This window comes from Cupressus sempervirens, chromosome 1, assembly GCF_028749045.1.
Source record: "Cupressus sempervirens isolate cs-2001-9-10 chromosome 1, ASM2874904v1, whole genome shotgun sequence".
In the NCBI taxonomy this organism is placed as follows: domain Eukaryota; kingdom Viridiplantae; phylum Streptophyta; class Pinopsida; order Cupressales; family Cupressaceae; genus Cupressus; species Cupressus sempervirens.
The window spans coordinates 201,482,867-201,554,955 of NC_143118.1; the positions used below are offsets into that span (position 1 = coordinate 201,482,867).

The window sequence follows — 72,089 nt, forward strand, 5'->3', positions numbered from 1 at the left end:
CTAATGTCAAGCACCAGTAAAGTTTAGTTCACATTGAGTGATTTTATAATGGATGTCAAGCAAAGCAGTATGTGCCAAGCATCATAAGCTAGTTAATGGTGGTGTCAGCATTATTAGAAATATCATGAATTTGATGGATCTGAGTTGTCAAAGTTGATTTCTTGGATTATGTGAACCGTGTGGAAGATAAGATTGATGAGCTGGTGGCACATAATTTATGGTAAACCATTTTTAGGTGAATTCAAAGAGGATCGAAGCATAAGTTTCTAGAAGGGAATGAAATAAAATAAGGGGTAGATTCATTGAATCCTACCCAATCTATCCTAATCCTAAATTGGAAAATGGAGAATGAGAAAGAAAATATCTTAATTCTCTATTTATAGAGATGGTTGGTCAGAAGCAAAGGTTGTCATGTGTGAGAACCTAAGGAAGACAAGGAATCTAGGGTATTGCTTCATTCATTGAACTAAGTCGAGAGTCTGCATTAGCAAGTTAAGCAAGAAGGCTTAAGGGTATGGATGCTTGAAAGGTGAACAAGTTATCAGAGCTAAAGTGTGTGAAAGCCAAGTAGAATGGAGGACTAAAACAAAGATCTATAATCTGCAAATGGAGTTGTAAGTTGTTATCAAATCAAACCTTATTGTTACTCCCTAATAATTGTATTAGTCCAGGGTAAATCCTTTGGATTAAGGTTGACCTAATAGTCATTTGTAAATCATTTAATGGGGTGACATTCCAAGTAAATGGTCTAAAGTCCTCTAACAAGGCTCACTCCTATTAGGGTGATTGAAAGCCTTTAACAGGGTCACATTTAATAGTGTGTATTGTAACCTTTAACATGGCATCACTTAAAAAGAGTGAGAAAGAGTAGCATGTTATTGGTGATTTTTCCCAAATTGAGTTTCCACGTAAATCATTTTGTCAAGTGTGATATTAAATCTGTTATGTTTCATGTTTACATTTCTAAAAATTGATTTGACCGTAACCTACATGTTTTAAGTGGTTGCATAATCTTATAGATGCATGCATGATGATAACTATTTTATGGGTTCACTGAGCTATGGAAAGTTTTAATAGTACATTTGGACCTTGGATAATTAATTCACCCCAATTCTAAGCTATTCTAAAGAATTCCAACAATTGGTATCAGAGCCATCTACTTAAGATGACTAGTTTGAAGGTACTAGAAGCACAAAGATCAAGATGTCAAAAAGAGAAGTACCCAAGCTTAATAGAGATAAATTTCCTGCATGGAAAAGTCTAATGAAGCTACACCTTGGAGGACATGGAGATCATACATAATCTACCATTTCTATTGAGAATGTTAATCCTACTAGAGTCTTAACTGCTGAAGATCTAAAAAAGAAGAAAGAACACAACTAACCAATGTTGGAGATTGCCTCTGCTCTAAGCTATGCTGAGTTTGATGATATCAAAGGATCTAACAGTGCAAAGAAAATGTGGGATGCTCTACACACCATCTATGAAGGTGACAAGAATGTTCAAAGAGCCAAAGCTAAAAGTATTAGAGGTAAGTTCGATGATATGAGAATGCAAGAAGGTGAAAATATTGCTCAATATTGCTCTAGGATAAAAGATGTTGTCGATGCAATAAGAGGAGCTACTGGTAAAATATATGATGATACTATACTAAGAAAAGTTTTGAGAACACTACTACCCATCTACGCTATTAGAGTTTCTACAATACACAAACTAAAATGTGTACTAGGGAATGATCTAACTCTTGAAGGTCTGATAGGTAGGCTCACTTCTTTTGAGCTATCTAACTTTGACAATTACGAACTTGAAAATATTGAATCTGCTTTCAAAGCTAAGCTATCATTGAAGGAACCAAATAAGAAGAAGAAGAAAAAGATAGAATATGTGTCCAATGATAGTGAGACAGATGAGGAGGATGTAGATCAACTTTAAGCACTACTGGCAAGGAGATTTCATAGAGGTAAAGGAAAGTTTAAAGGGAAACTACCTATCATTTGTTTCAATTGCAATGAGGCTGGTCATATTGTTGCTAGATGTTGAGAGAAGAAGAACTACAGAGGTGGTGACAAGTACAAAAGTAGAAGAGATGAAGACAACAAAGATTACAAAGACAAAGGCAAGAAGTCTTGCCTACATTGCTAAAGAGGAAACAAGAGATGAATCTGATGATCATGATGATGAAGTGGTGTATGTTGATCTGATGAAAATGAGGCAACCTTGTGTCTTGTGTGAATAATAATGATAGATGGATCATTGACAATGGGTGTTCACGTTACATGATTGAAGATAAAAGTAAGTTCATTACCTTGAATTGTTATGATGGAAATAGTGTAAGATTTGATAATGATACACCATGTTTGATAAAAGGGAAAGGTTCTATCAAACTCACAGAAAAGATTTTATGTGAAAATGCTTACTATGTTGAAGGACTTAACTATAATCTAATGAGTGTGTCACAACTAAATACTTTAGGATGTAAGGTTGAGTTTGAAAACAAGATTGTTAAGATATATGATACTGGAAAGGGTGATCAAACTAGAAGTAATCTATTCTACCTTGATATAGAGGATGTTATATGTTTAGTTGTAGAATTTGATGATGTATGGCTATGGCACAAGAGGTTATGTCATGTTAATTTTGATAACTTAGTTAGTATTAGTAACATGAGATAGTTAGATGTTTTCCTAAGTTGAAGAAGCTTGATAATATAATGTGCAAACAATGTCAGTTAGGCAAGATGACAAAGTCAAGTTTTAAAAATAAAACTCGTACCTCCAAAGGAAGACTAGAGATTGTTCATACTGAGTTGTGTGAACCAATTGAAGTGCAAAGCTACAAAAGAGATAAGTATATTATGTTGATTGTTGATGATTATTCTAGAAAGATGACAATTATGTTTCTGAAACATAAATCTGATGCTTTCCAAATTTTTAAGTGGTACTTAGTAAGAGTTGAAAATGAATTAGGTAAAAATCTAAAATATTTGAGATCTGATAGAGGAGGAGAATTTACATCAAATGATTTTGAGATGTTCTGTAATGACAAAGGACTCAAAAGACAAACATCTACTCTTAGAACCCCTCCACAAAATGGAATTGTTGAACGGAGGAACAGGTCTGTAATGGACTATGCTAGGACACTCATGATGGAGAAAAATGTTGCTTTAAAATATTGGAGAGAAGTTGTAAGTACAATTGTCTATACCTTGAACCATGTGCAAGTCAAGAAAGGTACTCATTCAACACCTTTTGAACTTTGGTATGGATACTCACCCAATGTAAAATATTTTAAGGTATTTGGAAGCAAATGCTATATTCTCAAAGATTTCAGGAATGGTAAACTAGATGCAAAAAGTGAAGAAAGTATATTTCTAGGTTATTCCACAAGACGTAAAGCTTATAAGTGTTTAAATATTAACATTAACCAAGTTGTGGAAAGTGTAAATGTGAAATTTGATGAATATACAAAAGTATATGAGGCTGAACATATGAAGGAACCAGAAGAATACAAATCATTTGTATACTTTTATGAAAGTATGCCTGCTAAAGAAGATGCTACAAATCAAGTTGCAAACCAACAAGAAGTTATAGTGACTGTTGAGTCACATACTATGAATGTCAAGCTACATTTAGGAATCGAGCTACATTCAAGTGCTGAGTTACAAAATGAAGTTGAGGGATATTCTGATTCTGAGATTAGTGTACATGAAAGAGATATTGAACTACTTGATAGAAATGTACATAGTGATTCAGAAGTTGAGAGACGAAATGAAGAAACCAGAGCTAAACCAAGATTGTCTAAATATGTCAAGAGACATCATCCTGCTACACAAATCATTGTAGATAAAGATGCTAGACCAATGACAACGAACAAGTTGAGAAACAATACATGTTTGTTGAGCATGAAAGAACCCATAATAGTGAAAGATTCCTTAGAATATGTGAGTTAGAGTAAAGCCATGGAAGAAGAGATTGAACAAATTGAGAAAAACAAAACACAGACTCTAGTTCCTAGACTAGAAGACAAAAATGTGATTGGCACCAACTGCGTATACAAAAACAAGTTAGATGAAAATGGTAAAGTCACAAGGAACAAGGCAAGATTAGTTTGTAAAGGATATGCATAGGAAGAAGGGATTGACTATGAAGAAACATTTGCCCCTGTTGCTAGATTGGAAGGAGTGAGAACTTTGCTTGCTTACTCTACACACAAAGGTTTCAAAGTTTATTAGATGAATGTTAAGTTTGCATTTCTGAATGGTATATTAGAGGAAGAAATTTATATAGAACTGCCTGAAGGATTTGTTGATGTTGGCAACAAAAACATGGTATGTAGATTACACAAAGTTTTATATGGTTTGAAGCAAGCACCAAGAGCATGGTATGGGAGACTTCATAATTATCTTGTGAAGATTGAATTTGAGAGGACTGATGATAAGAACAATCTGTACTTGAAGACAAAGAAAGGAAACAGTATTTTGTTATATGAAATTATTGTTGATGATATCATTTTTGGAGGTCAAGATACTTTATGTAATGCTTTTGCAAATCAAATGAAGCAATAATTTGAGATGTCTATGTTTGGAGAGATCAAGTTCTTTGTGGGTTTGTAAGTACACCAGATGAAATATGGTATATACATCACTCAGTCAACGTATGTTAAGGAGATACTGAAAACTTTTGGATTGGAAGAGTCTAAACCAATAAGTACACCTATGGTGACAGGACATAAATTATCAAAGAATGATGATTCAACTAAGGTGGATCAAACATTATATAGGTCTATGACTAGAAAATTACAATATGTAGTATATATCAGACCTGATATAGAATTATCTCTAGGGATAGTTGCAAGATTCTCTGCTAATCTCAGAGAGAATCATTTGATGGTTGTAAAGAGAATAATGAGATATCTAAAAGGAATAGAGGAATATGGTCTATACTACAAGAAAAATTAGAAATTTGAATTGAGAGCACCAGAGGAGGAACACTTTTCTTAGGAAAGAGGTTGGTTACATGGACTAGCAAGAAATAAAACTACACTTCTCAATCTACTATTGAAGATAAATATGTTGTTGCTACAATAAATTGTACAAACATTATATAGATCAAACAACTACTCAAAGGTATGAAGGAAGAGATCACTACATTAGTGATACTTTATTGTGATAATACAAGTGCTATACATATATCAAATAATCATGTGATCCACACAAAGACTGAGTACATTGGAATCAAGTATCATTACTTGAGTGAATTAGTTCAAGATAAAGAGGTGAAGATGGAATATGTTAACACAAAAGAAAAAATTGCTGATATCTTCACAAAACCATTACTCGAGGATGCTCATGAATATCTAAGAGGTAAACTAGGGGTGATACCCCTATCAAAGGCTATCTAAGAAATGAGAGGAGTGTCCTGCATCAAACAAGTTGATTGACTTATGTTACACTGTGATGCAGTGGATCTTACTTTAGGAGTTGCCTAAGGTAATCAAAGAGCTAAAACTGAAGATGTTCATATCTACATGTTAAGATTACAAGTCTTTGGCATTGTTGTCAAAGAGGAAGATATACAAGGATACTGAACAGAAATTTGAGAGATATTGAAGAAGAGGAAACTAAACAGAAACCTAAGAGATATTGAAGAAAGAGGAGAATCCTATGAGGGAGATAGACATTGTTAACAACACTTAAAGGAATTGAACAAAGAGGAAGAAATCCTAACACATAGTATGAGGGATAAATTTTTACTACTAAGAGAGAAAGTATATCTATTGATTACATCTACCTAGTAAGAGGAAGATAACGTAGAGGGAGATATAAGAAGTAATTTAGAGGGAGTCATAAGGATGAGTTGATTGTTTATTGATCAGAATACAACACAATTTTGTAACCTATTCAGAAGATGAAAGTTGCTGATAGAGGGAGAGATTTCAATACAATGAATTATTTTCTTTTTGGTATTTTGTTGATCTTACTATTTAAACCTAGTCATTTTGGTTGATCAGTCTGGTTTGCCATAAATGCCAAAGAGGGAGATTATTAAAAATAAATTGATACAAGTATGATAAACGTGTTTTAATCATTGTTTTGTCACTAATGTCAAAACTGTTATTTTCCAGTAAGACAACTGCTTATATGATTTAAGTACTATCATTTATTTGATTGATGAAGAGAATTTGATCAACTGAGGTAATAATAACACCTAGAGGAAAGGTTGAGTTATGATATGGAAAAGGAGTAAAAGAATTAGCCAAGACAGTGATATTATAGTGCATTGATAATCTACTTAAGATTGCAGAGGTTGGTTACACTGAGAAAGTTTAGAACAAGTTAAACGAAGTTAGTCTACCAAGCTTGACCGAGTGGACAGTAGGTGCCAAGAAAAGTTAGTGTAAACCAAGTAGAAAATCAATTGGAGCTCATTAGAAGTCTATTTTAGAGTAAGTTGAGTGAAACAATTCATGCTGAGTAAAGTTTAGTTGATGCCAAGCACCAACAAACTTTAGTTTGTACTGAGTGATTTTACAATGGATGCCGAGCAACATAGTATGTGCCAAGCATCATAGGCTAGTTAATGTCGAGTGTCAGCATTATTAAAAAGATTGTGAATTTGATGGATCTGAGTTGTCAAAGTTGATTTCTTGGATTATGTAAACCGTGTGGAAGATAAGATTGATGAGCTGGTGGCACAAAATTCATAGTAAACCATTTTTAGGTGAATTCAATGAGGATTGAAGGAGAATTTTTAGAAGGGAATGAAATGAAATAAGGGGTAGATTCATTGAATCCTACCTAATCTATCCTAATCCCAAATTGGACGATGGAGAATGAATGACAAAATATCTTAATTCTCTATTTATAGAGATGGTTGGTTAGAAGCAAAGGTTGTCATGTGCGAGAACCTAAGGAAGACAAGGAGTCTAAGGTATTGCTTCATTCAGTGACCTAAGTAAAGAGTTTGCATTGGCAAGTTAAGAAAGAAGGCTTAAGGGTATGGATGTTTGAAGGGTGAACAAGCTATTAGAGCTAAAGTGTGCGAAAGCCAAGTAGAATGGAGGATTGAAACAGAGATCTGTAATCTGCAAATGGAGTTGTAAGTTGTTATTAGATCAAGCCTTGCTATTACTCTCTAATAATTGTATTAGTCTAGGGTAAATCCTTTGGATTAAGGTTGACCTAACAGTCACCACCTACCCTTACACAATTCAAACTAAATTTCAATGGTGCCGCTAGAGGAGGTATAGGAGCGGTGGGTGGAGTGCTGCAGGATGGGAATGGTGATCCACTGCTAGTCTACATTGGGAAGGTGGGGAATGGAAGTGGCTAAGGCAATGGCTTTGCTTTGGGGGCTTTAGCTAATTAGAGAAATGCAACTTAAGGAAACAACCATAAAGGGGGACTCTAAATTAATTATTGATTTGGTTAATGTAGTGTCCCAACCGGGGTGGACTATTTAGACTATCATTATGGACATTAGGCATATTTTAGAAGGGATGGAAAGTGTCCACCTGTAGCACATCTACAGGGAAGGAAATAGGGTGGCTGATGCAGTGGCTGCCATGGGGTTTAAATTAATGGCAGTCACATGCTAGAGAAATATGGAAAATCTAAACAAGGATATTAAGTCCTTGGTACGCAAAGAAAGAGGGGGGAGTATCATTTAATTATGGCTATTAAATTTAAGACTGTGGCCAAATTTGGCAATCTTTTCCTTGGAGAATTGAAGCGTGCTAAATTTAATAAAGGTTTGAGGGAAATGAGGAGAAGACGTGGTTGTACTAATGGAAAAATGAATGAATGCAATTTAAGAAGAGTGTCATTTCACTATTATGGTAACACATTATAGAATTCAAATTACTTCCCATTTGAAAGTATGAAGGATATCATTGTTCAAATTGTTAGAAATTTTTGGGATGTTAAAATTATGATGATAAACAAGCGCAATTCTCATAATGAATTTGCATGGGATTTTGAAGTTCATCGAGCATGGGCTTGTATAACCTTTTCGCTCATAGTTGAGAGACTCAGGCTTGATAGTATTCGTAGTGTTTTCGCTGATAAGGAGATTCAGATGTGCATTATTGAGGTGGGGGAATTGGAAATTGGCAAGGAAGATATGGGTGGAGATTTAAATAGGCTGGAGCCCACAAAAATTGAGAACTTCAAAGACATGATGACTACCTAGTTTCTGTTGAAAGAAGGGTTTTTTTTGCCTTACATGCAGTCGATGGTGGGGTATGACAAGAATTGTGCCCCCAGTTTGTCAATGGGTGGAACGACCACAAGGTAACCATTAATGAAATCACATTTCAACTTAATGAGGAAGTAATTGCCATGGCTACTAGTCTTTCAATGAAGGGGAAAAGATGGAGAAAGGTCACTAAAACCGCTAACGAGGCTAGTATGAGCAGTTTTTTGCAGAGAATGAGGAACCAATGCACTATAGAGGAGGATTTAAGAGGGATAGGTTGCCATCTCCATGGGACGATGTTTTCCTAGTTCTCGTGAAATACCTCACGCTAGAGGGTAGGTTCAGTGTTTACTACTACTACTACCATTTTCCCTTATTGAATCATTTTAGAAATAGGGATTTTATTTCTATCCCATTTTTTCTGCTACATTCTCTAGAGGATACTGTCAGTGATGTTAGGGAAAAGAGGAATAAGGGGCTTAACTTCACCATTATCCACCAAGGCCTAATCTTTCACCTATACCAACTCCATCTTGCCCTTTGCCCCCCTAGGGTGGTGGTGGTTGATAACCAGCACCATTGGTAGAATTCACCCCTGAGTACCAATATTGGTACCAGAATTCATACCCCATGACCCTCCCCTAGCCATGAAAATAAGAAAAAGAAGAAACTTGATGTGGCTATGGAAAAAAAGGGCAGTAAAAAGATTATAGTGGAAAAACCTGTGGAGGTAGAAGAGGAGGGCTCGAAGGAGCAGGTAGGCAAAAAGGGTAGGAGGAGATTATGAAGACTTGCCCAATCCCAAGCAAGGTGCAAGTAAAAATCTAACAGATTCAGGGTTGAGGAGGTGAAAGAGGAGAGCTCAGAAAATAATGAAGAGGAGAGGGAGGAGGAGGATAACTCTAATTCTAAGAGAGAAAATGGGAAGGAGGAGGTTGAAAAAAGTGTTAACTCTAGGGACAATTCGGTTGATAATGCCCAGATGTCTATGAAAAATACTTAGGTGTCAGTTGGAAATGTTGTTACCACGGAGACTACCCATGTTTCGGCCAGCTTCACCCTACAACCCATTACTTTCTGTGAAGATAGTAGTAAAGTGGACACCTCCCCCATTACCATTTCCTCCCTGGCCAAGGAAAAATCTAAGGTTTTTACTAACCCAAGGGTTTTGCAGGAAGATAACCAGACATAAAAAGCTAAAAAGGAAGTTAAAAAGGCGGGAATGAAAAATAAGGAGGAGATGGAGGAACAATTGGAGGTATATGCCAAATTAGGCAAGCGGGTTAAAATTTTAGAAGGGTTTGCCACCTTCTCTAAATTTTCTCTAAAGGTCACTCATGCTACTGCAACCACCCTTCAACTATTGGCACAGGAGAAAGAAGAAGCATGAATGGACATGGAGGATCATAAGCTTCTTTTTAAATTCCCTACTGATGATTGGGCCCATATTCTTCTGGTTGGGAAGGGAAAGGTAAAAACTGAGAATTAAGTTTGTTAGTTTTAAGGGATCCTTGGATCCAAGTTGTTTTATGTTAATTTGTTGTTACTTGTTTTGCTTGTATCCAGCTGTTGCTCACACTTGGGTTGGCCTAGTTGTGCCAACAATTTTTATGATGAGCTTAACTAGTATAGCAAACATCGTAGACTTCTACTATAGTTTAGTTGTTTATGTTCATAGTAGTATGTTGGTTAGTTACTTGCATAGTATTTTTGTGGCTAAATTGAACTTTAGTATGTTTTTACTTCAGTAGTGTTCATTGTTGGTCTCTGCCAGTGATGTGTTGGTTACCAACATTTTGGTTGTAAGGGTTGACCCCCTTGTTTTTGTCGCTTTTTATTTCAAAAATAGTCATTTGTAAATCCTTTAACTGGGTGACATTCCAAGTGAATGGTCTAAAGTCTAACAAGACTCACTCCTAATAGGGTGATTGAAATCCTTTAATAGGGTCACATTTAACAATGTGTATTGTAACCTTTAACAAGGTTGGCCTTTGATAGGGCATCACTTCAAAAGAGTGAGAAAGAGTAGCATGTTATTGGTGGTTTTTCTCAACTTGGGTTTCCACGTAAATCATTGTGTCATGTGTGTTATTGAATCTGTTATGTTTCATGTTTACATTTTTGCAAATTGATTGGATAGTAACCAACAAGTTTTAAATGATTGCATAATCTTATAGATGCATGCATGATGATAAATATTTTATGGGTTCACTAAGCTGTGAAAAGTTTTAATAGTACATTTTGGACCTTGGATAACTGATTCACCCCCCCAGTTATTCTAAAGAATTCCAACAGACATGTATATAGTTCTTTTTGACACTTTTGTCATTGATGTCAAAGGGGGAGAGGTAAGGAATATTGTATGTATATACATAGTAAGGGGGAGTAGTGTGGAAATTGTAATAAGAATTATAATTATAATCAAAGGGGGAGTTATAATGTAATTAGGATATATAAGGAAAAAATGTATGTGATGATCCACAATTTTGAAGTTTTGATATATTGTAACGACCACAAGTTTTGTAAATTTTGAAGTTTTGAGTAGTCTTGTTTTGGGAATTAGCCATTTTTCCCATATGTTGCCATCAATTCCAAAGGGGAAGATTGTTGACAATTTTTCTAGGTTAGAGATTTTGATGTTGTCATTTATGGAAACATATTAGTCGCAAGAAGTGAGCAAAGCATGAAGATGAAGTTATGGCAGATATACTTAGAAAATTGTTTAAGTGATATACAATTTATCTGGAAGAACAGATAGAGTTTTGATTGGTGAGCTTCATATGCATATTATGGACATGTGTAGAGTTAGGTACAAATACTTCAGATAGTGATGATGAAGTATGCAAATTCACAAGACAATATGATCAGTACAGACAAAGTTATGATGAATTTACTAGTTACAACAGTGTACATGCATAACAAAGCATAAGAAGGAAATGGGTATTTTACGTTAAGGTTCTCTTTTTTTTTACAAAATAATTACTAACTAATTAGGGACGATATCCTAGATGTTAACCCTGAGTGGGCGAAATTATACCCCCCTCTTATTATTTCCTATTTCTAATATTTGGTATCAGAGCTTGGTCATAAGTTTGAATCCTTAGACCCTCGAGTATTGCTAAGGGGGGAGATTGTTGAAAATTTGTTTAGCACTCCCCTTGGGATTCGTGAGAAGGGCTTAACCACCTCTTGTGTACTATAAGTTGAGTGGTTGTATTGGGCATTGATAGATCAATCTTTTGGTGCAATGACAACCACACTCTAACAAAACCAAGATCTCCAAACCAAGGATATACACCATAATATATGACCCCATTACCAAGTCTCACTCATCATCCATCTTGCCTTACCAAAGCAATCAAATCAATGCATAAGTGACTAGATACAAGGCCTACCAACAATTCTACATCAACATTGAATCAAACCTTATAGATATAAACAATCTACATTTGAGTTATCCATTTGTAACTATGTAGGTGATCAACCCACACAACTGCATAACTTGTAGGTCTAATCACCGCGACACAAAAACCCACTGTTACATAAGTGACACGTGAATGTCATCTCAAAGAGAACTATCATTTAGACAACATGGTTCAAGCATAGATCTTGTTTTACAATCAAGTCCACATCAAACACCATAGTAGAGGAATCAAAAAAACATCATTATATAACTATTGAATGACTAATTATGTACCAATATCTCCATTTAGAGAAAACATCACATATTCTCTCACCACAAACATGTGGATGCAAAACTACAATCATCTTATCAAGTAACACCCCAAAGGAACTAGGGACTAGGAAAAACTCTACTAGATCCACAAAACTGTAGGATTTTTCTTGATCATGAAAAAATTATAAAGCCACCATGTTCAAGAATATCCATGCACATCCTCACCCACTTCTAATTTGGAAGACTTACAATTCTAAAAAGAACTAAACAACTCAACCCAAAATAATGGATTGTCATAAATGAACATCTCCATAGATTTTTAAGAAAAATCCATAAAACCCTTATATCTAAGGAACATGAATGTAAGCCAAACATCAATAAGCAAAAATAAGTTCATGAACTCCAAACCTATTTGTAGGCCAACTCCACAACCACCATCAATGCATGCATCTAAGGGAGACACACTATTCTAGAAGCTACAAGATGATCAATTACATATCCTCCATGTATTGAAGGTAACAAAAGACATGCCGTCCAAATTTGGGAAAAAAGTGAGCATCCAACATAATTATCATCACTCCATTATTGTTAAAAAAACACAAGCTTCTAAATATTATGAGGGATCCTCTCACAAACACCCAACATGAATATGTTTTTGCATGCACCCACAAAGCTAGAAAACAATACCCCATGTTGTAAACTAGAAGTTGTAGATCATCTTTATTTTAACATGACTAACTCAATTGTCTTTGTCTTTGCCATCCTGTTATTCTAACCAAGATCTTGATTATAATTTAAATTTTCATAATTGATTTTATGACTCCGTGACTACGCTAGTTCTACTTTCTTATTTCTTAATGTCAACAAAAATTATTTTCCATATAACATGGATATAATTTTTATTGTAAAATGTGACTTCTCTCTAATGTAGTTAGTTGATGAGAATTGAGAGAACATCTTGTTATGAACCTTTTTTGATTGATGTTATCAAACTAATTGGAAGTAACATTCACAATTCATAAAAAAATGAAATGGTATAAATCAAAAATTTCTTTTATCTGTGTGAGATCAATAGCTTGTTGATTCAATCAATCAAGACCTTAACATGTTTATTTATGCCATGCCACTATACCCACCTATTACTAATAACTAGTTTATTCACCATTATATCTTATTTTCAAACATTTATTATATTCATAAGAAGGATATATTTTCCACCAAAAAGTCAAATTATGATATTGGTATAATGATTCAACTATGTTATTCTAAGTCATACTCATTAACTCATACTTCACGAGTATGGTTCAGAAGAGCCTATCACTCATTAGAATGAATGAAACACTTAATGCTCATTACATCTAGGTGGTACTCAGTATGGTGAAACACCTTGACTTTCCAGGAGACCACACATCTAAGTACACATATGCTTAACCATAAAGTTTTCTTTGAGGTTGAGCCTACTTTGCTTATAGAAAGTGTTGCACCTTACTAAGGGTGTAGTCTCATGAGGAGGGCTTCAAGATCCATTTTTGTGGAGTAGGTCCCCTGAATAGGAAAAAAAAGTTATTAAAATCTCCTCCTTAAAAGTAGTAATCCTTATTAATTAAGGTGCAAGTTGTATGTGGAAAATGTGAGGTCCTAGAAATTATCCCCACTTATACTTTTTTTGATCAATTAGCAATTATATAAAAATTCTTAATTCTTATTATTTATTTAATATAAATTCCACTACAAAATATATCAAACGTCCCACTTTAAAATAATCGTAATTACACTCAAACTCACCTCCATCAAATTCTACCCTAACTATTCATTTATTATTTTAATCAACTTCAAAAACTTGTCATATATGACCACCTTTAACACTAATAATATTTTCATTAGAAAGATTATCTTTAATACCCACTTGAATGTGAAAATTCTTTCAATTACCTAAAAAGTAAATTGCTTTGGTTAAAAAGTAAATCATACGTGTCAATTATTAGAGCCGGGTTCTTCCCTTGTTTTGCACGTGAGTCCGAAAGAAGAGAAGCGAAAAAAACATGTGAATATTACCTTCCTACTGTGGTGGTTTGCACGGTGGAGAAAAGTGTCCGGCGGGTTCCTAAAGTTTTCCTCTCTAGACACCTGTCCCATCTTTATTTGACCGCACAAGCATCACTTATAACAAAAGCCACGGTCACATGCACTAGTGGTCACATTGACGAACGGCATTAAAATAAAATAAAAATAAAAGAGTAGCGTAGCTGTAAAGTTTAAAGAGTGCAATTTGAGTGTTCCAAATTCCAAATTGCAAATAACGTGACGTTTAGGTCTATTTATTATTATTAATTAATTTTTTCAATCTGTTTGAAAAACATTAGCTTCAAATCTTATAATAGATTGAATAATTCTTGACTAAATTTTTTGTACTTTTTTAAATTTAGAAATATGATTTTTCAAAGTTTTTGTTGTTTTATGAAAATGTTATTTAAATATTGTACAAAAAGTTTGGATTTTTTTTTCATTAATAATATTTCATTTTATAAAACAATTAAGAGTGATTAAATTTATGAATATTATGGAATGGTGATTTTCTAATTATTGTGACGTAGAGAAGAGTTACATATTCTTTTAAAACTGTACATTGTTTTTGATTTAAAAATTAAATGGTTTGATTCTTGTGGTCATACATTTGTATTTTTTTTTAAATTTGTTTTTTATGAAGAGTATATATTTGAATTGTCATGTGTGCTCAACTTGATCAATCACAAGAGAGAGTGGTTCAAAGCTGTAATAAAATTAGGAAAATGTAGTGTAAGTACAAATAAATAAAAGGAAAATGATTGGCATGTTGAAATAACTACAAATAAATCTCAAAATCCACCAACTTGTAGGGAATCAAACGAAGGATTTGTGGAATATTTAACTTTATTAGCAAACTTGTATATAAACTACATATATAGACAAACATAAAATTAGTACATGTGTCTCTCTTCATTGTGTCCCTCTCCACGTGCAAACTCATCCTCACTTTTTTTTGTGGTAGTCTCCTCTAGTGCCCCTCTCTCTCTCTCTCTCTTCATCGTGCTCCTTTACTTGCAAACTCATCCTCACCTTTTTTTGTGGTAGTCTCCTCTCTCTCTCTCTCTTCCTCCCTCCCTCCCTTGCCTACAAACTCATCCTCAATTTTTTTTATGGTAGTCTCCTCTCCTGTGTCTCTCTTCATTGTGCCCCTCTACCTGTAAACTAAGTGGGGGCTTCTTTCTGTTATACATCCCTCTTTTTTCTTCTTATGGTAGACTCTTGTACCTGCAAATTAACTAGTTTGGAACTTGAATATGAATTGGTAGCATAATTTATTTATGAGCTAAATGTATATATACCTCTCATTTTTTTCTTATAGAAAGCCCCTGTAATATGCCTTTTTTTGAACTAAATGTATACATCCCTCTCCTTTTTCTATGATAGACCTCTAAACTTGCAAATTAATTGAGTAGAGACCTTAGATCTAAATCCACAATCAAACCTATTTCTAGGCCTATAATAGAATCTATTTCTGAACTTACAAATGAACAAATTTAATGTACCATACTAACAATCATTCAATTCTATTTCTATTTTTTTAATGATAATAAATCATTTGTTTGAAAATCTGAAAAAAGAAGAAATACTATTATTGTTATTATTATTATGAGAAGCCACGGAGAATAACATCATTAGTTTCATTTTTTAAGAGTGGTTTTCAATCATTTTTTAATATATTTTTCTAAATCAGTGTCATGTCCCATCACCTTGGTACTTTTTCCTCTCTCCTCACCCAAACTTCCCCCCTTTCTTGTTCTTTTTTAGTGTTTGCTAGATCTGCAATTTATTTTTTGTTCTTTGTGTTCTCTTGCATTCTGATGATGGATCATATAGTATAATCCGAAACATCGATAGTAGAAAATTATACACAATTTAATCCAAAAATTAAAACTCATTTTCATGAATTGTGGAAATCTTTTAGATCTGATCATAGACCTTATAACTCTGGAAACTCTATACATCATGAAAAAACCGAAAAAAGACAAAACTCTAGTGCAGCCATCTTAAATGTTTTTTTACTCGCAGACGGCCATCAAATTTCACCCAATGAGAAGGAGCCACTTTGCTCAACCGCGTCCTCTGATTAAAAATCTGGCACTAAAATAAGATTAAGAATAAAATGCATGACGTATATAAATATGGAAGACGCGGCACTCAAGGGCTATGTAATTTCCTCATGGAATTGGAAGAAATGTGGATAATATTAGCGGCTGCAGCAATCTCTGTGTCGGCTGTCTTCTTACTTGTGCTAAATTTACTCCAAAAAACCCCTCTCAGCAAGCATTTCGATCTCCCCTCCTCCATATCCAGCGAAATCAGTGACAAGAACACCAAGAATTTGCAGAGGCGGTTAGTGTTGGAAATCCTCATGTCCGCAGGGTGTCCAAAGAGCCTCCAAATCAAGATGGAAGACATGAATTGCAGTAGCAACCCCATCGCCAATTTAGCGGCGCTGACTAATCTGGCCGCCTCTGTTTCCTCCAACAATCGCAAATGGAATCTCCTCAGGGACCTCCTGCAGCCGCCATGTGATCGTACTGGAGAACCAGAGAGGGTTGAAGTGGCCGATTCGGTCGCAAGCCATGTGACCGAGGGGCCAGAGTCGGACGAGGAGGGTTTGGAGCTTGAGGTGAAGATATCCGCGCAGGATGACGTGGCGAAAGAGTTGCCGCGTGTCGCGGGTGAGGGGGATGCCGTCGTGCCGCCACGTGTCGCTGATTGGGCAGTGGAGGGTGAGGCTGAGGGGGCTGTGGCTGTTACCAGGCGCGCAGAGGGTAAGAGCAGAAGGAAAAAGAACAGGAAGAAGAAGGCGATGCAGAAGACGGTGGAGGAATTGGGGGGTTTTATAATGGCCAAGAATGCAGCGAGTAATGGTATTGAGAATGAGGGAGAGTTGGGATGTACTTGTGGGATAGGGAAGGGGGATTATCATCATGGCAGCTGCCCGTACCCTTTCACATCGTCCGCCAGTGTTATTCAGAGGAAAATTAAGCTGCAGTATGACGAGCTCGTCCACTCCAATGCGGCGAAGTCGCTTACACTTGCACAGGTAGGAGGTTTTGTAATTTTGTGTGTTTGATTTGTTGAATTTTTGGTGCAGGACAATTTTACCCTAGTGGCCGGTTGTGTTTCGTTAAACATGTTGAATGGGAAAAATTATAAAGGCGCGGTAAAAACTTTTAGTTCCAAAGGTTTTGATTTGGGAAATTGTAAAGGAATAGTCATCCTTCTGAATTGCTAGTTGAGGGAAATTTAAAGGATTGAGGTTCCTACCAAATTCTGTTTATTTACTGGGGAAAATTCTACGAAAGGATATTTCTTCGAAATGCAGCTTGTTTATATGGGGAATTGTTAAGGGACGAGGTTTTTTTCAAATGCTACTGTTAATTTGGGGAATTTTAAGGAACGAGTTTCGGGAAAAATTTTAAGGAACGATTTTCACTAGAGAAGTCTGAATTGCAGTGTAGACGTATATCACCCATATGTTGTGCACACAAAGCGCCAAAGCATGAAGACACTGAGAGCGAGCATGAGGTAACATTTATAAAAGCCTCTCATAACCGGTTAACTACACGTAACTGTAGTTAGTCGTTATCTCTGATCTCCACACCCACAATGGCAAAGCATCAACAAACTGAGAGTCCACCAGGGAGCACATATGCAAACCTTTGCTAATTGGAGAAAATTTACACGTGGTTTCTTTTACTTGTATCTAATGATAGTTATACTGTAGTAGTGATCGTTGATAGGTGGCATGCACAAATGCCAAAGCATGAATGGACTGAGAATCTATCAGGGACCCTTTATGCAAGGCTCAGTTAATTAGGGAAGATTTACAAATTTGGTTTCTTTAACTAGTATTTAGTAGTGATCATAGTGTAGATGCAACCACTGGGAGTACGTTTGTGAACATTTACACGAACTCTGAAATATCTCTATTCATTGGGGAGAATTAAATTGATTTCTTGTACATTTAAGTAATGGTAATCATAGTGCAGATGTGGTTGCTATTAGACTACTTATATGAACTGCCAAAATATTAATATAGAGTCCTTTAGTGAGCATTTATGCAAGTCTCTTCACAGTAACTGCCAAAATATGATTATAGTTTCTGTTAGTCAACATTTATGCAAGTCTCTCGTATGCCTCCATTACTTGGGGAAATATTCTGGAATGTTTTTTTTAACAAATAGTTAGAGGTAATGATTGTAGTGTAATTTGCAAATGCACAAATGTGCCGGGGGTCCAAATTCGAGAAGATCTAAAGGAATTGGTTCTTTGACAAGTATCTTGTGGTAATAATAATTATGTTAAAAAAAATGAAGCATATCAATATGATTGTAGTATGATGAGCCATTGCAAGTGAATGAGGGACTGTTTATACTTACCTTCTAGTTGACTCCCATATTGTGCAAAATCTTAAGGAATAACTATTTCACAAGCATCAAGTGTTAGTTGCTGTATAGATGCTATAAATTCTACACTGAGTGCATGAAGTACTAAAGTATGTTCATAGTCTATCCACTTGAGAGCTTTTGTGCAAGCCATTGATGTGCTCTTTTTAAGTAAGAAAATTTTGAGGAATGATTTTGTTTAGCGGTGTCAAGTAGTTATTGTACATTGGTTGCACACGTGAAGCTGAAGACTATGGGCACAATAAATTGAGGCATTGAGAGTCCCTGAGGGAGCAATTTTACAGCCTTAATTATGATTTTGGATATTGGAGAAAATGTTTTGGAATTCTTTTTACAACCCTGTAAGGGATTTGTTGTGTAAATACCATCACTCATAAGTTGTACATATGATATTCTAAGGTATATGCATGTATCACCATCGAATACCAAAATCTTAACAAAGTGCAATCAGATGAAAAAAATGCAAAAGACATAAAAAAGGACAAAAATTGTGTTTTTGAAATTTGAAGACATTTTACTTGCATAGATATATAGAGAAAATACAATTGAGAGTTTAGCCATGAATTGTTGAATATAGTTTTTAGTTGGTTATGTAACATGTTCATATCAGTAATTGAATTGAATTGTATTGTACAATGAATACTTCATAGTGCATTGATAATAACTAGATGTTGACGATTTTCAACTTTTTAATTACAATATAGTTTGTACAAAGTCAAACTATAAACTAAATCAACCTATAAACTAAGTAAAATGTTCCAAAAACATAGCCAAATGACTCTTTCTATTGCATAGAGAGCTACACTAAAGGGTTGTAGGTAATGAGAATGAAGCAACTGGATCAAAGCCTGTCCTAAGTCACTCAACCACATCACTATTAAAGTTGACCTTTGTCAGAATATCTAAATCCTTAAGATCAAGAAAGTCATCACATTCAAAAGACTTTGAAGCAATTTCATCAAGGGCAATCGATGGGTTGAGCTTAACAGCACCTATGTTTGCCCATATAGAAATTAGTCTTGCCAACTGAAAGTAAAAAACATATTGAATAGAATGATAACTATAATAGCAAGTATATTAAAATTTTAACCTTGAGCTTTCTTTGGGTTTAGGTGAAGTTTGTGGTGAGTAGATACCAAGTCATTCGTTCATTGTTGTGTTAAATAGTTGCATTTCTTGGACTTTGTGTTAACAATACTCCAATTAGGCTCATAAGTGGATGAACCATATGGTTGGCTCAAAATGCATCTTACTATGCATCTGAGATTTCTGGTTTATTGGCATAAATATCCCACATTGCCCTAACAAACATATTATTTTGTGATGATATTGTGTAAGATAAGATAAGATAAGAGAATGTTATTAATATCCAATAAGATACCACAACGAGGGTCTAAGGGACTGCTAGAACACAACAAGAGAAGCCATCCAGCAATAGGAACACCAAATGGTGCTCAGGGAAAAGCAGAACAAAACAATATAGAGATGAGGGTCTAAGGGACTGTAAGAATGTTTTAAATTTTCAACACTTTTAGTGTTCATGCTCACAATATTAGAGGCAATCCAGAGTTTATAGTCTACTTGTCTTGACGATGTTATTGCATTGCATAATATGCATACTTGAAAATGAAACTCTTTGCTTGCATGCAGATTGGCAACTCTCCCTAATTGTCTAAAATGTTTTTTGGGGTACGGAATGATATCTCCATGCAAATAAATATGCCCCATGTGACTTCAACACCATTATCTTGTAGAGTGGTGCCATAGAAAAACTTTGGATTCAAATAATATCTAATAACATAGGAAGGGGGTTCATTTTTGAGCCCATTTCTTTGTCTATGTTTCATGATGTCATATGCTTGTCTCTATTATTTTCCATTCTACTCCACTTCACCTTCTTAGTCTTATCCATGTCTTCATACAGATAGCCCATTGGAGGTTTCTCTTCAACTAGCCTCAAAGCTTTTACTAGAGGCATTGAAAAATCTATTGTTTTTTCACTTGCATGTGAAAGGCTTGTAGAATAAATGCACTTGCCACTACTTGACCATCCATTTGATTTGTAAAGCTAGAGCCCATCCACTTATTTGAAATGAATATTTATTTCAGATATATTTTTTGCTGGCAAAGAGTTTGTAGTGCAAGGAAGTATGTAGAAAATTGTCTCCCCTGGCAACTAGCTCCTTGCTTTCTATGGATGAGTGCATCATATGCAACACCCTCGTGTGATTGTAAATGAACTTTGTAATTGTGTGAGATTTTTGGAACCCCTTCAATAACCCTTTCAAGTTTTCTAGTATTCTGTTGGGTTAGATCATGGCAATATACAGGATATGAGTTAAAAGATATAGAAGTATGCGTCCATTAGGATTCTCCCGACAACACTGCAAGCAGTAGCATCATCCATAATAAATTGAACCATGTTTGATGGCCCTACATCTTATGACCACCTCTTCAAACAACTTGAATAATGCAGCTACAAATTTTATATTATTTGATACATCCACAGATTTCAAGAATATCGTGTCAATATCACAAGAGATGAGGAAGGTAATTAGGATTTGGCTTCTTCTATTTGTCCACCCATTTGACATAATGGGATATTCTGATTTTGCACTCTTTAATCAATGCGCATTAACATTGTGTACTACATCAGACAGCCTACCAACTCTCAATGTCTCATGAGATGGGGTTTTGAACCCAAGACTCCTGATTGCAACACCTAGTAATATGGATTGACAAACTAGAGTAGTACTATAAACTGACAATCATCTTCTTCGTCTATTCATGGATGTTCTACTGTCTTATACTCTCCAAATTTGTCAGTGATCTTGGTGTATGTTGAGGTGTGAAGAAAGAACAAATGTGTCTTTCAGTTGTGTTTGTTACTTTGCTACATGTTGTAGGTGTTGCCTTAAATTCTTTGGAAGACTTTTGTGCATTAATCGTCTCATCCAAAGCATTGCTTCTCACGTATATAGAATTATAAGCTATTTTGTACCAATCCTTTCCTTTTTTTCCATAACATCAGAAATCACTTGAAGAGCTTGTTTCACTTGATATATTATATTTGTATGATAGGCAAGGAATGTCATTTCCCCTCCCTAATTTTAACAGGCAGTGATAATTATCTAGCCTTCCATCCCTTTAGGCTAGAGCACATTAAGGATAAAGGAAAATATTTGAATAATTAAATGTCGGTCACTTATGTTATTATTCCTTAAGTCATAGGCATGGGGTCAGACTTGTGTGGAAGTCGATCTTATCTGTGGCTGAGTGGCTTGTTAAGAAATTAGAAACTTATGTTTGAACTTTGCGTTGAAGGAAAGAATGGAAAAATCCAGCTTTTTGGAATTGCTGGAGTCTATTTTGTATCGCATGGATTGATGAGGGATTCATTTGGCTATTGTTATTTTTCTCTCTGCAAGTATTTCTGCCAAATACCCTACAGGACGTAATCCCTGTGGAAAGACTCTTTGGATGGAATCCCAAAGACATCTGTTGTCATTTAGAACATAAGGTGTGTGTTTATGAGGCAGCTGCGGCCAAGAACCCGAATATCATAGGTATTGGATTGAGCTGGAGCTTTTACAAGTATTGTGCAGAACAAAGAGGTTCAGGGATGACCTGTAATAAATCCCCAGGATATGCACAGTTCATGTGAGAAAGCATATCATATTAGATAGCCTATTTGTGGTTGCTAAGGTATTGAAGAAAACATGCTGAAGATAGATGTATTTCTGGGTATGCAATTATTCCTAGTCGATAAGGTTTGAAAACCCATTTCAGTCAGTTCCATTTAATTATAAAGTCAATCTCTGCAAGTATAGCAATTCTCTGCGTGATTACTTTTCTTGAGGAAAACTAGTATTTCTTTGCAAATTTAGTTAGCAGGGACATTTCAAGGAAAGTAGTGGTTTCATGTCTTGTGTCCTTTGCCAAATGCCATTTGAAGTGATATACATCTTCACTGATAACATTCAGATATGAGTTGGCTTTTGATGTTGGTTTTACTTGAGATTGATGTGCAGCTTGCCATGCAGAAGTCTCTTGATATGGCATTATGATTAAATCTATAATAAGTATTTGAATTCACTCTTTTGTGCAACTGAATTTGCAAAGAATGTGTTTTTGTTAGTCAAATATCTTGGACACCCTTCAAACACTATTACATATAAAGTCAAGTCAACCGTGCACATGTTTTGAAGAACAAATTTGATGAAAACAATTTTGCTCTTCTTTTCAAATCAAAACTAGTAGTTATTTTTAATTTTTAATGTAATTGGGGTTGTAGAGTGCAATAATGGAACCACATACTAGTGGATTTTGGAAAGTCAAGTCTTGCGCTTTCTATCATAAATATCGTAAAGATGTTCAAGTTGACCATGGTAATGATGGAAGAACTTGTTTGTAATTAAGGCTTAAGGGATTTGAACTATGAAGCCACAAGCCCTCGATCACTATGGCCCAATAGGGTTTTGAACCTTGGTGGACACAACATCAACACTACCACTTAACCAACTAGCTAAGTGGTGAACCCTAGAATGTGAAATTCTTATATGAATGGATCAAGAAAGGATTTCTCAAGAAGAGAATGTGAATCATTGAGGTCAGAAAATAGTGATTCAAATTATAATGTTCATTTGAGATACCAAAAGTAGATATGAGCAAGTTTGATGCTAGTGATCTACTGACATGGATAAATCAAACGGAGGTTTTCTTTTTCATGTGCCTCATATACCAAGTGGACAAAAGGTTAGTATAGTGCCCTTATATATAGATCCAAAGCAATTCATTTGATATTGATGGTTATGTACTCAATTGTCACATCCCAAATTTTCTTACAGTAAATAATATTCTAGCCATTGGAAAAACTCATGTGAAGTTATTTATTTGGTAAATTTGTTGAGAGTTGTATGGTTCATGTGAAATTGATTTATCAATAAAGTTGTTGAAGATATTTTGATTCTTGTGAATGGAAACTAGGTTATTAGATAATGTTTCATGTGACATGTTAGTTAATTGTCAAGATGAAATTGGATATCTTAGAAATTTAAAATGATTGTGATAATTTTTTATTTCAAATCATTGGAAATATGTTATTATCTGGGACTATTTCCATTTTGTAGGAGCATGATGACGAGGGGAAGTGTTGCCAAAATGAGAGTTAGGAAGGGGATACCCAAATCCAATGTCAGACCATTAGGTATGAACCTAACCACTTGAAACAAGGACTAAAACGGCTAGGCAAAAAGAAAAGTACAAGGATTACCATGAGCTATATAGATAAGCAAAACACTATAAAGAATTACATAAGAAATACTACCTTCATTGTGTACTGATTTGTGTACCTTGCAAGCTATCATGTCTTAATATAGTAATATCATGTCTATACTCATATTTGGGTGTTTATGAAATATGCACGTATGTATACACATAGATGTGTGTATGTATGCGAAATTCATCATTAGCGTTATATATACACACACAGTTAAAAATATTGATGATAAACCGTTAGAGTCGCGATATATCATAGAAGGAAATGAAAGCCGAATTAATTGCTCGAAAACTCGATGACGAGTTTAATAAAAAATCACTGTGAAATTTTTACAACAAGTTGCCATATCACGCGGTTTAATCTCTCAAAAATCATTGAATAAAGTCATCTCAAACATTAAATAGATGTTTTCCATGTCAAGGTTTCCAGTGTAGTAATTATAATTGCTCACGGGACTAAATGAGTTTCCAATTTATTAATAATTGTTGGGAAGACTAAATTTTCTTGATGACAATAGGTTAGGGGGCTTACATTTTTCTTGGGCTGGCAACTATAGTCTGCGACAACGACGACCCATTGGCAAGAGTTGAGAAATTAAAAAGATAGAACACCCCACAATGTTCATTCATAAATCAGTTGAATACTATTATATATATAATTCTGGATTATATATCGTTGATGCTTTTCAAAGTAAATACATTTTACATACATTTGCATGTAATTTACATACAAATAATGTATTTGTTGATACATTGTATATGGGTGGGGAAGTTAATTAAAATAATTAAAACTATTGATGTATATTACTTTAATTAAAATATATCGGGGAAGAAGGTAGCTAAATATTCTCAAAAAGCATCAATAATATATATACATTATTTACATATATATTAAATTTAAAATACATTAACAATATATATATTGCCAAAATAAATCAATAATGTAAATTGTCCAAATCTATTTACATATAATTGATGTATATGTCAGTACTTTTATTGTTTTACATATAATTTATGATTATAAAATTTATATGCTAGTTTATGTAAATAGATTTTAAAGGTTCGATAAAAGTGCCGATTTATTACTGATTTTTTCGCCTACTTTTTGCCGATTCCGAGTTTTTCAAAAAATTTAGGCCAGCCGAGTCCTAATTTTTCAACTATGCACACACATACCCACATATCATAATTACTCAGGCAAGCATGAACATAGAGGAATGACATTAATATACCAAGGCATGGGTTAGGCGTATGTTGCCACCTTTTATATATATTTTTCTTGACCCTGACTATGGTCATTTATTTATTGCTTTGGAACGACCACTTGTATGGTATCCACCACCTTATGGCATTGCACTATAACATTTCTTTTTTTGATAATTTGAATTTAAAAGTCTTTGCAATGTTTCATGTCACCTCAGTCTTGGCATAACCGAGCACGCCCTGGGAGACCTTTGCTCATCTTGGCCGATTCCTTTTTTCCATTTATACTCTCTGCTCTTGCCGTGGGGGCACACACACATTTGATCATTGCTCATAGCATCTTGGACTTATCTTGTTATCACCATCGTGTTTTTGGTCATACTCAAACAAGAGTGCTCATCAGTGGTTATAATGTGACTGAGCGGAAGCTCGTGGATTAAGACTGTGGCATAAATCAGGCTCCTTTAGAATATCGGGTGTCGGCAATACTGCAAATCTCATATACATCAGACCGCATTGATTGATCAAGTCATGCTTTATGTTTATCATTGCATTTATTTTCTTTTTCTGAACATGCTGATTTCTTATCAGCTTCGGCCTCTTTTTTTTTTGAAAGTTTAAAGTTAGATGTGATGATTTTCCATAGTAATCTTAATTGTTTCCCCAATATGCCCTGTTTGGAATAAATGTTGTGCTGCATATACATATGTGCGGATTGAATGAGGATCATGAAGGGATATAATCAATCTCTGAGATGGAATGTTCTCCTTATAAATGATATCAAATAGAAATAAAAGCATAATAACTTAATGTTCTCCTTATAAATGATATCAAACAGAAATAAAAGCATAATAACTTATGATTCCATAGGCCAAAAACAACATGAAGCATGGCAGAGGAATATGTGTTCATGAATTCAGAAATTATAAGTGAATCTCCCAAGTAATGCGGTTCTTTATGGTCTAGCTAAGGAGAGAAAGAGTGGGAAGAATTCATGCAATGAAACAAAGAATATAATTAGTATTAACATCTAAATCAAATATAAAGATAGCTCATGGAAATCCCTTTTATTTAACCATCTGAAATCCTTGGCCAAGGTAGTTAATGGCATGTTTCCCACCATGATCACTAGAGGTCAGTGTACTAGCAATTGTAAGATATGCTAATTGGAATGTGTCCACAGTCTTGACAATTGACTAGTCGACACTCAAGCTCAGTGGCTGGATAAGGGTGTCCCAAGCTAACTCCCAGGTTAGGGAGGACCTTTCTCGTTGGAGATTGTGAGGGGATACTAAGGGTCCCGATTGGGAGGTTAAGCCCATGACAATGCTTATCCTCTCTTCCAGATGCCAAGGCTTGTGCAACTTAGTGTCATCAACTGTCATTATTCTGGTAACCTTTTCATGTTTTCTTTGGTATTTATTTTGCTAAATATGTTGCTTCCATTAGAATATTTCAGATTGGAAGATGCAAGTGTAGTGATAGTTAATAACTGAATGTCATGTGAATTTGGTAGTTAGATGGTTGTTAGTTTCTAACTTTTTGAAAATATAGATTTTAGTTAGCTTGTATTTCCTTTTCATGTGAAAGAGTGATTTAACTGATTTAACTATATCTTTTTTCATTCAGATAATCATGGGATATGATATTTTTATTTAAGAATTAACTGGTTTCTGAATTTTTAGCATGTTACATCAATGACAAGGAAAAAGTTGCATAGTCTCATGGTTAGTTTTTACACAGGAACTACAATCACAATATAACAATAGTGTCACCAACAACTTCTTCAGCCAATTAGCTAAATTTCAACAAACAAGATGTGTAAAGGGTTACATTCAAAATTTTTAAATCTATCTATGAGAATGGATGCAATTATAGAGCAGAACTTGAATGACTTATTTTTGGGAGGTCTCAAAGACCACATTCAAGATGAGGTATGCATGATTATTCCCACCTCTACAAATGAATCTTTTGTCTTAGCATGTAGGGTAGATGAGAGAAAGGGTTCTAACACCTTCTCATCCTCAACCAATTAGATGAACACCACAACAAATTTTGAAGAATAGATCAAATGGTTTAGTCTATGTTATGATTGTGATAGCAAATACAGGCGAGCACGTAAATGCAATGAAAGTAAGCTGTGTTATATTCAAGGTTTGAGTGTGGAAGAAGAGGAAGAATCATTATTAGAAAGTGACAAAGAATAAGATTATTCTCAAGCAATCATATCTGGTCATGCAATTGCTGTTTTTACCACCCTACAAACACTCAAATAGTGGGTTTCTTGTATAAGGAGAAAGTAATAGCTTAGATATACTTGGGTAGTACTTATAACTTCATCAACAAAAAGCTGGCTACATGTGGGCTAGTGCTTATGTACTTAGCTCTAAAGTTTCAAGTTTTGACTGTAGATAGTTGTTTTGGAAAATGTCACAGCATTAAGTTATCCATCAGAGACTATCATTTTGATTTCCCAGTGTATGCTATCTACATGGGAGTAGAAGATATTGTTTTGGGAGTACAATGCTTGAATCATAGTTCCAAGAATCACGGCGATTCATGCGATTCACGCGATTCGATTCAAGCCAAACGATTTTTTGTGAATCAGTGAATCGAATCAGTGATAAAGGGTTTATGAAATAAGTTACTCACTAAATTTCAAGGGTTTTTTTAATTTTCTGATTCATGGCCGATTTGATTCCAATTCATGGCCGATTCACGATTTGATTCGGCCTTGCCGATTTCGATCCGATTCCGATTCTTGTTACTTTGGCTTGAATACCTTGGAACAATTGAGATCAATTTTGAAGAAATATTCATGAGATTTTAATTAGAAGTGAAGATAGTGGAGTTAAGAAGGGTGCATGCAAGGGCCCCACAAACAGTAAGCTCTTATCAAATGCAAATGTTGCTAAAGAAAGGAGCTGATGGATTTGTGGCCCATTATGTTCCTTGGAATCCTATCAATCAAATGCCCTTATCTTTCCATACCTACAAAAAATTTATTTATCATCACCCAATGGCGTGTGGATAGATTTCTAAGGATTTCCTCCTAAGAGGGATCACAATCATGCCATATAACCAATGCCTATATGCCAACTGCCAAAGATTAGGCCTCATAGGCACACAAGTATATAAAAGAGTGGAATTATTTTACACAACCAAAGTACATATGCCTCACTTATTCTAACTTGTAATGGTGCATAAAAAGGATGATACATGATGTATGTGCCCAGACTATAGAGTTCTTAACATGTACACTATCAAACATATGTTCCCTATTCTAGCCATTTATGATTTATCAGATGAACTGCTTGGAGCTAAGTATTTTTCAAAGTTAGATCTTAGATTGGGCTATCACCAAACTTAGATTAAAGAAGATATTTCCAAGTCAACATTTAGTATTGATTAGGATCAATATGAGTTTTTGGTGATACCTTTTGGGTTGACTCATGAACCATCTGCATTTCGAAGTTTGATGTACTCCCATCCTCATGAAATTTTTGAGGAAGTTTGTATTAGTGTTCTTTAATGGTAGGGACATTTACATCATGTTGGAATAGAGCCAAGCAACTGTTTGCTAAGTTCTCCATGTGCGCTTTCAGTGTCAAGGAGGTAAAGCCTTCCATGTGTGCTTTCGGTGTCAAGGAGGTGGAGTATTTGGGACGAATAGGGTCACATAGTTCTTAACAAAATCAAGTCTATTATGGATTGGCCTTTACCCACAATCACTAAAAAAATATATTTTTTGGGCTGATTGAGTACCGTAGAAGATTTATGAAGAGCAATGGTTGTATAGCACCACTAGCTCTAATAAGGAAGAATTCATTTCAAATGGAATGAGTGGTTGTAGAGCACCACTAGCTCTAATAAGGAAAAATTATTTTCAAATGGAATGAGTTAGCTAATGTAACATTTGAGAGGTTGAAGGAGGCTATTCTAGACTCCACCAAGAATTTATTGTGGAATGTGATGCTTTAGTAATGGCATTGGAGTAGTTCTTATGCAAGAGGGTTGATCCATTGCTTATTAGAGTCATCAATTAAGAGATGGAGATGTTAGCTATTCTTTATGGAGTCAAAAAATGGATACGATGTCTAGTGGGAAGACAATTCAAAGTTAAGACAAATCTTGATAGCCTTAAGTATTTTTTGGAATAGAGACTATCTTCTAAGGAGCAATAAAAATGCATGACTAAGATGTTAGGGTTTGACTTTGAGATCATATGCAAGTATCCAATCTAGATGAAAAAGATGAAGCTTTATTGTGTGCCATTTGACTATTATTGTGTGCCATTTAACTATTATCATATGTGAATGCATTATCCAATCTAGATTCAAAAGATGAAGCTTTATTGTGTGCCATTTGACTATTACAAGAAAATGGGGTAGAAGAAGTTAATTATGAGTAGAAATATGATAATTCTACTAGCAATCTCATTCAACAGTTATAGAGTGATCCAAGTAGTTCAAATGAGTTTTGTTGGAAGGGAGATGCTTTGTGGTGTAAATAGTTCTTGTACTTATGCAAGAACTTCACTTTCAAACAAAAGATTCGTACAAAACTTTATGAGTGTCCAATAAGTGGTCATTCTTGAAGACATATCAATGAGTCAAGAAAGATTTATTTTGGGGACGAAAAGGGGATGTTCATAAATTTGTGGTTAAATGTTTGGTTTGTCAAAGAAATAAAGGGGAAACAATTAAGATAGGTTTGTCTCGTGTAGCCCTTATCAATTTCTAATTAGCATTGGGAAGAGATATCCATGGATTTAGTATAGGTCTCTCAAGATCCAATGGCAAAGATGTCACTATGTTGTTATAGGGGTTGTGAACCGCCTCAAGTATAGTGAGAATATTGCATTATCACATCCTTTTACAACAAGTACAGTGACAAATACATTTTTGGAGAATATATATAAGCTACATGGCACAACCATGGTTATTGCTAGTGACCATGATCATATCTTTACGACTAACCTTTGGATGGATTTCTTCTCATGTTTGGGAACTCAATTAGCTTATAGTTATTAGCATCCTCAGTTTGATGGACACACTGAGGTTGTTAATAAATGTTTGGAAGTATGTCTACATTGTTTTACTTTAGATAAGCAATCACATTGGATGGTTTGGATGCCTCTAGTAGAATGGCGGTATAACACTTCCTTCCATAGCTCATAAAAAGTGTCTCCTTTTATGGTACTATACGGATATCACCCTCCTTCCATCACATCATCATTGTAGGTTTTACCAAAAGTTCATGCTGTCAAGGACCACTTGCTTCATCAACAACAATTACTTTTGGGATTAAAGGAGAATTTGGCCATGACAAAATCGTATGAAGCAAGAAGCATATCAACATTGTATCAAACGAAACTTTGATGTAGGAGATTGGGTATTCTGGAGATTGCAGTCTTATAAGCAAATATCATTACAGCAACAAACAAAGAATAATAAGTTGCCACTAAAATATTATGGTCCATACTAGATCATGCAAGAGATAAGTAGTGTTACCCTACAAATCAGAATTTCCACCAACAAGGAAGATACATCTAGTTTTTCACATGTCTTGTTTCAAAATGTAATAGGAAATAACATACCTATGTAAACAATATTACAAGAGCTTGATGAAGAAAAAAGGACTACATTAGACCCAAAATTTATTCTCCAAACATGTACAAAGAAGCTAAGGTCTATAATACTAAAAAATATCTCATTCAATGGAAGAATTTACCAATTGACGATGTTGCATGGGGGAAGATGAAGAGCTCATATAGAAGATTCCTCACTTAGCATTGAGGACAATGCTTCTCTAAAGAAGGGAGGGCATGCAATGCCCGTTAATGTTTAGAGATATACATATGGTTGTGAGTAGTCAACTTGTGGCTACCTTAACTCCTAATTGAGTCATATTATCATTATTACATTGTTATTTGGCTAGTTGGGGTGGACTTACACCTATATATTCATATTCAGGTTGTCCATGGTGTTATATTAGGCATAAGAGGGTATATATAGGAGGTAAGTGTGTCTCATTTTATGTAATATCCCTAACCGAATATTTTCCCCCATTTTATCTCAAAAGCACAACACAAAAATTTAGCAACGGATTTGCATGCAAATATTTCCCATTCATTCAACAAATACCGATATCCAACTATAAATATATGTATTCTGAAAATAAGATTGCTTATATTCCTACAACAAAAAATGCAATGACCAATCTTAAACATAGAAATATAGTCAGATTGGTAATAAGAAAATAAATGTTTAAGCACAAGTGAGATACCTATGTAATATCTCCAACAAGCAATGGCTTTCCATTCCATTGCCTTCGAGCTCAAGGTTTTTCGTCCTCAAAGTGTGCCTTCGAGCCCAAGGTTTTTCGACCTCAAAGTGGTTGAAATGGAAAGCTTCCCAAATAACTCTCCAAGAGAGAGAATGAAATTCGAACCACAAAACCAAGTATGTTGAAATGAGCTCCTCCTTTTTAACACAACCTGATGACCCTTAACATTCTCTCGTCAACTTCTTAATTTAAAAAAATAAAATAATACTTGTATAGTATGTTGAGTGGATGTTGGTTGTTGGAATCTCGGTTCCAGTAGCAATCGTTCCTTTTCTCTATTCTTCCCTACGGGTACTCTATTGTTCCCACTTAAGGAAATAAAGTGCCCATAAGAATAAAGTGACATTTAATAATGTGAACTTATTTTATAAAGTCACTTTATTAATTAATCAGTTCAATCTTCATGCATTAAAATCTTTGATTAGATGGACTTGGATATGCATGTATGGCAACTCGTTGGGAAGGTCTAGACTAGACACTCCTTGTTCGACCTTGAAATGCCAAGAATATTGAGCTTGCTAACATACTAAAAATATTAAGTGTTCAAAACCCCACTAAAATAATTTTGATTGGGCCAACATTTCAAATTGCCTAGGCCAAAAGCTGAACTGATCCTAAAGAATACTTGGTTAGCCCACAAAACCAAGGTAAAATGGGTTAGTGACACAACAAAGTCCACTTGCCTAGAAAAAGGGACATGCCAATCCTCCCTTTTCAAAGATTGCTTTCCCCCAAGTGATCCACATTTGTATGCTTGAACCAAATGCCTAGATCCCAGATTTGTCTTAGAGCTGATGATCTGTCCAACTGTTGTGCTACACTGGTGTAAACATCTCTAACCCCAGAGTTGCGAAGTAACACAACACGGACCAAAGCACTAGTCAACTGAATGCCAAGATCCCAAAATATCTCATGTGCATACTCAGTGGGGATATCCTGCCATGCACTACTATCGTTAAGGAAAATGCTCTCCACTACCCCACTCTAGTGGTAACTACATACAGCTCTAATCAAGAGGTGGTGGGAGCTCAACAATATACCAACCTCCATCAAGAAAGAAATGCAACAAATCGCTCCTTCCAACTCTTTAATCCATAACCCTTGTGAATACTACACCTAGATCCCAAGTGAAGACTTGTGTGATGTCTTTGATATCACTAAATCTTGTAATACTTGCGCCAATGTAGAGTATAATAATTGTTCAATTGTTAGAATAATCCAACAATATGTGTCGCAGGGGTGAACAACTCTGGAGAGAAGAACTCAGAAAGTCAACCGATCACACCTCCCTCAACAGTGCAAGAATGTATACCATACCAACTATCCAAGTCTTGCGCACAAAAGGAATCCATCAAAATAAAAAAAGGTCCAAGAAGATCATCAGACTCCTGTCACTTAACTCTGACCTCATCTTCACCATGCCAAGATTGGTGAAGCCCATCAGTGGAGCTCAAGCAAGCTATACTGCTAACTTTGTGAATACTCAGGTCCCAAAGTAAACTGCTTTCACATCCATTCGCTATGCGGAGATGCAAACCATTGAAGGAATCTGCAACCTCACAACTGCACTCAAAATCTGTAAGACCCTCACGAACGTGCTGACTTTTCAAGTAACCCAACCTGTAGCAACTGACACTATAATTACCCTACAACCTTGCATCTATGTATGAGATCCTAGTGGTATAGAAGTAACCAACCCCCTCGGAAGCATATCGTAATAATGGAGAACTGATTGGTGCACCTGCAAGTAACCTCCCATAATTACTAGAGTCAGATACTTGCAACCTGTGATCCAATCTTCCGAAGATGGTAGACATCCATCCCATCATGGATTATACAATCTCTGAGCCAATCCACACATGCGCCTCATCAATTCCTCCATATGTGGATCAAACCAAAAATGATCAGCACTTGTTGCTGTATAGTCAAAATGAATGGCCGCAACCTCTGTCAAGAGCTCATCACTATATACAATTTGCGCATTGAATGTGGATAAATCATGTTCAATCTGATCAACTCTCACACTATCACCACTAACAACCTCCTCAACTCTCATATCTGAATGTTGAGCTGAATTAGAGTGTGCCAAATTTAATTCTTGATTAAGCTCAACGACCTGATTTTTTGCTTGATGAAATGTCATTATGGCAGCCTGTAGGGTGTCCTTAGTATTCTAGAGCTCACAAGCAAGGGTGTCCACTTAATCTTCCTTCTTTGTTAATGCCCCGGAAAAGATCTCTATTAGAATAAGAATATGATCATGATCTGAAAGGGGATTTTGATCATCTGATTTTATTGTTTTCATCCCTTCCTTAACCACCTGCAAATGTGAGTCCTTTTTGCCTTCTCTCTAATTGTTCCCTCCAAAAATGCTTTTCAACCATTTCATATATCTTATTATACTGTGATAGAGCTTGAACAAATTTTATCTTCCGTTACCTTCATCTGATTCTCCAAAATATGTGAACTAGCTGGTGTATTAAAGGAATCGGATACATATGAGATAGGAGAGTGTATTTCATCACAATATCAATGTCATTCATGCCCTACTGTGTATAGGAAATAGGGACAATACTATGGCCAAAATTGAATTCATCACTAGAAGAATCCATACCTTATGTAGAGACCATTAAGTCTAGATCGAAATAAGCATCAACACTCACAATAGATGTGGAGTTATCATCATTGGCTGATTGGACAATCTGATAACATGAACTTTCAGCATATCCATCAAGAGTACCAGTGTAGGCAGCCCTGCAAGATACCTCTTATCTCTAAATTCCCTATCAATATAAACTTTTGCCATTAATATCTTTCACATGATCATGAGAAGGTTGCAAATTACTGGCAAGACCACTTGTAACCTTCATTCTCTTCCAAATCTAGTTTGAAATTTGGTTCACCTGTAAGCTGATTATAATCTGCTAAAAACTCCTCATACAAATTTATGCACCTATCTTTAGCAAGAAGATCCTGGGCCAACTCATGTTACTTCTTCTTTGCCATATTATTCTTCTTCTGTAGCTTTGGACGAGAGTCCATATAATCTATGAAGGGTAAATCTTCTGAACTTGCAAAGGTAATTTGTTATACTCATCATGCATGTTGAGTACTTCTGCTCTTATATCAGTTTGGAAATCCTGGGCTAACTGCTACTGTAACTTAACAATATATTTCATGACTTTTCCCAGACCATAAAACTTTCCCATAGCTAGATACAACAAGTCTCTGCAAGTGAATGTTCTAATTACTGCACTAACACTGCTATGTCCCGTTTTAATTCACAGAAATTCTGTCAAACACTTGGGAGTTCCCCTGGATGTTTTAAGTTCTGTTTTGTTTTTGACTTCAAGAACCTGCTTCATACAGCTGGCGACTTCACTGAATAGAACTTCAAAAATAGAATGTCTCACAACACAACCCACTGACTCACTGGACACACTGAAGCATTCTTCAAGTTACTTGAAGAATTCACAATTGCAACCGATTGCATCTACAACTTATATTCAGTTTTGAAAAAAGATACTGGACTTCTATGTAAAGTTGTGTGCTGCTATACTCTTGGTTATCAACTTGTCTTTTTATTTCTAAATATGTTATTCCACTTGAGAACTGTCAATATGGACAACCACGTCATTCCAGTCACTTCTGATAAATTTAAGCACCTGAGCATTCGTTCGAGATTACTCTTGTTTGTCATTTCCTCAATATATGCATCCCTGACTGGATCAAAGATGCTGCTAATGTGCTTCAAACTGTGTATTATTCTAATTAAAATAAACATCTCTGTGACTATTCTAGTATTCTTTGCATTGTGTATGACCAAATAACTCCTTTGGTTCACCTTCCCCTTGCATCTGCTATCCTGTGAAACTCTGATAAGCATGGAGCAAAGGTGTTATCTTTCCCTTCTTGAAAAACAGACCCGTTCTAATCTTTCAGAATTAAATATTCTTGCTCATTGAGATATCTTTTGTGCTTGGCAATCATTACAGGCTCCCACATTGCAACTTAAAATCATTCGTTCAACCGGAATGCACCCTGTAAGATATACACAACATTCTCATTTCAACATACGCTAGTGCTTAGCATTATACAACCAAGCCCCTAAGCGAGCTCCACCAGATTAATAAATCTGGCTGTCTTCAAAAGTTTATGACTAAATTTTTGCAGCGAAAAAAATTCACTGCACTACCATGTTCCCGTTGGATATTCACTTATATATTTGCACTGTGACAATATTTTAGAAATATTATAAAAATGAGTGTCTGCCAATTATATTCATGTGCCCAACTATAGAAGAAAAGCTTTGATTTATTTTTGACTCCTTCCATATTTTATTTCACCGCACATTCAAAAACCTAGCTTAATACTTCCCACGCGTATCAAGAGGTAATATTGTTTATTCATCGGCCAGTTCTTGACATTAATATTTCTGAAGTTAGAAATATTAAGATTTTATGCAACTTGGCATTTTCTGATTTTTCTGATATAGTCTATGACAACTCCTCTGTACAGTTCTAACTCACGGCAATGACTTAACTAGAGGCCTGACAATCGTTTCTCATTGTTAAAGTAACATGGATCGTTTTCCGCAAATGTACTGACATGACCATTGTAATTGATATCTTCCAAATGCAAATTTGAAGACTCATAAAAATAACTAGAGGCCTGACAATCGTTCGTCATTGTTAAAGTAACATGGATCCTTTTCTGCAAATGTACTAACGTGACCATTGTAATAGAGACATGTCTCTATAGTTAATCATCATTAATTAATATATTAATTATATAAATAACCATATATATATATGTATATATATAAGAATATTTATCTAATGCTGATTTATCATCACCAATATATCTCATGATTGAATCAATCTAACTGCAACTACAAACTTAACACTCCCTCTTAGCTAGGGAGGATAGATAACACATTATGCTCTTGAGTATATGGAGAGATATCATCTCAGTATGATATTCCTGGAATGACATGTTTAAGGATATCAACATAAATCCATCAACTTAGATGTTATATTTCAATATAGTCTGAAGTATGATTCAACAAGAAATTAGTCATATGATATTTGTCATACGTGTATTCTTTTGGTATGTGCATTGGCATCAAATTGTTGATGCCTACCAAAAGAATATGTTATATCTCAGAGAGATATGAGTTATTTGATTTACGCCACAACAATTTGATATAGTATATTAGATAACAAGAAATCACAATGTCATGGTCTCTATCATCACACGTATCATGATCCTCGACACTTCTGGACAACAACTTAATGAAGTCTGATCATGACACATTCGTTATCATGACTTCCAAAATGAAGTCTGTCATGATAATAACAAGTCTACCATATATAAGATCGCCACCTTACAATGGTTACCTTCTGTATGATACGTTCGTTATCATGACTTCCAACACTTTGGGACAACAACTTAATGAAGTCTATCATGATAACAAGTCTACTATTTATGAGATTGTCACCTTACAATGGTTACCTTTTGTTTATATATGTCAATGAAAGATTGTCACCTTGCATTACATATCATTTGTGAAATAGTAATCACCATGAACCAAGTCAGAAAGTGGTACAAAAGTATTCACCTTAATTTTCTCTCACAGAGACGAATGCATTACAAGGAGTTTCACTTAGAACTTCTCCTCATAGAGAAGACATCATTCACAAAGGATTGCACTTCAAAATTCTCCCTCAGAATAATGATCCTGGGAAGTTAGGTCCAGTAGTTACTCCCTTAGAGGCTCTCTTCCCCCAAGAATTCTTGTCAGGCTCGCTCTAAATTTGATATCAATCTTTCGATTTTCTAGTGATAAGTCAATACTACCTCATGATGCACTTAAGAGTAGGCCCATCAAAATCATGCAGTCACACACATGTATTTCTAGACTCCCTCTGAGTATCAATCTTCTAAGGTCCTGCATTGCCTTTGAAGAAGTGTCATACTCCCTCTTAATGTAGAAGGATACTCATAATCTCAATCATCAAGGATGTTTACTTCAAGAGCCTCACTTTATCGAGCCTGATCACAACTTCACAAGTTTTAAGCTACTGCCATAAGCGCCTAATATGCCATTCTTCTTTTCCTGCAAGATCAACTTAAGATACAAAGGAAAAGCAACGCAAAATAACTCTTATAGTATGTGTAGAATTACAAATAAGAGAGAGAATACAGTGAGAAGATAAATGTAATATTCAAGGTTAATGAATACTTATCTGTACATCCTTCATACAAGTTTCTCAATGAAGGTCCACGTGTCAAAAACTATCTCCATATGGGCATTTGTCAAATAATGGGAATAAAGCATTGGTTATTCTTCCTCCCTTCAATGTAAAATTCCCACTTATTCCATTTTATAGAGTTTTCAGTCCTTGTCAACCTCTATATCATTGTCTTTTAAACTTTAATACAGTGAATGTACTTTCAATTCAATTTTCTTAGTGATGAATCTCATACAATAAAACTTGTAGGTTGAATATTAAATAATGACTAGTAAGTATATTCGTACTTTCCTCCACATTGATCTATGACCATACAACAAAATTGATAGAAGGAAATTTGATTTTGAAACCTCCTAGCCTTTGCATTGAGAAAATGTGATTTTCTCCTATAAATTTGAGTTTAAGGATATTTGATACGCCATGCCATATACCAAGCTCTTTACAATATGTATCTCTTTATATATACATATCCTATCCATTTATGAAGGATTCTCATCACAATATAATTCAATAGCTTCCTCTGCATCTATCCTTTGTGACGGTCTATTTATATCATTGACAACATGACACACTTTTAATGTTTCCTGAGTTTAATTATTTCCAAGTCCTATGTCTTATCTCACTCTTGATGATGTGCGAGGAACACAATATGTCTGCCCTATTTTGTAACATGCGATTTCACTTCCTTTCATTGTATGTTCATGGTGTACATCACTTTTATGTGACATACACAAGGGTAGGCCCATTAAAATCACACAGTCAAAAGGTATATTCATGAATCATAGTCCTCTTGACTCCTACAATTTATTGATAACTAGAGAATCCCTCTCAACCTGGTTTACTCCCTCTGAATCAATATGATCGAGATCAGCGAAAGTTGACTGAATCATATCCTCTATCTTCTCCCTCTTTTTCAAGGTTGCTTGAAATGTCAGTCTCCGTCTGAATCTAAATCTCCTTTTTTCTTTTTTTCTGCAAGAACATTCTTAGAGGAAAAGATTCAATGCAAATAATTGTTATGTATAATAAATAAGAGAGAGAACATAGTGAATAGACAATTGTAATGCTCTAAGGAAAATAAATACTAATCAACATCCTTGATTGTCCCCGTCATTACCAATTTGGTATATAACATTGAATTTCTTTCACCCTTCTTAAAAAAAATATTAGATTGATCTCACAAAATATTAATCATTTCTTAAATAAACATTATTTATTTAACTTTAAGAAATTTACAATGTTCTACACATGTGCATTCACATAGGAATGGGAACAGTCTCTACACTTTTTCTTGATTGATTTCTTCCAATAAGAAATCGTATTGATTACTTATAACATATATCAATTAACTCCATTAACTTTCATAATCTTTCAAAGTAATAATATCAAAACTCAATTTGTTCACACACGCGCGCGCGCACACACACATATGTAGAACTTAATGTACATCTCCATTTGCACAATAATGTAAGGAAAGTTTTGAATGTACATTACCCTTAATTCACCTTATTATAGGTGGGGGCTCTGATGTTTATAAGATTATGAGGACCACTGACCTATACATCCAAAAGATTAAATAATACTTGCTTTGGTGGGATATATCCCATGCATCTTCTTGTCCGAGTATATCATCCATGTGGCTGGAGACATACACAGCTCCTATAGTTTCCATAAACACATTCTTTGACTGCTCGGGTCAAAACATTTTCTCCCATTACAAACTGAATCAACTGCTATGTGTTTTATGTCCTGCCATCAAGAGGAATCTCCATTTCACAATGCTTAGAACCCAGTCAAAGCGATTCGTGGAATATGTTTACGACTGTGGGATGTTTCTGTGGTTACGAGATTGTACTAGACATCTAGCACTTTTTCTCATGAGAAAAGTCTTGAGAAATTAAGGCTTTAAGACAAGTTTGACATATATAAGCTCGCAGTTCATCTGATGGATATCATAAATTTGAGGGCATTATAATTGCTGAGAAATGAAGAATACCAAGATGCATTTACTGAATATGACCTCAGTTGATTTCAATACTTCTTCTCTCTGCATATTTTCTATCCATCAAAAGCATTCAATAATCACTCCATTGTGATCGCTGATCCTTTTAATTTCTCTGACTTTCCACTGATATGTATAATAAGCAAGCAGTGAATATATCATTCACCATTACTTGAATTCCCATCAATGGAAATGCGATCCATTATATATGCAAAGTTCGTATCTATTTCTCCCAAACTGTCATTATTGATACACCTTGGTGGGATTAGTGATGTCATTGTTGGTCTTCATGTTCAATTGCTTCTGTGTCTGTGGTGACGCGTGATGTCAGAAATTTAATGTTTCTAATATCTCTTTTCCTAGTGAGAACTTGATTCATGAGACATATTCAATGCTTTCTGGATACTGATTATTCCGACTACATATCTATTCATTTTAATTGGTCAATATGCTCTTTGTGTTGGCATCCACGTGATGTAGTTGCAGCCTCTTATTTACTATGACAACATTTTAATTCCTTCTTTTTGTCAATGTTCCCTACGTCTATGTTGGGCATATTTCTCAGTACTAAAGATGGCCAAATTTAAAAGACTGGCAGGATACTATAACCACAATTGTCGAGTCTGTAAGGGAGAACATCCTCCATCAGACAAACTGCTAATTCATCATAGACAAATTTTGTTAACGATACACATTTGTCCATTACTATCTTGTATTTACCAGAAATTATGTAGAACATGTCTGATGAATAATGTCTTTGTTTCCATCCTTTTACAACTAGTGCAATATACATGAAACAATTTTCCAGACATAGCCCATGCTTGGACCAAGAAAAAATAGTCAGCACGCGATACCTATCTTCTATCCAAGGGACCGTCCAATGAAAACTAGCCATTTGTAATGTTTTAATTTTCCGCTTTGCAGATTCAACAATAAAAAGGTTGCTTGTTATCTTTGATGGCTCCTACATTTTGTTTATTGTGTTGGTTTTGCGTTTTCTTGACTATGCTGTCAGCTTATATGTTGATTCGATTTTGATTTATCATTGAGTTCTTTTATTACATTTGCAGTCTACTCTGATACCATGTTAAAGTAACATGGATTGTTTTCTGCAAATGTACTAAGATGACCATTGGAATTGATACCTTCCAATTGCAGATTTGAAGACTCATAAATATGAGGAGACATGTCTCATGAAGAGACATGTCTCTATAGTTAATCATCATTAGTTAATATATTAATTATATAAATAACCATATATGTATATAATATATATAATAATAACCACACACACACACACACACACACACACACACACACACACACACACAAGAATATTTATCTAATGACGATTTATCATCACCAATATATCTCGTGATCAAATCAATCTGACTGCAACTACAAACTTAATCCTCATTGCAAATATCAGAACAATATTTCACAAAAAACTTCAGAGAAAGAGAATGACCAGTGTTAATGAAAAATTTATATTGATCTCAATGGTTTGGCAGTAGCATTAGAAACATAGTTTCGGCAAAATTCGTACCTATAACTGCAACTATTAAATGAAACAATAGGCCCACATTTATCTATTTCTCGCAAAGTTAATAATTTAATATCCTCTGCAGAAACTAGAAGCTAATGTCTTTGACTTCAGCGAACTACTTGAGACCCCTTTTAATACATACAAAGGCCACAACTTCAATAATTTTAAAACATGAGCTCCCAAACAAATGTTTATTCAACACGGCAAAATTAATAATGATCCTTTGTGGTATGATTTTCTCACTTAAACTTTAGCAGCTGAAAATCAAATGCACTTTATTAAGTTTTATAACTCAATGCAATCACCAGAATTATTTCAACATGCCTCATGACAAAGGCGCAGTCACACCAATATCCGAACAAAGCTCAAATGGCTTGTCCAAGCTTCATGACTAGCAACAATCTCCTTGATATGCAGATCACACTCTAAGGTTAAATAACCTCAATATTTCTCACGGCCATAATCGTGTCAACCCAACAGAAGATCCATCTTCCTTCATGACTAGCAACAATCTCCTTGATATGCAGATCACACTCTAAGGTTAAACATCCTCAATATTTCTCACGGTCATAATCGTGTCAACCCAATGCAAGATCCATCTTCCTTTCAATCACGGTACAATATCTCATTAAAAAGATGGCCTTAAGTATTAAAAGGATGGCCTTAAGTACTGCAAGGTGAACAACCACATAATCATTGCACTATATCTGTCATATCCCCATTTTAAGATAGAATTTTAATAATGATTAGATAATACAATGTTATTAAAAAAATAATGATAATAAAGTGATATTAAAACTAATACTGAATATAAAAATAGGAAATAATTATTTATTCTATATTATCAATGAAATAATATATAGTATGATATTTTAAATAAAAAATAAAAAATAAAATTACAATGAATAAATAAAGAAATAAGATTAAATACAAGAGACAATATTGAAGAAAGTATGTTAACTTTTTTAAATAGAATTTAATAATAAATAATAATAAATACAAATGAGTAATTAAATAAACAATATACCATAGAATAATATAAATTAACTAAATCTAATGAAAAGCCAAGAGATATTTAACAAGTAGACATGACTCCTTAAAATTAAAATATGAAAGGGAGGAGAGTTTATTTTAGAGAGTAAAAAAGAAGAGGAGAAGATAGGAGTTCAAAAAGGAAAAATGGAAAAAGAAAGTAATATGAAGAAAATAAGGAAGTGACATTTTGAAAACGTATCAATGATATTGAAATGATGTGAACCTTCGAAAGGGTCATAATTATGAATAGTTGTGACTCTTCAAAAATGTTGTAATTATAAAGTATTGGGACTTTTCCAATGGATTTTAGTTTTAAGTGTTGCGACTTTTCCAAAGGATTATAACTATGAAGTGTTGTGACTTTTCTAAGGATTTGTATTATGAAAGGTTGTGACTATTGGAAAAGAGGAAACAAAAAGGTATATTTTAACCTTTCCTTGTAATCAGAAAAGGAAGAATTTTAGAAAGTTAATATAGAGTTGAGATAATCTAGAAGGAATAATTCATCAAGGGCTAACTAAGGATAGAACCACATGGACCAAGCAAAGAGGAAGGTAAGAAAGGTATGTTTATGGATTATATTTGTTTAATTATGTTTATGAATTTATTTATATTAATGAATCATACTTGTGGGTAATTTATGCATATACATATATACATATGTATATGAAAAGGTAGAATCCGAAACGAATAACACACATGACTTAATTATTAATGATTTAAGATCAAGAGAGTGCCTTTTTAGGAAAGAGAGTGATCTTAATGTGGTTAATAACTTTAGATCAAGAGAGTCCCTTTGGTAATAGAGTGATATTAATATGGATATAAGGTCGGAATACTCCCTAGATGTTAACAAATGCATATGTGACAAGGCCTTAGATGGAGAATGCCTCTTCTAGGATGGACCTTAAAGCGAACACTTTATAGAAGACAAAGAAGTAACCGGGGATCAAAGGATTCTCAAGAGGGTTATTGATGCCAATGTGGAGACGTCTTTAAGGTTGGGTTAGGATAGAGGGTAGAATAGTGGAAGTTGATTTATTATTATATAAATTCTAACGTTGGTTTTGTAGGTATTGTTGTCCTAGTTAGTGAATCACAGCATAATTGCAATAACTTTTTTTTTCTTTGTCCTGAAACATTGAACCCTTGCCAATTTGTTCACAAATGTAAAATACCGAATCTACCCAACATAATTGCAGGTTCGATGGTCTGAGGCCACTGTAATATCCCTAACTAGATATTTTCCCCAATTTTTTTCTCAAAAACGCTATACAAATTTATTAACAGATTTGCATGCAAAGATTTCCCATTCATTGAGAAAAATCAAAATCCCAATAGCCAGTTGAAAATATATGTATTTTGAAAATAATGTTGCTTATGATCCCACAACAAACAATGCAATAGCCAATCGTAAATACAAAAATAAAGTCAGATTGATAATAAGAAAAGAAATGTTTAAGCACAAGTGAGACACCCTTGTGATATCTCTAGAAGCAATGGGTTTCCATCCAATGCCTCTGAGCTCAAGGATTTTAATCCTCAAACTATTTGAAAGCTGAAAGCTTTCCAAAGAACTCTCCAAGAGAGAAAATGAGATCCAAACCATAAAACCAAGTATGCTAAAATGAGTTACTTCTTTTTAAAACAACTTGGTGACACTTCACATTCCTTCTTCAATTTCTTAATTTTCTTTTTCCACTAAGGAAATAAAGTGCTCACCAAAATGAGTTCCTTGTCCTCCTTTTTAACACAACTTGGTGACCTTTCACATTCCCTCTCCAATTCCTTAATTTCGTTCATCACTAAGGAAATAAAGTGCCCATAATAATGAAGTGACATTTAACAATGTGGACTTATTTTATAGTCAATTAATTAAATCTTTAGGCATTAAAATCTCTGATTAGATGGACTCGGATGTGCATGTGTGATAACTCATTAGAAAGGTATCGATAAGATGCTCCTAGTTTGACCTTGAAGTGTCAATAATACCAAGCCTGCTGACTTACTAAAAATAGGAAGTGTTTGGAAGCCCACCGAAACAAATCCCAATTGGCCAATAATTGAATCTACCTAGGCCAAAATCTGAATTGACCCCAAAGAATACTTAGTTAGCCCATGGGACTAAGGAAAAACGGGTTAACAATGCAATGAAGTCCACTGACCTAGAAAAGGAGACATGACTTTAACACATTGAGTATTGAATTCTTGGAGGTTACCACTTAAAGTGGCATATTATTATAAAAAATTTGAAGCATATTTCATATTATATCTCCTATTATACAAGTTATTTATGCGACGATTAAGTGTAATCATTACAAATGAAACTTTGGCATTAAGAGATGTTTAAATTACTAAACATAAAAAAGCTTGCCAGCGATTGCCTTGAACATTAACAACGATGGGTAGAGGTTTTGGGGTAAAAACACCTGTAGGGTTGAAGGGTAGTGCCCCTTATGAGGGTATAAGGTTAGAGTGGAGGTTTGGGGGCGCTAACCTTTGAGCTTCGTGAGGGTTTTCAAGGCAATGCCAATAAAGGCCTTCAAAACCAAAAAAGTTGTGATGAAATGCAAATAGATGGCACGAGTCATTGGAAATCAATAAAATAGTGGAATTTAACAATTTTCTAAAAGTAGGATCTTTTTAGGGGAAAATTAGAAACATTGCCTCTTTGTGATTAATTGTGATTAATTGTGATTTGGGTGACCATTTTCCAAATTTCTAGGTTCATGAGTAATGCAAACCTTAGGTATTCCTTTGTGAATAGGTAAAAGTTTCAAGGAATGATATTATTACGAGCATTTAGTCGTAATTGCACATGTTGCATTGTTTGTACAAGTGTAAAAGTATGAGCATAGCATGTTGAGGCATTGAGAGTTGATAGATTTTTTTTTACAAATTTCTTGTGGTAATTGTAGTGTAGAAGCTATAGTTGGTCACATTTGTGAAGTTGAAAAGTTCAAACATAGTTGTTTGAGACATTGGGTATCCACAAGGGGGAGCATTCATGCAAGTCTTTGATATACCTCCTTTAATTGGGGAAAATTTTAAGCAAATATTTTTGACGAGTACCTGTTTGTAATGCCACATAGGCTGTATGCATATGAAGTACCAAGGACAAACAAAATCGGCTGAGGTGTTGATGATTCTATGAGCATACACATTATTGAAGGTTGTAGCTGCGATAGAGATCTTAATGTTTGATTTTGCTATGTATTGAAATTGGGACCGTACCTCTGTGTTGTGGACCAACAGTTGGAGAAGATATTTATGATAATATCATATGAAGAGACGTTCATGCGAAGAGTCATGTGTTTGGCAATATGACTCTAGAGACATATATTTGAAAATTGAAGAAACCTTGGGTTATGATATGAATAGTCTCTCAATTCTATATATGTGTGTGTTTGTGATTGATTTGTGATAATGGATCAAATTGAGAGGATTGTATCAGTTAATTAGATATTTTTCTAGTGTGGTTGGGTTTTTCCCTTCTAGTTGAAGGCGTTTCCCAGGTTAGGTTCTTGTGTCTTTTGTACCTATTTTGATTTTGTTTGTCTCTAGTGCAGTTTATCTTTATTTCTGGGCAAAATATTAACGAGCCTTCCAGATGCCTTTGTTAATTGGGGCAAATGATAGGAATGATTTTCTTTATTATCGATTGTATAGGGTTGATTGTTGTGTAGATATGATCATGCTATGTTGCACATGAGTGCAAACACATCTTTGTATTGTATAGAGGTCCCAAGAGTGCATTGAGGAGTAGATTTGCAAACCTTTGATATGCTTGTGTTAATTAAGAAAAAAATAAAAGTATTTTTAAAATTTTAATAATGAGTTGCTAGGGTTGCATGAAGTGCAAATGCATTGTCGTAATATGTTGAAGCTTTGACGATGTTAAGGAACATTAATACAAGCCTTATATGTATGTACATTAAGTGGAAAATTTAAAGAATCCTTCTTTACAAATTCATAATGGTAATTGTAGTATATCCACCATTACTAATAGGCTATACATATGGAGCATAAAGGTGCTTGCACAAAATTCAAAGAATCATAGAAGTTTTTACGAGCTATTTATTGTTGATTGGCTAATCTATTTTTTTGATTTGATAGAAATAATTTCAAAACTTCTTAAACAAGTTGTTCTATTAAATTTAACGTTTAATTTGTTACTAATTTGTCAAGATTAAACATCCACTTATTCTTAGCTGGTTCTGTAATGTCGCCTTTTTTAAATAGGATTTGATAATAAAACAATAATAATGGATTTAAAATTTGAAATAATAAAAAGAAAATTGAAGTTAAAAATCAAAGAATAAAATAAGATATAACATAATTAAAATTTGGTAAATTAAATGAAATGTCAAAAAGCATGAAATGTAAAGTTCCGTCACCCTCAAACATGTCAAATAAAAGGGGAGAAGAGAACTTCATTTGAAAGGGGAGAGAGGAAGTAAGAAAAAAGGGAAGGTGTGATTTATAAGGAAGAATTAATGGAGGAGAAAAAGGAATATGAAAAAAATAAGGAAATGACTCTTTTAAAGGGCAGCAATGATGAAGGGTTGTGACTCTTTCAAAAGGGTTATAATAATGAAAGGTTTGACTAATTCAAAGAACAACAATGATCAAGGGTTGTGACTCTCTCAAAGGTGGCTATTATGAAGGGTGGTGACTCTTTTGAAGGGTAGTAGTTGTGAAAGGATGTGACTATTTCAAAGGGTAGACATGATGAAGGGGTGTGACTCTCCCCTTCATTGGAAGTTTTAAATGGAAGAAGTTTATTTTGAGAGGCATTCGAGGACATTAAATAGACACTACAAATGGTATTAAAGCTTTGATCCTATCAGCTTGCAGGTCAAAGGGGCATTGCATCACATGCAACAACTACTGAGAATTATTTTAATTTGTCAAACTTTATTTGTACTCCCCACAACTGTAGTTTTAGTACTCGAAAACATTGTTTGGTGATTAAAGCTAAGACAAATAGGGTTGTGTTTGGCTGAGCTACACAGTGACATATGTAGTGACATAAGAGGACAATTAGGAGAGGATAACGCACTCTTTACCCCTTGAATAAGAAAACAACACAATCAAGGTTATAGATGTGTGTTATGCTCTTCTAATTCCTCATCTTAATGTAATTCTTGTTAATATTGTGGAGAATTATTGGGACACTCTACTTGGGAGTAAAGAGGAGTAATGACAAAAAAACATATCTTGGTTCAAATGTGTAAGTTGAGTTAATATCAGAGTTCTGCAGCAGAAACTAATTATTATGTGATGAAGGATGACAAATCTCCAAGGGCTATTTTAAGGTCCCTCACATTGGAGGACTTCAAAGGGTGGATTGCAATGTCTTCTTTTTGAAATAGGATTTAATAATAAAATGATAATACTAAATGTAACATAAAAGAAAAAAAAATTTACATAAAAAATAAAAAAAACAAAATTAAAACATAACATAATTAAAATTTAGTTAAGTTAATGAAGGGTCAAAAGGCATGAAATGTAAAGTTGTGACTCATTCAAACATGAGATATAAAAATGGAGAAGAGAACTTCATTTTAAAGGTAGGAGAGGAAGAAAGAAAAAAGAGAAAAGTGTGATTAAAGGGAGAATTAATGGAGGAGAGAAAGGAATAAGAAGATAATAAGGAAGTGACTCCTAAAAGGCAAAATTATGAAAGTTTGTGACTCTTTCAATGGCGGCAACAATGAAGGGTTCTGACTTTTGCAAAAGGGTCAGAATTATGGAAGGTTGCCACTCTTTTAAAAGGCAACAATGATGAAGGGTTGTGGCTCTCTCAAAAGGTGGTAATTATGAAAGGTTGTGACTCCCACGAAGGGCAGAAACGATCAAGTGTTGTGATATATATATATATATATATATTTTGATGGAGGGTTTAGACCTGTGAGGTAGCCTAGTGAGGCACGAAGCCTGCAAGCTACCAACCAGCGAAGGCCACCACATAGACTTTTTAGGAACCCGATACGGGCCCACTTGTGCCTGAAACCTCTTCGGCTTAGAGCCAAGGATTGAGGGGCATCCACGCCATCAAAATCACCCGAGGCACGATCCCGACCTCATCCCTTATGATGTCGGAGCCTTGCACTCAGCAAGACTTGATCCTTGGTGGGCACTTTGTGAGCCATTCAACTTCACTACTAGACCAAGGGCCCATTGAAGGGTTGTAGTTGTGAAAAATTGTGATTACAAAGGGCAAACATGATGAAGAGGTTTGACTGTTCGCCACATTGGAAGTTATAAAGGGGAGAAAGTTTCATTTGAAGAGAATATTCGAGGTAGATCAATGTGGGGAATAATATCTTAATCTCAAAGTTGACAAGGAAAAATGATGACTTAATTCTTATGAAAGGTGGTGATTCTTTCACCAAAAAACTATAAAGGAGATTTCATTCCAAGCATTGAAAGACGATTTATCAATCATCATCCTTGATCCATCAATAATTAAAATCCATCAAGGAATCAAACAAACAATCACACAACAAGATCAACCAAAGAATGATAATTCATTACTTAATCTTGGGATCAAGAAAACATACGATTTAGCAATCAAGCATCACTCTATTCAATCAATATGCAGTCAATCATCATCCACCAATATATGAAAGTAACATTCATTATTACGTCATGCTTCAATCATCTAATCACAATTACTTAATCATAACTCACCAATACCCCAAATCATCAAATCAAATGGATTCATTTAGTCGATCAATCATCCAACAACAATCAAACACCAGAAAAAGCAATCTTAAGATCATATACAATAGAGACAATCAAACAAACAACAAGCAATCGTGGATATAGCGTAACAACTTATTTAATAGTTGTGGCATGAAAGAATAGATACGCATATGCGTTTATAATTATCTATAGATGAGAATACATGTATATTTATTTTTGGTTACATTTGATTGATGAATACTTTAATCTAAATCTATGCATTTATCAATACAAATTTTTGCAATATATTTAAGGGAAGGGAGGGAGTCCACGGAGGGGGAATGGTGAAAGATTCCTCTCTAGGTATGGCACCTCGTAAATATGGTCAGGGACTATTGGTTAAGGACCACGAGGCCCAGAAGGATAAGGTCCTGCCCTTGGGCCTAAGGTTGAGGGCCAATTTAAGGGCATCCTATTGTAGCTCCCCTACCATCCTCACATTGATAAATTGTTGAAGTGAACTAGAAGGGATTCTCAATCATAAGAGGTGAGAAGTTGACATGATGGATGAGAATGACGTAGAGACCTCAGTGGGTACACCACCTCATGAGAATGGTTAAGGACCACATAAGTCTAGAGAGGATAAGGCCTTGCTGTTGGGTCTAGGGTAGAAGATACTTGGGGCACCTCATCATGTCTTCCATCGCAACCCTCACTAAGGTTGAGCTCCCACAAATTTATTGAGATTTGTTGTGTAGATTGACATATTTCATGAGCTTTTGTCTTCATTATTATCTAATCTAGTGGCAAGATTCCAAAACAAGCTTATCCATCTTATTCTTGAATGAGGACTATATCTTACTCTTGTTTCATTCAAAATTTGTGAATTTTGGGCAAAAATAGGAATGGTGCTAAGATATAATTTTTGTTATCCCTCCCTATTACTTTGTACTGTACCTTCTCTCCTGATTTTCATAATTATAAGATATGAATAATTAATTCCTCGATTTTCTCTATTTGTCATTTTAATATATAGTAATTTATCTCAAAATTATGTTGTGAATTTCTCTATCACTTGATAAGATGTTCATGTAAATTGTTTCCCCAGCAGAACTCATTGAAAATTGTAATATTTATGTAATGTTTCTTAGATTTTAATTAAATGAGATCATCCATGTTTTAATGAAATGGAGTAGGTCATCAAGCATGGTGTATGTGTGGTATATTGGCATACAAGTACTTGTTTTCGAGTTCATCATTGTTAGTTGGAGATGAGATATGTCTTGGGAATTGTTGACATGAATAATATTTGAAAAGGGTAGCTTGTTATTGGAAATGCAATAGTTGAAAAAATCACATTAATCAGGAGTAAGTACTTGCACACCGTTAATGGCTGGGTGTAACTTGCAGATTAAGTCGCAGCTGATTTCTGGCCTAAACTAGCTGCAATTTATTTGGCAAAATTGCTAAAACTCATGAGGTCAATAAATCAGTCAACAAAAAGATAAAATGCCACAAAATATTTATTTTGAGGTGGGAAAGAGAGCATGGGAGTGCAAGGATACCAATTTTGAGAGGACAACGCAACCTGAAAACCCTTATCCATGTGGACGGAGGCACCTTGAGCTCCCACACTAGACAAGTCTCCCAAACATTGCTTGATGTGATTGCGAGAGGACCTCAAGTTAGGAATGCATAGAGTGGCCATCATCGAATTGAGCAGAGCAAAAGTTTTTGGAGCTACTTTATTTACATATTTAATATTAATATATAAAAACATATTACTCTTGAAAGGCATAAAAAATAATTTTAATATTATATATATAGTCTATTTTGTAGTTAATTTTTTTTAATCAATTGTGTAATTGATAATCTATTTTCCATTTTATTTTGGAAATAAAATAATTTGAATGTTTTAAAATTTATTATTTGAAATGTCATATCGTTTTCTTAATATCAAATAGACATGGTGCATGGATGGGCCTGTGAAGCTGGTTTTGCCATCAGTGATCTCCTGAATGGGGCCATACGTCTCCTCCACTCCTGCATACTTGAATTTAATGGTATCTTTGTCCCTAGCAATGCCCTCATATATGTAGCCCATAAAGGGCTTCTCCCTATCAATAACTCGTAGGAGAACTACGAAAATAAATTCAGTCACAAATTAAATAAAAAATAAGAAAAATTACAAAGTTCCTAAATAAATAAAAATATGCATATAAATTAAAAGTACAAGTAAACTATTAAACAAGTAAATACTAAAATGTTAGATTGTACTAAATTTATCTTCAAAATTTCTTGTGAAGGAGTCTAAAAACCAGCCTTATAAAAAATGTAATTTGCCACGTCTATCCTTGTAGTGGTCGTAGCAAAGGAAGAGGAAGTCCATTAAAAATACAACTAAATTATTAGACAAGTAAATACTAAATGGTAACTTGTACTAAATTTACTCTCAAAATTTCTTGTGAAGGGGTCTAAAAACCAGCCTTATAAAAAATGTAATTTGCTACATCTATCCTTGTAGTGGTCGTAGCAAAGGAAGAGGAAGTACATTCCACCCCAACAAACATGAACCTCAAATCTCCCTTTTATGTTAATAAGGATTTCAGTGTGAGGAAATTTGAGGCAAACCTCGTGATACCAAGATGAGCTAATTCCTTATGCCCCCTTGTATTGTCTCATTATGCTAAGGATCAATGCATGAATGTAGACAAACTTGTAGATATTCTTGGCCCTTTCAACATATGATTTGATCCATTCAAGCTTACCAATATCCTCCAACATGAGGTTAAGGCAATGAGCCGCACATGGAGACCAAATTTTTTTTGAGGTGCCTCTCCATCAAAAGTTTACTTGCGGCAATTTTAAATCAATTAGAAATTTACTAGTGTTGAGAAAAGTTCAAATAAATTTATAGGCATCTCCAAATTTCCAAAACTTGAAAAGTTAAAAAGTTCACCTATAGCAACATAATTTGCTGCATTATCTGTCACCACCTGCACCACATTTTCTTCCCCCATCTCTTCTATGACTTCCTCAATAACCTCACATAAGTATGCGACACTTTAACTTGTGAGGAATCGTCAATAGTTTTTTTTTTTTGTTTGATAGGTAAACGGCCGAAGCCTAGGTTATTTATTATTATCATTAAGATTTATTATTATTTTGTGTTAATCGCGAGTAGATTCGAACCCAAGACCTCCCCGATGAGAGGCTCACAATTTATCGATGCGTTGTAGGCTCTTGCCTGAATTGTCAATAGATTTTAGTAAAATGGTGGATCCTACAAAATTTAAATAGAGGAAAATAATTAATTGACATGGATCAGTCAACAAATCAAAATTTGGATTATTCAATCACAATACATGTAGGGAAGTAGAATGATCAATCACCTCCATGGGAAACAAGAAAATTTACGAGTGTTCTATTCTTGCTATCTGTTCAATCCTCTGTCATGATGGTGTAACCCTTTTGGGTCCATGACTTTTGGTGGTCCTCTAGCTCAAGTTTCATATCCTCAACCATTTCATCTAAGAGGGGGGGCACTCAACAAGCGTCGGTAGGGGTTTTAAACCCCTCACCACAAGTAGTTACAACATCTATCATGCCTTGCCTATAAGGAGACTTGTAACAAATAAAATATGATTAGATGATAAATCATTATAAATCTATTATTAGACAAAGTAGACTTCAACTTCAAAGTCTCAAATTCAAACTATAAATTGAAAAATTGAACTTTAAATTTACAACAAACAAATAACAAAGAATTACCTGGCTGCAACAAAAGGAATGTTGCAAAAGTACCAAAAGTTTCTAATTTGTTTTTTGTAGCATCCTAAATCTCCTTGTTCCAACCCATGTTCTTAAGAGAGGGTTGTGTGCCAGGAATTGTGCGGCATAAAGTAACTATCCAATCTCGACTTCTGCACTCTAGGACGAAATGTAATAGTGCCACTATCACGAGCAGAAGCACTAGCACTAGGACAAAAGGGAGGCCTAGTAGAATACTCTCCAACACAATCTGCAGATGCGGATGTGGGAGCATGGGAGCCAATAGCACTTAACTCATCAAGTTGCCTCTTCCCTGTTAACTTTTCTTGTTCACGGTGTCTCTAAGAGGACATAACAAAAATGTTTTGCCTCGGCAGTTTGTTTAGTGCACACAATAATATCAACCCAGGTATGCCAGCAACATGGAATTTGAATCCATTGATGCAACTAGGATTTATATCTTTACAACATGAGCATTTTGTTTGATTATTTTTTTTGCCAGGAAGATCTTCGATATATTTCCAAGCTGAATCCTTTGGAGGTATTGTGAAAAATGTAAGTTAAAGCTGCTGCAATAAGAATATTCAAAATTTTAAAAAACTATAAACTAATAAAAAAAAATCAGCAAACTCTACATTTTTATGAGAAAATTGTAAATACATGGTTGCGAATTTGATCTAAAAACATCTTAGGGTTTGCAACTTTGCACTTTGCAATTATTCTACTTCTCTAATGCAATTCAATAAAAAAAATTCAAGATTTATAGATTAAAACTAATTGTTTTTTAAGAAGCCATGAACAATACATTAACATACAAAATAAAATCAACACAATCTACAAAGTTTAACACTTACCTCTTGCAAATGAGTTGAGAAGTGTTTCTATTGACTCAATGCTCCTGATGCAAGCTCATGGCCTTCCCAAATTGATTTGTGGTCTCCTTGATGCTCATCCTTGCTGGTTGCAAACCTATGGTTTCTTTTTTTTCTTCCTCTTTCTCAATTTTCGTTTCTTCTTCCCATACCAGGCAATTAGAAGGCCTTTAAGGGTTATAAGAAAAAGTAATAAAAAAAAAGAACTTAAAAAAAATGTTGTTTTTTATGAGTTTTGCTTGTCAAATAAGGCTGTTTATTATGAGTTTTGCTTGTTAAATATCCCAGCTGCATGGCTGAGTAATGGCTCACGTAACTCAGTGTGTTTTGCCAATACACTGAGTTAGGTGAGTCATAAGGAAAAACTCAGTGAGCCGAGTAGCCGGGTTGCCATTGCTCGGCAAGGCTGACTCAGCTCGCCAGATCGCCAAACTTGCCTAACTCACAGCTGTCTGAGTTAGGCAATTCATAAAGCAAAACTCGGCGAGCAGAGCAGCCAGGTTGCCATTGCTTGGCAAGGCTGACTCAGCTTGCCAGATTGCCAAACTTCCCTAACTGGCGGCAAGCTTGGGATCTCTGGAACTTGAAAATCCAATAGCTTCAATGATGTTTCAGACTATCATATTTCATCATAGTTTTGTCTTAAGTTTTAAATCTCACTATCAATTAGGCCTTTATGTTCTAGGGGTTATGGATCCCAAATATGCAATATCTCTAAGAAAGCTGCAGTGTTTTTAGAAAACCTTTTCTGTACCCGCAGTACAGTAAACCTTTTATTCATTGCTAATTGTCTTTTCAATCATACTTGCACATATTTGTGGAACATGTTCAAGTATCTGCAGATCTCAGACAAAGCAGCGAGTTTATGATAGCTATTCTATATGGTAGGAAGAAACATGCAAATATAACTTTGACATCTTTTCTCCTATAGAGTGCAGATCTCAAACAAAGCAGTAATTTTATGATAGCTATTCTATATGGTACGAAGAAACATGCAAAAATAGCTTTGACATCTATTCCCCTATAGATCTGGATTACATTATTCATATTTTTGGGAAAGGGCGCATGTGCTTTTTAGGGATGGAAGAAAAATGCAAGAATAGCTTGGACATCTCCTATAGATCTGGAATACATTTTTACAGTTTTGGGAAAATGTACCCTTGCTTTATTGTTTTCTGTCAATCCAAATTTTAAATTCCACATTAGGCTCGTCAAAATTTACTTTGCTGAATGCCAAAGACCTGTAATGGCACTATAATTTGATCTTCAATGAAACTGCTCGACCCAATCATCTGTTAAACTGTTAGGCCTTTCTGTTGTAAATATTTGTGGGATTTGTTGAGACCTTTCATGTACCTGCTTTGAATCATCTGTAAAAATGTCATTGGCATCTTCTTTAATATGGTTCTGGAACAAATTTCTTGCCTTCTCTTGAAAAGTTGTTTCTAGCATTTCTTGTTCAAGTGCCAAAGTCACATTTTGAAAATCCAATTGTGCTTTTTAAAAAAATTCTGCTGCATATCAAAGGTCTTCAATGGCAATTACGAAGTATATTTCAAAAAATTTTAGTCCCCTTTTTTGTAGCACATTATTAGCAGATTCAGAAATTTCTGAATCTAGGTTGTTTGATAAAAAAATTGGAAGCATAATTCTAAAGAAGATTTCTTAGCAGAGCTTGCAGCATTTAAATTGGAACAATGATGATCTGAGAAGGAATTTTGTCCCAAGGGCCAAGACATGACTTTGTTTAGATCCCTCCAAGAGTACCACTGCTGCCTGTCATTATTTTCAATATAGCCCCAAGAAAAAACCACTTCTTTACAATCTTGATGGTCAACTTTAAGTATGCCATGTGGCAAGATTGCAAGCTTTGGATTAAAATAAAATATTTGATTTCTAGGACCTTTATTGAGTGAGACAATTGAACGCTTCACCCACTTTCCCCTATTTGATTAAGCAGTGGCAGGGGAAGTGTGATGGCAACAACATGCCCAAGTCATTTGGACAGCAAGAACTAGTGTAAAATAGGTGGTGTTGGAATCACTAGTGCTAGGTCAGGTATTAACTGCCAAAGTATGATTGAATAACTAGACATTTTGGTCGCATTTGAAGTGTTTGTAGGAAAGAAGAGTTAGTCAAACATATTTTCTTTTAGTGTTAATACTTACTAAATTCAGATTTCTTTTACTGCTGCTTTCTTTGCCTAGTGCCTCATTTATGTGATTCTTAGATGTTAGGGATAATTGCAAGAGTTTATGGGAGATAATTTGGTTAGTATGATTTTTCTTTGGAGAAGATAACTTCTTAGATAACATTTGGTTTTATTTTGTAGGCTAAACTTGAGTAGTCAAAGATCTATGTGATATCATTGCCCATCGCTGCAGAGGCCTAGGTGCTTGCCTATATGGGGAGAAAGAAGAAAAAATGAAACCCTGTATTAATGTACACAAGTGAATAAAGAGATCAATGGGACTTGAAAGTAGAACCAATTACAATAGATAAGAACTAGGACAAAGATCTTATAGGCTATGATGGTAAAGAATGAATAATCACATTTACTTGCTAGACATTTCACTGAATACTTGCCGACATTTTACAGAGGTGTGATAGAATGAAAGGTCATAGATTCATTGGTGAACTCTTTTTTACAGACATTAGAATTGTTTACAACTTATAACACCAGATCTATCTATAAGACAATTCTAAATGCCATCAATTTTGAATAGAATTGATGGTTAGTAAGGAATTTAATTACTTTTTAAGTTGTTGAGCTATGCTGAGTTGAAAATCTTGGGCTTCTGAGTCTTGAGCTGTGTTGAAGTATGCAAACTACAATAAAAATCTGTAAGCATGTGATAATGTTTTCATTGATAGAAGTCTCTAGTTAAATAGAGTGAAACCATGTCTTCTAAAGTAATGATTTAAGAGTCTGCAGAGGTATTTTTAAAATTCCACACTAGTATTTTTTGTCCCTCAAAATTAGCTATTTGTCATCTTATTGTTGTTAAAGCGTTTGAAGGCTTGCATTTGTCTTGGCGCTTCATGCTGGACATCCACATAGGAAGATGACAACATCTACTTGCTTTTTCGGCAATTGCAGACGATAGTGTAGGTTCAAAGATGTTTGCAATGTTCAAAAAATTCCAGTCATATTTGAAGTATTGCTTCTTGGATTAACTACTTTCTTGTTGCCCTTTTATATGTAGACAACTTATAATTCCTTGAAAAGAAATTTAGAATTAGTTTCTGTTTCTTTCAAAGATGATTATATCAATGTGCAATCATCATTGTCATAATTCTTAAACATAAGGGCTAAAGGTTGGAACTGAAAAATAGATAACTGTATCAACTTTCTGTAGATTTAGGTTATTTATCACAATCTTTTTGCATTGATAACTGAATCAAATTGCTGTAGATGTAATTTACTTAACACAATCTTCTTGCATTAGATAACTGAATCTAATTGCCGAATAGACGAGGCATCTGTCTAAAATGTAACTCTTGCAAATTGAATTGAGTCTGCAACAAATAGATAGCTTGTGATTTGCATACATAATTAATATCTTGACGAATAGTTAATAGCTCTAGCGATTATCTTTCTGATACAAAACATCTCATTCTATGGCACGGGGCATAATTTGAGGTTTGTTCAAAATGTTTTCTAAATTATGTATGGATGTTTTATCTATTACGGTGTGACCTGTCCACAAATCATTCAAAATGATAATTAGTTTTTGGTTGTATTATTTGCATATTGATTATGTAAGCAACAGGATGAGTGATAATTTAGTAACAGGGTTTTTGTTGGTGTATTTGCAGGTTGGGCGCTTTACCAACTGCTTGGTGGAGGCAAAAGCTGCGCTACAACAAAAGTACATTGCCTTCATTCATTTTTCTCTTTCCTCTGTCAGCAGATTGGGATTTTGTGTTTTGGTTGAAATTGATTGCTTTTCCCTGCGCAGGTCTGAAACCATTCAACGCAAATTCACAATTGCAAAGTCACTTTTAGCAAAGGCAGACAAATCTACATTTGATCGGCTTTGTGGACAGGTATATGTTAATACACTTGCAATGGGAGTGAATGGCCATCTTGTCTATTTCATTTTCTGCCTGTATTTGTTATTCCAAGCTGCCCACTGTCACTTGAATTTGGATACTCTTTTAATATAATTAGGTGCTAAGGGTCTATATGCTGCTTTATTGTTCAATATTTAATAAGGTATTATGAATTTTTACAGATTTATAGGCTAGAAACTGAACAGAAGAGATTAGAGGAGGATACGGTAGTTTACAATCGGCTTCAAGAACAACTTAAGCTTTCTCCAGCCTATCAAAAGGCAAGCACTTAATTGTTCAAGCAGGAGACAGTAATGCCAAAACTTTCCTAGCATTCTGAAAATTTTCTCCCAACTGGACGGACATAAAGCTATTTCAAATATATGAAGTTACTTTATTTCTGTCTAATCATGGAACTTTTCAGGGTGCACAGGGAATTAATGCTATTTGAGGAAACATTATTTCTTTTCTCGATTTATTTTAATTTCAATTTTTTTTCAGGTTAGACTTGTAATTTACTATGCATATACTGATGTTCTTTCTTGTTGATGATACCTGAAGATGGTTGAGTATGGGCGTACACACTTCCAGTCTCAACGTAATACGGCCCATTTAGAAAAGTCAGATGAAGAAGAAGATGAAATTTCTTTTGAGGAGCTACTTGCTCAGGAAAAAAAAGATTCATTCTGGTATGCTATATCTTATTGAAATTTAGTTTGAAATTTTTAACTAAATTTTTTTATTGCTTGAGTTTTAAATGAGCTTCCTGTTTGCAGGCAAAAGCATGGCCCTATTAGGCCATCCGTGCCTGTTCGATAAATAGTTTTGGGATCAAGTGCTCAGTGTTGGAATGGAAGCGTGGAGTATATTGCCTGTATAGTTACAGAGGAGCAAAGATCTATTTTGGGGATGAGGGAGATGTGCAGGGTTAATGATATTATATGTGTCCTGTTATACTTCTAGTTCTTTCACTTCAATCTGATGCTTGCAGTCTAATGTTGATGATGCTGTCCATGTCAAATGTGCGGCTTGTATACAAGAATTTAGAGTATTTGCAATTCCCTCAAATAAGACACTGGACAATTGTGTCTTTATTTTGTCTTGATTATGTTAATGCCTGCTTTGATCGAAGCTTGTATTTACATTGGTTTTCTCTTGGTCCTAACAAGTACAAAATATTATAAAAAGCAACTATTCCACTTTATGCACACTGTATGAGATCATCTTTATGATGAGTAATTTTTCTCCGTTTTTAATCAGATATTTTGAGCTCCCTTCAAGGGTTAGTGGTTGTATCACAAACCTCCTGTCTAACATAATTTCCGAAAATGTACTATTTGTTATTGGTTATATGGATCACAAAGGCCTGTACTATTGGATTAATGCCAAGTTGATAATGTAATGTAATGATTTTTTTTCCTTTGATGAATCAAATAGTTAATCTTCTACAGTTTTATGAAACTCAATGCTGTAGTGGTCCAATTCAAATGCTCTTTCCTTGTATATGTATTGGAAATAGGGTAGATGCTCACAATTGTCGAGTGCAGATGAAATTGTTACCAATTGATACTGGTTATATAAGATTTGATTAGCTCTTTTTCTGGCCCCTGATTTTGTGAATTTACTCCAAGCTCTGGATGGAAGACCCTGAAACACTTTCCAGCTCTACTATCTAGAGTTTCATCTCTCAAAGCCTTGGCATAGTACCCGTAAGCACTGGTAGTGTCAGATATGGCTCCATCATCTTCATAATATATACTTAAAACTTTACAAGCTTATTGAGGTTACTTTTGACAGAGAATCTACCCCATTATAAGATTACACGGTTTTTGGACAGATTTGCCAAGTCACCCTATCATTTTGGCCCAAGTTAGCAATATGCACAGATTTGCAATGTGCAGCACAGTGCAAATGGCACCTTTTCTCAATGTTACTCATAGCTTCATGCCATTCATAGCATCCACTTTGGTGCTTCAATGTTACCACAATATCAATAAGTGTTTCATTTGCACCTAGCTTGGCTGGTTTTTGCATCTCCTGTTGGTGCACAATGCCAAGGGCTTCTGTTCATGTCCGTTTCAGTGCCAGTGCTGAATTGGTACATATAGAAATCTGTGATAGCTAAAATCTCTTACTTTCTTCTGATAGTTGAGTATATTTAGTGATGGGTCATGGAAGAAGGTAGGGGACCTCTACTAGAGTATCTCATTAGCATCAATTGATAAGTCCTTGGGTAGCAATACTAAATTTATATTTCATTTAAGTTCTCAATACTTGAATTTCTTTTGAATTTCGGTTTGTTAGATAAATGGTAAGCAAATTCCCTCTTGATCTAAACAGACGATGAACATCATTTGTGATCCAATTTGACATTAAATCTCCGCCAAAGCTGAGGAGAGGTGTAATGAAATGTCGTTTTCTATAGACTTCTCATTGGGAAAGTGACTGTTCATTAACAAGCTGATTTTTTTTGCATTCTTGCCAAGAACAAAAGTGCTTTGCTTCTGTCATGTTATTGTGATGAGAACTATCGAATGCCTTTAGCACCATGGGTTTATTGGTTTGATTGAAGAGATTTTTTTGTTCCTTGTAAAACTTGTAATGGAGTGAAGCTATTGGATCCAAAATCTTTATTCTTTAGATATGAAAGACCTAACAAAGCCAAACACTTCATCAGGAGTGTTGCTGAATTAGTAGCTTATGTATATCGATGGGATGTTAGTCTTTCCTTTGATACCCTCAGTACATCCTATCGTTAGGAATTCCACGTCTTTTTCTCATGTTGCATAGGACTAAACATTTAGATTGCATGCGTTTAAAATTGACAACTTGATTTCTATGGGCATCTAGTAAACTTGTGCAAAAGATGCACAACTTTAAAAAAAATTTGATAATGAAAAGTGATGTATTTGTTAGAGGTGAGAATTTTACGATAATAAGTCCACAACATCAACGTTGAGTTCTAATTATCATTCTAAGAGATTACGATCCAGATATCAACTTTGAAATAGAGGAAATCCAATTTATTTGAGAGTCAAGGACCACAAACTTATTACCCATTTTTGATGCGTTAGCAGACTACAATGTGTGCCATTCGCTTTGAAACCATCATTGGCGGTAACCTTTCATGAGTTTCTGATATGCAACTATGTAAGGATGCGTTTATTTGTACCTGGATTTACTCATCCGTGGCTTGTCCCATTTGAGCTTCCTAGTGTATGAAAACTCTTGCTGTTAGACAGTCCTGGATTAAAATTGAGTTTTACTCTTTCTGTCGCTCTATGTAAGATTTGAGTTATTAATGATTTGAAAGAGAATTAATAATTGAACTGGATCATTCGATTCATGGGTGTCAAGTTGGTTCTAATTGGATTTTCATTTTCCATTTTGTTCAATTCCGTTCTTACACTTAGTTGTTTTCTGTGAGGCAAAAATGTGGAAATAATTTTTTAATTTTTGGTATGCCTAGGATTATTCCTCGATTAGCATGTCTTTGCTTTCATGATTCACTTGTACCTCTTTGGGGAGCCCAGTTTATTGTTGTTTAAATGTGGGGTTTCTGAGAGGATGTTCTGCTCTTGGGGTTGATGCGTATATAGGCACTAGCAACTAGTCATTTCTAGCTAACTCCTACAAAAGCGGTATCGCTAGCATGTGTTAGCTGCTTCTGTTCAATCACCCTCGCATTTTAGATGATATAGCTGAACAATGGGTTTTATATATCAACGGTGTGGATGGGTAATATAAAAAAGATGCCAGGTAAATAATGTTAACAAATTTTATTTTGAAGGCGGGTTCTTGCCAAGTATTCACTAGGAATTAGGGTAGCCTGTTGTATGCTTAAACTATGTACAGATCTTTTCTGCGGTTTAGTGCAAGAGGATAATGCTTCATGAGCGTATCTGATTACTACATACCACCAGATGCCTTTGAAATCTGCTGCTTCTCATTAGTGGGTTGACTGTGTGCTGAGGGAGCCAGTTTTTCTTATATATTGAAGGTAATTTAGATATTTTCACTAATAATTTGCCCTTGGATATTTGGAAATGTGAGGGAGCAAGTTTTTCTTATATTTTGAAGGTAATTTAGATTTTTGTGCTTATTTGCCCTGAGATATTTGAAATAGAATTAGGCTGTTTTTACGTAGAAATGTATACAACTTTTAATATGGATTTGGCAAACCCCATGGTGGTGGTTAGTAATGTGAGTTGTGATTCTTAGGTGCCTTCGGAATACTAGCAAAACTGAAAATGAAAACTTAAACTTGATATGTTGTTTTGGCCTTTTAGAAGGGCTGATTTGATTCATCATTCTCAATTTCAGTTGTCTTGTTTTGCACATGTCACCCTTGAATGATACTTCAATTTTGAATGATGGCCACAACTTTTAGATTTGATCCTTTGAATCTTAAGTTGTACAAACAATTTGAGTATCAGTTAACATGAACTGTGCCCTATGATGTTTGGCTTTTTCTGTTTTGAAATTGTTGAAAATGTCTAACAATTTAACAAACTCGTTGATAGATAGTGTGTAAAAATCCCTTATGTGATTCTCCTTCAAAACGTTGATTGAATTGATAGATAGTGTGTAAAAATCCCTTATGTGATTCTCCTTCAAAACGTTGATTGAATTGATTGTTCACTAATCATCATAATAGTTATGGATTTTCTTTTTGATAAACTTGAATCTTTAACATTGTACAAAGCTCAATACATTGCTTTACTAAAAATTTCTTTTGCTTTCAACGAGTACATACATTCTTCAGTGGACACCTTATTGCTTTAATAAAAATTTCTTTTGCTTTCAATGAGTACTTACGTTCTTCAGACATCTTTATGCCAATCAACTTGTGTACAATTGACATGCTAAAATGCCTTTTGTGACCAGTTATGAGAAATTAATTCTTGCCACGAATTAAAAAATGTAGCATGCTCATCAAACTTAGCTTCTATTTGTTTTAGAAAAGTGAAGTTATTCCTAAATCTTATTCTATAGCTTATTGCTTCATCTCAAATCAGATCCTCGTGTCAGTTTTATTTTTCCACATGATTGTGGTCTTTACGATTTCGTCCATTTCTTCTATAATTTGTAATTACTGTTTATTTACAATTGCGATAGAACCAGTTTAACCAAATATTGTATTCATGCATTGCATTGCTCAGTCCTCTTCAATTGTCCTTTATTGTCCCTGTTATTGCGTATTATGTTGAAAATAAAATTCGCTACCATCTTCACACTCTACCCATCTTCTCTTGTTGATATTCTAGCTACAGTTTTAGAAAATTGTTAATAAAATATCTCCCCGTCTTTATCTTAATCCCTATTTAAGGCACCTATTTTAACATCCATTAATCTTTGAACATATTTTGAGATGGAGATTATTTTTTTTTTGGTTTAAAATGGAGCAAGGAGGGTCATGGCTTTAATGGCAAAATAGATTGGCTAGGTTATATACTTTTCTTAATACACATTTTTTCTTAATGAAAAAACTATTCCAAGTGCTTTAAATCAACATGTGAGACTACTTTGGGTTTGCGTTGGAGAGGAGGAAGATCAATAAACATCATTAGGGAGGATTTGAGAGGGTGATTGATGATGCAGTCAATGGAGTTAGACCCCTTAGAATTGGAGTGGATGGAGAACCCCTAGAATTTTAGTGGATGGAGAATTCGTAGGAGGTGAGGGTGGAAGAGGAGAAAAATGAATTATAACGAGTGAAACATGATTTGGAATATTCTCTAGGCTTTTAGGTTTCCCTCCCACCATGATAGTGAATTTAGTGGATTTCGTTTTGGTGAGCTTTTGTTTACTTTTGATGGGCTTAGAGGACTAGGCGCTACTACGACCTTTAGAAATAATTTGCATAAGAGGGATCTTAGGTGAATGCACATGAGAGAAGTAATTATGTCCCTACCTAGAAGATTTACTTGATGGTGTTTACTCCCTTTAATATTATCCTTTGATCATCTTCTCTAACCAGGCCAAGTATTGATCTTTGGGCACTTTGCTACTTTCCTCCAAAAAAGTAATCAATAATGTTGGCCAATTCTACTTTGGAATGAACATCAAGAATTTTTTTGTTCATTTTATGCTAGATCAATTAGGGAAACAAAATTACTTGTTTTTAAAGCCAACAATAAAGTCTAGAGAGATGTCATTGTAGAGCAGTCGTTGTGATGCACAATATGCTTTTCATCTGGTTACTAGGATATGCCTTTATGTACTCTCCATTTTCTTCTTTGTGAATGATCTAGGGTAAGAGGCAAGCCACTTCTAAGATGAATGATCGGCCATTAGCTAGAGATAAGCATCCACAAGCTGATATAGGAATACAAATCCTTGGTTTTATGTTTGCTTGGAAAAAATGTGACTCTAATAAATTGTCTACAAAGTTCCATGAGAACCTATCTAGTGTTGCAATGATTTATAAGTTGTATTGAGTTCTAATAGACCTACACTTGGATGTAGGTTGGGAATTGGATAAATCATTTATCTCATTGTGCTAAGGTTTTTTTTAATTGTAAGTAATAACCTAACAAGGGGATTGACCTTTACACAACAAAGGTTTGAAAGTGTCAAAGAAGTAACATTTCTAAAATAGGGGTGCCATTGCTAGTGTAGCTTTCATTAGGAGGTATTTATTGAGATTAGGATTAGTTTTAAACATTTTGATAATAGAGTGAATTTTTGAAATGACGAGAGGAAATTCTCTAGCTTGTGCCCATGCACTCGTCTCAGTTGTGTACAACTCCTCTGGTCTCCGATCTGCTACTGCTCTGGGCCCGTTGGTTGACACAACTAATACAATTGCTACTGCTTTTGATGCGCTAGCTCCGCTGAATGGTGGTAGTCTTTCGTTTCCTTCCCATCTGAATGTTGGGAAGGGTTATACTGGGCACGCTCCTCTGTCGGGAGGAATTCAGAATGTCTTTCTGCATTTTGCGACAGATGAGGCGATCTTAGGTGAGGTTGTTACGTGGAAGGAGGTTGTAGTGGGGGTTGGGAGGTACAAAAGAGTGTGCCCAGGGTTTGGGGGTTGGCTCTAAGTCCTCATTTTCCAAGCCCTGTCCTACTTGTACCCCTATTTAGATCAATTTGGAGGAATAAACTATTTTGGATATTCAACAACGGACTACAACCCTTGAGGTAGATGCGATTATCTGTCGATTCAGGGGCTTAGGCCCTCATTAAAGGAGATCTACTCTTGGATTTCCAAGTTTTGGGACCCATATCTTACAAGCTCTGTACATATTTTTCCTCTCGTAAGGGGTTTCTTTCTTGCTAGATTTGATAATGTAGATGATAGAAGAACAATTCTATGTGATCATTTCTTCACATGGGAAAACCGTTTCCCTTTGATGATGAAACCTTGGCATAAGAACTTTGATCCGACTGCTGAATCCTTTTGTAAAATGCCTATCTGGGTATGTCTTCCTAACCTTCCCCTTCATCTATGACATGATTAAGTTCTTGCGGAAGTTGGCGAGGCTTTAGGCAAATTTTTGATGGTAGATTCATAATCCTTTGACATATTGCACTCTATCAATGCAAGGATTCTTTTTGATATTGGCGCTTCTAAAGATCTTCCGATGCAAATCAAACTATGTAGTTCCATTGGTACATGGATCCGATCTTTAGATTACAAGGGTCTTGTGTTTAGATGTTGAAAATGCTTTAACACTTGACATGTTGCAGTGAAATCCGAGGCTAAAAAATCCAAATCTAAGAAACCCTCTGTCTGGTGGAAGGGTGCTTTATCGCAACATTATATGATGGTCAAGAAGCTCGCATTGGATAGGGAAGTCCCCTTAGATGACCTTACTCTTGTTCATGCTAGTTTCGACTAGCTATCTATTGCTAATGTAGACCCTCTTATAGCTGGTATTGTCCCTGGTGTTTCAGTTGTTGCTATTATTGAACAATTTTCAATGATGTTGTGGGCTTCATCCACCATGGCGATGATGTGCCTGGTTTGGAGTTTGATGGGAAAGTTTTTGATGCCACTTGGCCAAAATTGGTGTTTTGGCGGGTGGACCTGGAGCTGATGGTCTTGTTTTGGCTGGCCTTGTCACTAATGGTGTCGGTTCTTACTATTTGGATGACTCATTGGCTTGGAAATATGTGGCTGCTAGGATTGAAGAGGGATGGATTATAGTTAAAGGAAATCACACAAAGAAGTCCCCCCCTCATGTTTCTCCTAAATCCCATAAGTTGGGGGTTAAGGGGAATTCCTAATTTTGTTGAATTTTTCTTTATATAGGGTGATTAGTTCTTTAAGGATTTATCTTTTCTTGATCACCAGTTTGTCTCGATGGGGGTTGCGTGTTGTGTGACACCCCCTTCTATGTCTATGTTCTGTTGTGCCTCTGTACCATTTTTCAATGATGTGCATATTGTATATCTTTCAGGTTGGTTTATAGGGTGTTTAGTTTTGCTCCTACTTTGTATATGAGTTTCAGGACCCCTTCAAAACCTATTTTCCTAATAAAAAAACATTTTGATAATATAGGGAAGGAAGACATTATTGAATTTCTTGAAATGATTCATGCTTTCTTTCAATTCTAAGCTGAGGATATTATTCATAGGATTCTAGTTGATACAAATCCATCACATTGACTACCTTCAATTTAGGGAAGATTGCTTTTGTGGTGTAGGTGTAGACAAGATAGGAAGAAATGTAGAAGTGTGCCCATTGTCTTATGTCACATAATTGATTATGGAAATGATTGTTAACCAATCTTCCACATTCAATATGGTTTCTTTAAATGTTGATCATAAACTAATACATCTATAATTGAAATTTTTGTGGTGCTAGATTCCCTAAGATTTTGTTCAACAAGAATAGCATGTAAGGCATTCTTTTGGCAAATTGGAGTTTTTACCTAGCACATATATTAGACACAAAATAAATATTTTTAAAAAAATCAAAATATATCAATTTGGAGCTGTTTTAATTACTCAAGTTTTCAATTTTAATTATTTTTTACTACCTTATGAAGACATACATTTTATTTATTATTTATTTTGGAAGTATTAAGTTCAATTGTCATAAATGATAGTCAAATTTGATGTGACCGTTAATAGTTTTTGTTTAGACACTAACGACATTATGCCTACATCTTAATACTATTATAGAATTACTCTTAATATCAATTAGTTTTTTTTTTATTACCTTCAAGAAATTCTCTAAATAACCATAACAATTTGTCTAGTTTTGATTAGGGAAAAATTAAGTTTTGAAGGGGCTCAAAACCCTTTCAAAATAGTTAGGGAAAAAATAGGTTTTGAAGAGGGCTCAAAATCCTTCCACAAACCTATTTTGAAAGGGATATGGAACCCAACATAACCAATCAACTATATAAGGAAGAACATTTTAGGACAATACACAATGATCAATATATAATCAATATATTCCTATAAAGCAAATGTTGAAATAGTGACATTCCAAAGCTTTAGTACTCATTAAAATAACCTGTGGGGTTTCTCTAGGTACCCATAACTTGGTTAACAAAGGGTTTAGTCCAAGCTCCTTGAACGTTCAACTTCTAACCCTTAAAGAGTCATGAACATACAAATAATCTTCAAAGAGTAGTCCACACAATTTTGAACCTTTGAAGAATCCATAATTATGAAAATGATCCATGGATTTTAAAAGGCTTCTATAACCTTAAAAAGACACAACCAAAGTCCCAAAGACTACAATTTAGAATCTTAAAGAATGAGAAAGATGATTCCACTAGACGAACCAAAGCTTCCCATACAATAAGAAGAAAAAGAAAGGGGTTTTGTCAAGGCCCCCAAAACCTTCACAAAGGTTAAAACAAAGGCACCCACTACTAACAAACACTACTAAGACCCAATTAAAAAATAACTGCTCTCCCATCACACTCCTCTCAACCTTTCATATCAATATATACATTTATGAGATCAATATTCAAATCCATTTTTGCTTGAGTGTCTGCCATGAAGAACTTGTCTGATTGAGTGACATAAACAATACTAGTATCAACAATCAAAAGTGGTATTAAAATATCACTGATGCTTCTTATATCAATATCACCAATTATATATACTCCATATTCCAAAACAATATGTCAAGAAAATTTAAAGATCAAACCTCAAAAAGTGCCAATTGATTAAGGATTAAATCTTGCAAAATATAGATCTTATTCTCTAAAAAATCTTATGATTAAAATAGATATATCTAATTTATTTAGGTTTCAATAATTAATCAAAGCCTCAAATAGATTATGTAACATGTTCAAATTACTGGAAGTGGTTGTGTTTTTAATTTTTGCATCAACATTTCAGATTGCACTCTTGGTCCATCATTTTTTTCTCATCTTGATGATGGATCACTAAGCGTGATCCAAAAGTTGATGCAAAAATTGAAAACTCAATCAATTCCTTTGATAACTAGTAAATAACGTATTATGAAAAACTTATATTGTTAACATGGTTATACATATTAAAATTATTCGAATAAAACTTTTGATAAAAAATAAATGAGATAAGATAAGATAAATTTATTAATGTCCAACAAGAGACTAGAAAGGGTCTACGGGAGTGAAAAGTGTACAAGATAAAAGACCGCTAGCTTAAAGAGCACCGAATGGTGATAAGGAAATACAAAAAAAAGGAAGATCAAGAGATACAAGAAGAAGCAAAGAGCACAAGAAGGAGGCAAGGAATAAGGGTCCTTCCTCGTTAAAAAGAAGCCAAGTGGTGCAGAGTGGCAAGCGGAATAACCAAATTTGGCCTAAGTTGTCCTTAGGACTTACACAACCCACAATTTTACTCTCCAAGTCTAGGATCACTTTAAGGATCCACCAAGCTCTGCAACAACCCTTTCTCCAAGGTTTGGACAATCTCCCAATGCTTGGAAGGCTCAATCCAGCTTTGTCTCCAATTTGCCTTTAGGGACTAAATCCCTGATTTAGGCCTTTTAGTGCTTCTGCAACTTCTAGCACTCCACAACACAAGGCAATGATTGGGACACCTCCAAATGTTCCCCCACACTGCAAATAACCCACAATTTGGGTTCTCCAACTTCTGCAACACCAAAATCCACAACTCACCTAGTTGTCCTACTAGGTCTCCATACCCTGTTTTCCTGCAACAAATCCAAAATTCTCCAAACAACTTGTCAAACAAATTAGGGTTTCAGATACTCTTTATCCCACTCTATCAATCCCCCAAAAATCAAATTCCCAATCCACTCCTGCACTACAGAACCTCTCCTATGCACACAGACCTAATGGGCCCAATTAGGCTTGGTTTACAAAGGAGCAGTACGAAAATGGGTTCATGGATGGAAAGAAATGATTGGGCGACCTCAAGGAATGTTTATCTCAACAACTTCTGCCCTTGGTTGCAATTTATTCAATCAAATTCCTTCTGATTTCCATACAGTTACTAAATCCTAGTTCAAACCAACACCTAGACTTGAACTAGGGCTTGCATGCAAAATGTGCTCTCACCATTGAAATTGATCCTAATTCTAGAGAATGAAAGAACAACATGTAAGCTTGCAGATTCATTGGGTTTTGTGCCCCTGAGGTCAAATAGGTGCACTCTATTTGCCCATTTGCACAAAACCCTTGCTAAAGGGAGGGTTTGGTGGCTGTTTGAGAACAAAATGCAATAACTATCGACTCCCTTCACCAAAAACCTTCAAACCACTTGCAAAAGTTTGCTAACACACCAAGGTTTCGAATCCACGCATTTGTTTGCAGATACTCTTCCGTATAGCACGTGCAGAATTCAAAAACCAGAGATTTTACCACGAAAACTGAGAGTTTTTTGTATTAATGCAATCAAAATCCTTACAATTTCCATCTCTTCTTTTGGGAAGGTGGAATATGACTTAAATACCATGCCTATACCGATCAACCGCCTTGGGATCGGTTTCTAACTGATTTAACCATTATTTGCAAAAGTTGCTAATTGTTGCTGAGCAACTTTTGAAAAGTTGACAGCAACTTTTGTTGCATCTTGCCGATAAGCAACTTTTTGCTTCCAAACTACTTTAAAACATTCCTAACCTAATCTTAGACATGCCTAGAGCCTTTTAAGGCTATATAAGACTTATTCAAAACACCTAATGCTATTAGCCCTATAGGTCACATGAGTCCTTGGTTTATAAACTACCAAATAGGACTATGTACCTTTACAAGTGGGCAAATGTTTATTAAAATCCTATTTTAAACTCAAACTAGCTTCAAGCCTCCTTGAAGGAAACACTCCAATTACATTGCAAAGAAGATCTTCATAGACCATGATTAGATTGCAGATGGAAAAATGTCTACATATGATGTAGAGTTGATACCACCTATTCTATCAGCCATGCTTTGTCCTCCAATGCCAAGATGATGAAGAAGGAATGTTCCCAAGGAGTGCTCTGCACCACCAAGCACTGAAGGGTATGGACTAGGGCAATTAGGTGCCCTAAACTGCCATCGAGAAAAGCTGGGAGGGTGTTGCTAACGAGTATGATAACTACGAGATCTCACAGATCTAGAGTGGCTGGTGATGGTGGCATTGGAAGGCTATTTTGTCCCACGTGCTGGAGATGAGGGAGAGAAGAAAGCGGTGATAAGTTGAATGAAGGTCACTCTCTGGGGGAATAAGAGCTGTAAGGTGTGGTCACAAGGCTGCATAGTCTCTCTAAGGTACAATGCAAGGCATCTCTGCTCCGTGTAGATGAAAAAGGCCGCGAGGGAGATGTACTCCCTAAATAAGCAATAGAATCTCTCACGAATCTCATAGTAGGCGGGACAATGAAAAATGAAATGGATCTTCGTCTTGACTATGCCCAAGGTACACAAGTGACAAGTTTGGTCCTCTCTGTCCATGTGGTGATCTGTTTGAATCCGAAGCCAGTGGGAGCCAACCCTGAAGGAGCCCAAAGAGGTGCATGACAACAACATTGAGACAAGTAGCTAGGGGGCACAATAATACCATCTCTGATAACTAGAAAGTGCTCGGTGTAAAAGGCCATCTTCAAGCGTAACCTGCCTGCAGGGTTATACCAAGTTGTGGTGATATGCTATCTATAAATATCAAGTCTTGTTCAACTCTTGTTGTAGGGGAGGAGGTGGGCAGGAGCATCGAGAGAGAACTAGAAGGGAGGGAGGTGGTCAATATCAATCCTAATCAAGCTCAATAAAGACAAAGCCTGCATGAACTAGCAACGGGCTTGGGAGGTCAGATTGAAATTTGCCACAAAGACAGAGGAGCAATAAGCCAAGTAAGAGTATCTAAACTAGTCACCCATAGAGTCAACAAAACCATGAAGACAATGAAGAAACCAAATCAGGTCAAAAATGGTGGCCAACCTAAAGGGATGGGCCCCAAACTTGACCAAAACAATACTATGGGGGGTGAGCCAAATGACATCTGATAATACACCAAGAAAAAGGGTCTTGACTGTTAGAATATTCAAATGGGAAGAATGCTTCTGAGAAGGGGGGGGGGGGGGGGGGGGGTTGGGGTGAATCAGAAGTATTACACTTTATCCATTAAACTTTTAACTGAATGTATATTACTTGCATGTAAATATATGAAATAAACATGAAGTAAACACATGCATCAACAACACATAACAATAGATTTTGGTAACCCAGAAACCCTCCAGGAATAAGAAGGTAAAACTGGGGTGGGGATGATACCCACAAAATCACTGCAGCAATAATTGTTTAGATCACTTTTGATGGTCTGCCCCGTGAAAGGCATGCCCTATTAAAGGCTTTACACTGTATCAATAGTGACCTGGTTAAAGGATTTACAAACACTTTTCATTAAGTGTCACCCTGTTAAAGGATTTATAACCTAGCTGTTAAGCTAACCTATCAACATAGGATTTCCTTTCTAATACAATTGCTAGAGAGTATTAGGTATAATAAACCTGATAACTTACAATCCTTGATTGCTGAATTTAGGCACTTGATCTGCTCTCTCTGATCTTGATTCTCTGAGATCTGATATATGTTCGTATCTCTTGCTTTGTTCTGATCAACATAACATCCAATTGCTGTTCTTTTCCTCTAAGTCTTTTCACTCTTCACTCTGAATTTCACTATAGCTTCCCATATACTTCTTTTTCATCATCTTCTAAATGAGATTTCATCTTCCTTATAAAGACTTTCAAAGACTTAAGGTTAGGTATGGATCTACGATCCATATTGAACCTTTATTTCCCGCTTATTCCTTGCACTTTTATTATTGGTTGCATGCCTTCTCCATTTTTCTTATTGGCTGCATGTAGATTGCATAGGAAATACAAAAGATTTGATCTTATCACTTAGATCCTTCGAGATTCATCATATGTCATCCATAAAAATGGTTTACATTTGAGTTTGTGCCTTTTCAAACTCATATGCACATTCTGTATTACTCGACACTTTCCAATTCTTGATGCTCGACACATATAATAAACTAGCTCACTTGGCTCCTATAGTGATTCTATCCTACTCGGCATCATCTATGACTTGGCACCTAAATATTACTCAGCACTTGTAGTCACTCAGCACTTGATCTTCACTTGGCACCTAAAGATTGCTCGGCACCTAAAGATCATTCGGCACATGTTGGTATTCTGACTCGGCATACATAGTGTACTCGACTTCAATGTAGAAGGTGGTTAAGTGTGTTGGAAGTCAAATGTCAAAACCATTCTAAGAC

The 72,089-nt window shown here is 35.1% G+C and overlaps 1 protein-coding gene across 1 annotated transcript; it reads left to right on the forward strand.

The window, feature by feature from the left end:
- The first annotated feature begins 16,101 nt into the window (after positions 1-16,101).
- On the forward strand, positions 16,102-58,611 carry LOC149576825 (CA-responsive protein). Its single transcript, XM_089820316.1, has 6 exons — positions 16,102-16,987; positions 57,171-57,223; positions 57,314-57,401; positions 57,590-57,688; positions 57,969-58,096; positions 58,184-58,611. Exons 1-6 carry the CDS (start codon positions 16,115-16,117, stop codon positions 58,224-58,226), a joined length of 1,284 nt encoding a protein of 427 aa, XP_089676442.1. The 5' UTR covers positions 16,102-16,114; the 3' UTR covers positions 58,227-58,611.
- Positions 58,612-72,089: the final 13,478 nt, after the last annotated feature.

Coding starts and splice junctions, on each gene's coding strand:
- LOC149576825 (XM_089820316.1), top strand. CDS start 16,115: ATGGAATTGGAAGAAATGTGGATAATATTAGCGGCTGCAGCAATCTCT. Junction 16,988..57,170: donor AGTCGCTTACACTTGCACAG/GTAGGAGGTTTT, acceptor GTGTATTTGCAG/GTTGGGCGCTTTACCAACTG. Junction 57,224..57,313: donor AAAGCTGCGCTACAACAAAA/GTACATTGCCTT, acceptor TTCCCTGCGCAG/GTCTGAAACCATTCAACGCA.